This window comes from Embiotoca jacksoni, unplaced genomic scaffold (assembly GCF_022577435.1).
Source record: "Embiotoca jacksoni isolate LCO1_2020_lvr unplaced genomic scaffold, fEmbJac1.0.p SCAF_2, whole genome shotgun sequence".
Taxonomy (NCBI): Eukaryota; Metazoa; Chordata; class Actinopteri; family Embiotocidae; genus Embiotoca; species Embiotoca jacksoni.
In genome coordinates this window covers 6046196-6107143 of record NW_027185340.1, presented here as the reverse complement: position 1 = coordinate 6107143, position 60948 = coordinate 6046196, and the positions used below count along the sequence as shown (strand labels likewise).

At 41.3% G+C, this 60948-nt stretch overlaps 7 protein-coding genes across 11 annotated transcripts in view; all 7 read left to right on the top strand.

The window, feature by feature from the left end:
* The first annotated feature begins 916 nt into the window (after positions 1 to 916).
* Positions 917 to 10468, top strand: scel (sciellin). The gene is made up of 26 exons (XM_069154216.1): positions 917 to 1159; positions 2384 to 2415; positions 3080 to 3191; positions 3367 to 3429; positions 3572 to 3643; positions 3752 to 3784; positions 3900 to 3941; positions 4026 to 4061; positions 4158 to 4202; positions 4292 to 4363; positions 4462 to 4530; positions 5402 to 5473; positions 5556 to 5624; positions 5702 to 5758; positions 6687 to 6749; positions 7230 to 7283; positions 7369 to 7410; positions 7523 to 7591; positions 7781 to 7831; positions 8139 to 8207; positions 8335 to 8388; positions 8482 to 8544; positions 8636 to 8707; positions 9120 to 9228; positions 9689 to 9791; positions 9951 to 10468. Exons 2-26 carry the CDS (start codon positions 2397 to 2399, stop codon positions 9965 to 9967), a joined length of 1527 nt encoding a protein of 508 aa, XP_069010317.1. The 5' UTR covers positions 917 to 1159; positions 2384 to 2396; the 3' UTR covers positions 9968 to 10468.
* A 1828-nt stretch (positions 10469 to 12296) lies between these two features.
* Positions 12297 to 24126, top strand: slain1a (SLAIN motif family, member 1a). Of its 2 annotated transcripts, XM_069154214.1 has the most exons (9): positions 12298 to 12929; positions 14614 to 14750; positions 17323 to 17439; positions 19418 to 19528; positions 19723 to 19872; positions 20509 to 20838; positions 21450 to 21638; positions 21774 to 22107; positions 23139 to 24126. In XM_069154214.1, exons 1-9 carry the CDS (start codon positions 12478 to 12480, stop codon positions 23212 to 23214), a joined length of 1896 nt encoding a protein of 631 aa, XP_069010315.1. In that variant the 5' UTR covers positions 12298 to 12477; the 3' UTR covers positions 23215 to 24126. The 2 variants fall into 2 exon arrangements, with proteins under 2 accessions (XP_069010316.1, XP_069010315.1); XM_069154215.1 differs by lacking the exon at positions 17323 to 17439 and having other exon boundaries at positions 12297 to 12929.
* Positions 24127 to 25104: 978 nt separating this feature from the next.
* On the top strand, positions 25105 to 26016 carry LOC138201620 (uncharacterized). The gene is made up of 3 exons (XM_069155237.1): positions 25105 to 25125; positions 25249 to 25412; positions 25782 to 26016. The coding sequence occupies exons 1-3, from the start codon at positions 25105 to 25107 to the stop codon at positions 26014 to 26016; spliced, it is 420 nt and encodes a 139-aa protein (XP_069011338.1).
* Positions 26017 to 27093: 1077 nt separating this feature from the next.
* On the top strand, positions 27094 to 31769 carry kbtbd7 (kelch repeat and BTB (POZ) domain containing 7). Its single transcript, XM_069154213.1, has one exon. It carries the CDS (start codon positions 27518 to 27520, stop codon positions 29390 to 29392), a length of 1875 nt encoding a protein of 624 aa, XP_069010314.1. The 5' UTR covers positions 27094 to 27517; the 3' UTR covers positions 29393 to 31769.
* A 584-nt stretch (positions 31770 to 32353) lies between these two features.
* Positions 32354 to 35093, top strand: LOC138201082 (ras-related protein Rab-33B). Its single transcript, XM_069154212.1, has 2 exons — positions 32354 to 32644; positions 33647 to 35093. The coding sequence occupies exons 1-2, from the start codon at positions 32387 to 32389 to the stop codon at positions 34091 to 34093; spliced, it is 705 nt and encodes a 234-aa protein (XP_069010313.1). The 5' UTR covers positions 32354 to 32386; the 3' UTR covers positions 34094 to 35093.
* A 1127-nt stretch (positions 35094 to 36220) lies between these two features.
* Positions 36221 to 46456, top strand: katnal1 (katanin p60 subunit A-like 1). 4 transcript variants are annotated; one of them, XR_011178462.1, is made up of 12 exons: positions 36221 to 36325; positions 36895 to 37072; positions 38820 to 38980; positions 39663 to 39831; positions 39956 to 40083; positions 40192 to 40297; positions 42225 to 42383; positions 42560 to 42686; positions 42957 to 43091; positions 43321 to 43447; positions 43998 to 44200; positions 45056 to 45142. XR_011178462.1 is itself a non-coding variant. In XM_069154209.1 (12 exons), the coding sequence occupies exons 2-11, from the start codon at positions 36911 to 36913 to the stop codon at positions 43818 to 43820; spliced, it is 1332 nt and encodes a 443-aa protein (XP_069010310.1). In that variant the 5' UTR covers positions 36221 to 36325; positions 36895 to 36910; the 3' UTR covers positions 43821 to 43863; positions 43998 to 44072. The 4 variants fall into 4 exon arrangements, 3 of the variants coding, with proteins under 3 accessions (XP_069010310.1, XP_069010308.1, XP_069010309.1); XM_069154209.1 differs by lacking the exon at positions 45056 to 45142 and adding an exon at positions 43763 to 43863 and having other exon boundaries at positions 43998 to 44072; XM_069154207.1 differs by lacking the exon at positions 43998 to 44200 and having other exon boundaries at positions 45056 to 46456.
* Positions 46457 to 50855: 4399 nt separating this feature from the next.
* The window catches only part of tspan7 (tetraspanin 7), a 12711-nt gene continuing 2618 nt past the window's right edge, over positions 50856 to 60948 (top strand). The window contains exons 1-7 of the mRNA XM_069154210.1: positions 50856 to 51047; positions 57651 to 57839; positions 58160 to 58234; positions 58326 to 58421; positions 59817 to 59972; positions 60226 to 60309; positions 60717 to 60802. Of these exons, the coding sequence (XP_069010311.1) occupies positions 50982 to 51047; positions 57651 to 57839; positions 58160 to 58234; positions 58326 to 58421; positions 59817 to 59972; positions 60226 to 60309; positions 60717 to 60785 (735 nt within the window). The 5' untranslated portion in view covers positions 50856 to 50981 and the 3' untranslated portion in view covers positions 60786 to 60802. The remainder of the gene's footprint in view (positions 51048 to 57650; positions 57840 to 58159; positions 58235 to 58325; positions 58422 to 59816; positions 59973 to 60225; positions 60310 to 60716; positions 60803 to 60948) is intronic.

Here is a 60948-nt window from a genome sequence, read left to right as displayed (position 1 = left end):
CAAATGTGGTCGGGCTTGTTCATACAAAAGTGTCTTTCTGTCAAAAGTTTCCCTTGGCGTCTTAATGCTCAGCCTGGTAGTCACTGCAGGGTAATCGGCATTCCTTACATGCTATAATAGTGACTAGGAGGGGTTTGCCTATCAGTATCATCTTGACACACCCCTGCATGCTATGCACCTTTCATCAACAACAAGACACTCCCAAGAATAAAGCTCAATCACAGACAATCAGACATTCCTACTTCAAGTCGGATTGTCACTTAAATTTTACGTGTGCTCCTGATCATTTATACTTTTATATAACTGTCATTCAGCAAGCCAGACAAGTCTGTTCGGCTTCCGCTAAAGTTCAGTTTAACATGATATTAAATGCCATTTAGTAGACGTTTCATTCATTGTTCGAGGCTCCAGATGGATCCAATGGGCCAGTTTCTTTGAGGCCAGACTGTATAAAGTTAAGTGGCAAATTTGGATTTTATGACATTTATTGGACCTCAGCGAGTGATTATTATTCTGGAAGGAAAGTGGAAATATAGCTGGAACAAGTGCACCTCACAGTACTTTTATTAGTATGCTTGTGGAATGCACTTTCCACAGGGCAAAGTTCACTGTCAGTCATATTTTAAAACCAATGGGAGATTGATAACACAGTCATGTTGCAGGACTTATCAACGTGTCAAGTCTGTCATACATTTAAAACTAATATAAATATACTATAGACTGTTATAATTCTATTTAATTTTTTTCTGTGACTCTGAATAAAGCACCTGTTTAATGGTATCCCTGTTACAACTTCAGGGCTATGACGACAGAATCCCACACCCAGTTAGCAGGTCTGCTTCCTCAACACTTAAGTTGACCTGCAGGTCCTTCAGCACTCCACCCTCATTTTTCGAATCTTCATGCAAAGCAATTAGCGAGGTTTACAAGTTGGTGATGGTGTCAGAAATGTCAAGAGGGAGAGGGCGACAGGAAAGGTATTCTTCGATTGTTCTGCGAGGCCACACCTTTGGGTGGCCTTGGATCTCCTCCCTTATGGTTAAAAGCACAAGGAGTGACAGGGGTGTGATTGTGTAGTACAGTGTGACAGACAGGTGTTCACCTCTGAGCTACAGTGAGAGTTTACTTTGTCCAGCAAGTCGGAGAGCCTTCTGTGGAGGTACGTACTCAGACGTTTTCTGAATTATTGGTCGGTTTCAGTGAATATTTCTGTGTAGTGATAGTTCAGACTTCAGAAAAAAACTGTTAATGATATCATGTATGATATACTGAGTTTCTCAGACAAGATGTTTTGCACTAGGATGCTGTGGGGGTGAAGAAATACATCCAAAAACATACAGTATCTGAGGACTAAATAATGATGTAACTGCAGTTAGAGACTTTATTCTGATGAGTGAGCGCATGCCTCAGATGCCCTGATGCCTTAGTAACAAGGACATGAAACACATATACACACACTGTAGGTTTACTTGTACGGGCTTGCGGTTTCTTACTGTGAACCTTAACTAGTGTAGATTGCATACAGTGCAGAGTAAACAGTATATATTTTCGTATTTTGAGTGTGTTGGAGCAGCACTTTCTGCCTTAAAATGTGTTTTCAGTCCAGGCACCCAAACCACTGATCAGATCACAGACCCAATCTCATACACTATAGACTGTCATCTGATTACCGAACCAGTGTGTGATGGCACAGCACATTTGAATTATTATTCTATTATCTTAATTTGTTGTGAGTCTGTAGAGAAGTTCTTTTGTAGAAACAAGCCAAAATAAAACAAATCCAAAGCTGAACACACAGTTTGTGGACTAATAGCTCTCATCAGACTGAAAATGAGATAAATATTGCCAGTTAAAACCTGTCTCTCAGACGTAGACATCGGCCTTCAGGTTTCTGATGTGAAAGTGCGTGTGCTCCATCACACGCACACGGTTGAAAGGGCACAATTTTTTTTTATCATCAATAGCTAATGGCATGTTACAGCTTAGCCCCTCAGTTTTGCTGACAAAGGTGTGTTTGGAGAAGGTGTGGTATGGAGGGTGGGTGTGTCCTCATGTGGGTACAGAGCAAGACAAACCAGTTTTTGGCCTAATCGCTGAGTCTGGGTTTGAACAAAACCTTCAGTTGATGTGTTGCTGGGACAAAATCAACATGGTATGTTCACAAACCAGCCAGGTGATAACACTACACAAACATGCATAGAAAAAAAAAAGAGTCCTGATATTTTTCAGCTGAGTTTGAATGTTCATTGATCTCAGGTGAAACTTCAAAAAGATAACGTGCTGTAAATCTATGAAAGGGCTCAGCCTACACTGCCACCTAGTGACTCATGTGTAGTACTTTCATCATGTGACGCATTACCTTCTTGTTTTCTCACCCTTGTAGGTGAAGTTACAAGATGAGCTCATACAGAGTTTGTAAGTATCCAGAAAAATCAAGTAATAAAATGTAAAGGATGAAATCCTAAACATTACTTTGTCACAGTTTAATAATGCCAATATTATCCCACATATGTTTACATATTTTTCATCATCATGTATTATTTTAAATTTATAATTGCACACCAGTCTTTTAGCCCTCAGTCAATTAGTACAATACAAAATGCCCAATAGATGATTGGACAAACTAATGATGACACAGTAAAAATATAAAGAGTACAATTCAAGACTAATACTCATGAGACAAGTGATAAAAGAACTAATGAAAAAAAACAATAAGATAGATGAAAAGGTATTTTATAAAAAGTATAAGACATTATAAGAATAACAATATACTTGATGTGCAGTAAAGGTCTGTGTAAAATAAATAATAGTGATTAAAGCATGAGCAAAACTAAGAATTAGACAAAGAAATGTCAAAGATTGAAGTTCAAGGAAAAATACAAGTACATGTAACATAAGCATTAAGATGCTTAAAATATATTTGCCTTGTGTGTAGTTGGGCCATGTAAGTTTACATGTCAGAGTTCTAAGACAAAATGAACAAAAATAGCCAATTAAAACCTTCCCATGCTCATAAAAATAAGTAAGTGTGTTGAATATGTGAGTAAGAGACGATCAAGTTCTCTGTGTCTCGTGGTAGCAAAAACAAGAAGCACTTCCAGCATGGCAGTTGAAGACAGCAAGAAGAAGGCATCGCTTCTGAAAGACGGCAGCTGGATCAGAAGAAACGAGGAAGAGGATGAGCCTGTGGAGTAAGTCATACAAACATAAAAGTTGAAACACTGGGTGTGACTTTGTGTGTCAGTTTGCCTTTGTCTTTAAAAAAAAATCCTCCCCACACTTTCGCAAGTCAAAGTGTTGAGTCATATCTGCTACAATGTATGAATGAATGAATAAATTAATTGTTATATTTATTTTCTCCAACAGCCGTGACCCAAACTTTGGCAAGTCCCTGCTGAGCAGATACAAATCCAATGAAACTCTTGCAAGGTAAAACAACCATTTAAATTATCCTCAAATTAAGTACAAAGTAATGAAAAACAAATATCGACTGTGATGACTGAAGGTAACGTAAAGAAATATTGGCCATTAATCCTTTTGTGCAACATTAACTTTGATCTTTTTCTCACAGCTCAGAGCCTGAAAATGTAAAAACCACCAAACCTACAAACCCATCAACATCTGTGCTGGCTCTCTCCAAGAGGTACCATTTCCATAAACCAACTGGCATCCTTTTGTGATTTTTAAAATGATAAACATTTTTAAAGTAGATTGTGACAGGCACCTTAAGTTGTGATTTCTGTCACTGCAGGTTTGGTGGAAGTCAGGATGAGCTGAAGAGCAGGTTGGTACAGTATTTAAACAGTGCTATAGCTTTTTTCCCCCCCTCTGTAGACAACAACTTTCAGTAACTTCAACTGCACCATGTTGCTTAATAACACATCTATCTTACTTGGCAGCACTCTCCCACCCAGCAAGACTACAACCTCCCACACCAAAAGGTACATTTTCATAACACAACTAATGGGAGAATATCTACTGATTTATTCTTGGAAATCCCCTGAATAACCTCCTTTTTTTTGCAGCAAATATTCAAGTCTGAAGTCAGATTCTCCCAGTGTGTATGTATTGCTCCAGTCCATGACACAAAATGTAAAAATCATCCAAGGAACAATAAATATAACGAATAATTGCTTTGTTTTTTCATGTGACCACAGCACCACCACAACCAAGACTACTGTCACAGAGGAGCCGAAGACAAGGTACACAACAAACATTTGCAACAAACCAACAAGGACAAATGTTACAATGAAACTTCTGGTAAATTCGTTTTACATTCCTCCTCCTTCAGCACCAAAACCACCACAGTCACCAAGGACGGCACGACCACTGGGACCACCGTCACCACCGGCCAGAGCGTTAGGTAGAGAATACTACAACATTCATATGTCTCACATTATCACACAATGAACCTGTTTTATGCTTAATGACAATGCTAATTTATTGATTTATTTTTAATAGATCTCCTGTGATTAAATCTCCCACCAAGACCGAGACATTCACTGAGCGGGTCAAGTCTTCAAGCAAAGGGTAAAAATACTACTGTATACCAGTCAGTGATGGAAGAAGCACTCACTATTTACCACAGTACTGAACTGCAGTTTTGTTCTATTAGTACTTTACCTGAGTATTTTGATTTTATTTTATGTCCTTTTACTCCCATTTGTGATAGTAAAACATTTTACACCGAGAAAAACTTCTTACTCGTTATATTTTATAGTTATTGGGCTACATAAAACATACTGTATGATAACTACCCAATAAATAAGTTTAAATGAGCTCCACCTCAACCAAATACAACATGTGTATGTTAACGTACAAATACATCAATGATAATGATCCAGTCATACAATATAACACTGACAGGGGACATTCTGTATATTCAGTACTTCTTACTTTTCAGTAAAAAAATTTGCCAATATTTCTTTGCCAATATTTCTGTATGTCCACTTAATGTAACATTTGAAGGTAACGCTTTGCATCGAACTTAAATGTTGTTGCTACTTTGGCTTAAGAGTCTCAAACCAATAGGATTTGGAACCACTGATGTCATCTTTAACAACACTTTTTGCTTTATAAACTAACCCGGTGTTTGGAAATAATTCATCTGAAAAGTAACTATAGCAGTCAGAAAAATGTAGTGGCATAAAAAGTGCATTATTTCTCTCTAAAATGAAGTTGATTAAAGATTTCAGGATGCATACAATAGACAGTTAAGATTGTACTCAGGTAATATATCTAACTTCTGCCCCTGCTACTAATTGTAAGGAGTCGAATGCAAATTAACAAACTGAAATTAATTCTCCTCTGCAGTCATATGATCCCTTCACAGAGTTGCTGATGCACACCATACGTGCTGGAGCGTTAATTTGATCTCTGATTGACTTCTCTGTTCACACAGGTCACTGCACTCACCCTACTCACCGACCAAGACCACTAAAGTGACAGAGAAAACTGTTACCCCCACTAAAGAGTAAGTTATTTTCAGATTTTTAAATTAACGGTAGAATTTAAATCTATACTATTTAACCTGTGTTTAAAATATTTGTTTGCAGTGCGGAGGACAAACTTTTCGACACACTCATCCCCTCGTCCGTCAAAGAGGATTTGTCCCCCACAGACAGGTGATTTATTCATTCCTGAAGTTTTGAATGTGAATTATGTAAATCAATATACTTAAAATGTATTTTCTTCTTTGCAGTAAAACAAGGGTGTCCACAACTGAGACTGTGATAGTGAAAAGCAGCAGTGACACCGAGTAAGTTTCATCTCACAGAGGGTATAATGCACTAGTGAGATTACATTCAAATTGGTCAGATGAAAGTGATTGAATAAATCTGCTCATTCTTTTATTTTTCTAATTGGCAACAAAATAAATGGCGATGCCACCAAAAGACCAAAACCAACCACGAAGTTAGCTTCCTACTATCTGTTGTGCTCTGTGCTATAGAGCTCCATTGTTGTCTAAAACTGAGAGCCTTACCGCTGTGGGTGACACCAGTCCCACATACCCGATCCTGCTGCCGCAAACACCCAGTAGATCACCAAGTGTGTATTAGTTCACCTGTGAAAATAGTTCCCAAAAAAATATACAGTTTACTCCTGCAGAGCTGATAAAGGAACCTTTAAAAAAAAAAAAGTAAAGTAATTCCATAGTAAGAGACACATTGCTGCTTCTGGTGTTTTCATCTGATTTGGTGACAGCAAAAAAGTAAATGAATAAAACATCAAATTCCATCCTTAAAAACTACCACTTTAACAAGAAAATCCTCCATGTACAGTAACATCACCAGTAGGATCGTCTCTCCTGAGGCCCTTGCATAATACATTTTCATCTCCTTCCTGAATGTAGGCTAATTTAAGGCCCAGACTTTCTGTGGGTGTGTGAAAGGGTGTGCGAGTGTACACCGTGCTCTTGTAACGGCTGGTGCCTCGTGCAGTGCGCTAAAGAGCTGTACAGTCATAGACATGTAACAACGAACGGATACAATAGTGACATTTTAAACCATTTTATCCTACCAGTACTGGTTGTTTTTTTTGTCCGTGAATGTAATGTCACTTTTTAAATTTTGAGTGGTGTGGAATGATATAACGCTGATTACATTAATATTGACCTGCCAGTAATCTACCAAATCTCAATCAATACTGATCAACAAATGATTTACCCTCTGCTTAAATTATTGCAGAGCTGAGAATGAACTCTTTGATACACTTATTCCCAACTTGATCAAAGATGATCTCGCAGACAGGTAATGATCGCACTTACTAATAAAACTGCATGCAGATGATTTTAATATCAAATGCAACTTTTTTTTTCAATTATTATTTTTAAGTCCCCCCATTTAGCCTTTATTTTCACTGATATAAACATTTGATAAATTGTTTAAAACACACCATAATGTAGTGGCTAGCAGATATAAGTGCTTGGTAATGTATTTGTTAACAGTCATAACTCCTCCTGTCCTGTGGGCACCCATAATTGGTTATATATTTAACATTATAAAATATGTCTTCATAGAAGAAGAATTTCTGACAAGCACTGTACATTAAGAAGCACTTAAAATGTCTTTTTTTTTTTTTTTTTTTTTTAGTTAAAATGCCCTTTTAATATCTCATAAATGAGACAAATCATATTTTTTTTAATGCTGAATTGAGCAGACTTGAAATGCCATTTTAAACTATAACAATCCATCATCACCATGATGTAATAAGTAACATTTTCATTACAGCAAAACAACTGTGTCCAGTACTGAGACTGTGACAGTGAAGAGCAGCACTAATGGGTGAGTTACTGCAGGACAGCATATACCTGTAGCATAAATACCAGACACTCAGATAAAGATATTTATTTATTTTTTGCTTTTCCAGAGATGGTGTTAAAACTACAACCACAAAAAGGAGTTCCTCTACGTAAGATAGACTTTAATCAATCATTAAAAAAATATATATATAGATATACCATACAAAATATAAAGATTGCACCCATAATCACCATATATATGTAATATTGTTATTTTTAAAGGGCTGAGGATGGCCTGTATGACACCCTCCTGCCTAAATCCATGACATCTGGTCTGTCCTCCACTGTCAGGTGAGATGTTTCAGTATATAATAAAAAAAATAAAAATAAAAAAAACCCAGCTATTAATTATGCCCATCAGTGAATCACCATGTCACTCTTTTATAGCAGTACAAGCCTCACAAAGGAAAAGATCATCTTTTGTGCATGTTCACTGTATTTATTCCAGTTTCTTCTGACATTTTTTTGGGGGTCATTTAGAGGAGAAAGCCCAACTGTGTCATCACCCACCTCCACCCGCAGCATCACCAGGTAAACTTAAAACTGATGCATGCCTAAAACCCTCAGAACATCTCTGAACTTGTAAAAACTATTCACAGAACTGTTGGATTGGAAGGTCCGTCAGTGATTGAACTTCATTTTTTATGTTCAGGCCTTTACCTTCAAATTTCGATTCATTTAACTACATTGAAGTTAGCATAAGACTTTACATCAAGACCTGTTAATTCAGACGTTTGAGATTTTGAATCATGATAATATTATGTACATCCAAATCAAGTTTCAGTTGTTTATATCAGTGAAAATAAACAAAACTCATTGCTTTGAATCTTTGACACAGCTACAGCTCGTATACTGATGAAGCTCCCTCCACCCGCACCAACTCCTACACCATCAGTACCAAGCCCAGGTAACCATCTGACCATCGTCCACATCTCTCACACTCACACACAAACACTTCTTGTAATCTCTGATTATACAGATGAAGTCAAATGTGGCTGCAGTCTCTCTAATCTGTTGTGTGTTTGCACACTCAGCGACGACTACAACAGTGAGCGCAGCAGCTATTCTTACTCCAGACCTGACTCCAGGTAAGCAGCAGAGCAAACTGAAACCTTACACAAAGTATACAACAAGTTAGAACATTTCTAAATGTCGCATGTGATCTCTGGTTCATTTTATAGTTATGAGTACACCAGTGTCACCAGTCCCGCTGTCTATAGCAGCACATCGTACAGGAGCAGCAGGTATGAAACCATGTCAACAATGGGAAGGATTGTTTTTGGTGTATAAACATTATAGGAGCCTAAACCAAGACTCTGTCTCTCACTCTCACAGCAGGTCAGATGATGTTCTGGGAGATCCAATCTACTCTAAATCCTCTAAGAGCACGTACGCATCTCCTGAAAGGTAGGAAAAGGGCAACAACAGTTTTCCTTGACCTTGGAAACAGTCACGTGAGAATAAAACTACAAACACTAAAAGTCTACGTCTTTACTAGCAGCTCTGTGCAGCTGCATTAGTACACAGTGTTGCTTTGAGTTAAATACAAACGTCAGCGTGCTACATCCTGTGACAATGCTGACATGTTGATTTTACACAGGTCTCATGTTTACTATGTGCAATACCTGCATGTAACCATGGTGAATCTCCAAAGGGAATATTTGATAGTTGTTGTTTTTTTTGTAGAATCTTTTTTTGCATGAACGTAGATGTAAGATGTTTTTTAAACTTCCTGTTTTCAAGGTCAAATCTAAACTTAGATTCACAGTGTTCTTTTAATGCACTTAAAAACACTTAACTAAACCTTTTTCTCATATAGGACAGTGCTTGAGAAAGACCTGTGCACCTCTTGCCGTAAACCCTTCACCAGTGATGCCAAGATGGTCCTGGATGACATGAAGATCAACTGCCATGCTTCCTGCTTTAAAGTGAGCATATTCATTTTGAGATGTAACTCTCCTTGTCTGTCAGCAACAGGCAGTGGTTCAGGAAGAAGTATTTTGATGCTTTTAAATAAAACAATAAATACCTTAAAAGGCTCCATAACAAGTCCTGTTTTTAAAATATTACTGAAGTAAAGTGGAGCTCTGTTGCAGCAAACTTAAACCAGAGCAGCAAATTTGAAATCAGCCATCATTTATTTTTAACATTTCCACCTGTACATCTCCCACTGTGACATCCATTGTGTGAACGGTGCTACAGCCACAGTCACATAATATTTCTCTAGAAGCATTGTGAAGTAGAAGTAACTTTGAAATACAATGCAGTACTTGAATAAATGGACTTAGTTACACGAAGCCACTGGCAGATGTTCAGTCACCATCTGTGTAGCGGAGGGCCCAGCATGCATCTCCTTCCTCATGTGAGTGTTTGTTTGTGTTTCCCCAGTGTGGTGTATGTAACAGTACTCTGGGTAATCTGAAGGCTGGGGACAGCATGTGGATCTACAAACGCATAGTGCACTGTGAGAACTGCTTCGAGGTCACCAGAGGTAAAAGAAAAAAGAAAGACGAAATATATGCGTATATTTGCAGTTTTTTCATCACGTAAAACTCCAAAGAGTAAATGTTTCTATGTATTGTATGTATGTTTATGTTGTTTAATGACAAATCAAATCTAACTGGTGCTGTTCATTTCCCACCCCCGACAGAAAAATGGCGACGCTGAGCCTCCATCAAATGGATTATTGCTTATCATTAGGCTTTGGGTAACACGGGTCTCATGTATTTGCATTATAAAAGGCTGACAGATCTTTATCCCGGTGTTTTGACAAATGACAGTTGCATTATGGATTTCACTTTTTTAATAACATGCATGCATACATAGTGCACGCAGTGTAAAATGCGTTATAGTGTGGCTGTGTTGTCATGATATTGCCGTCTTGATATCTACCCCTGTGCAACTTATCAGATTTTGATGCTTGTGTGTAAAATAATGGGATATATTGCAGAATTGAGGGCCGGGGGCTTTTTCTTTGTGCAATAAAAGTAATAGTCTAAATGTATGTTTATCTAAAAAAAAAAATATATATATATATATATATAGATATAGATATAGATATAGATATAAATGTTCCATTTCTTTTAGTGGATGTAGAATAAAGAATGATGATCACAGCAATAAAGTCAGAATTTACCATTCAAAACAATAAAAGTGAGATGAGGAAAATTCAACTTTTGTATTTTCTCAAATTGTCAAAATATTTTCTCCAAAAATAGACTTTTATTTTGTTGTATCTCCGTACAGATCACAGATACAGTTCAATGGGATCAAAAATTTCCCTCAAAAAAATTTGCCATCACATGTCATGTCCTCTGCATTGTGTGTGGGAATTTGTCAACACAGTAGACAGCTGCACATTTCCTTCATAAGTTTGTGCGTAGTCTCTCACTACGTTCTCCAGCGTTATACTTTTAAACTAGTGATTTACTATAAGATGAAACTAAAATGTCTTAGCTGATGCTAACAGAATTCCAAACAAATTGGCTGTTGGAAAAGATTCCTCCAATCTCTAATCAAAAGCGGTCAGCCAATTGATATGTCAAACATAACTGCTTTTCCTTCATGAGTGAGTTTGTATGACTACAGAGAGAGCATGAAAAACATGCGGTGAGCTTTTTGTAGTGGGAATTATCTGTGATGCTATAATCAACCAGTTAGAAGCAAAACAAAAATTCAGATATGTTGAGCTATTGTGAAATACAATTTCACATTTTGAGCTAACATCATTATTTATCAACATTTTATCATTATTAAAGCTGCCATATTTCATAATAGGCACATCATCTGCACATCAGACCTAAACTGAGCCTCACGTCAGCTCACGTTTTTTATATTTAGCTAGCAACAACTAGCTTTAGGAAATTGTGTATTGCAACCTGTTTTACTTTAGTAATCTGTTATAATTCTGTAAATCTCAATTTTACAGGCACTTAATGAGGCTGATCAAAGTTTTAAAGGGTTAGCGCATAGCCATTCTGCAATTAAAAATGACAAATGGTTGGTACATGCATTTAAGTTTTGGCAACATTTTGACTACTTGAATAAATGAAAAAATTACGCTATTTGAAACTCCTCCTGACAATATTGCAGAAAACAAAAAATAGATAGCCTATAATATAATGAACTGATTTTTTTTTTTCTTTTATCCAATTATATAGTACATTTTATTTATCAGTATTTCTTTAATTATATCTGGCTCCCACAGTAATTATTTGGGGTCCAGATGGCAGACAATTCTGGGCCTCATCTGGGCCAACCATGGCACATATGAGCCATATGTATGGTAAAAGTCACATGGGCCATATTTGGGAGGTGTGTTTTGTGTGCACCAGATGTGGCTGCAATATTCAATTTGTTTTTGTGTAAATGATTAAAAGCCAAATTAAATGTTAAATTCAAAATTAAATTCACAGTTAAAACTGGTTTCCTGCAGCTCCTTGTTCTGAAATACTTAAAAGACAGAATTATATCACAGTGCAGTAAGAAAAACAGATAAAGAACAATACAATAACAAAGCGTAGACAACACGAACACTACAAGGTTATTCAGAGCTTCAAGGGCCAAGGCTGAATCTTTGATAGCTATCCTTCCTTCACCCCTTCTGGATCTGACAAAGACTTCTACACTAAGTTTCATAAAAGCCATCCAGCTATATGTTTCACTATCATTATTTGTCTATATAAGATGATATTAGACCTATACCGACTGGTTCTTTTTTAATCTTTTCAAATTATTTTATGAGGATCTGGTCTAAAAAAAAAAAAAAATTTTTAAATTGACAACTGATTCAAACTGATTTTGATTCAAATCTGTAAAAGAAGACACGTAAAAAGTGTAAACGTAAAAGAGATCCACAACATCACTGCTTGCGTGTTGAACGTGCCCATAATAAATACTTCCTCGGCAGTGGTGTGATGGGAGTTGAACTCCAAGCTGGTGACCAATGAGAAGGAGGCTGTGCAGTCATCCTAGCAGCAGCAGCAGCATCAGTGTGTACCAGTGTGTGTGTGTGTGTGTGTGTGTGTGTGTGTGTGTGTGTGTGTGTGTGTGTGTGTGCGCGCGCGCGCGCGCTCGCTTTAAACGGGGGAATCTGGACACCCTCTCTGAATTGAATAGGACCCTCTGCAGGCAGGCCGTGCTTTCTTTTTCGCCCCTCTCAATGTGCTTTTTACCAAATGGAAGCAGAGGTGTTGAACCCCCAGATGATGGCAGACGTCAATGGCAACAATAAAATCACCAACGCGGAGCTCGAGGTGTTAAAGCTGCAGGAATTGGTCCGAAAATTGGAGAAGCAAAACGAACAATTGCGGACGAGAGCGAACGCTGTAAACAATTGCTCCATCGGCCCTCATCTCCAGACCTCGTTGTCGTGTCTGCACGGAGGCACAACGTGTCCGGGTGACAATTTCTCCTGTAAATATGACATTTCGAGTCCGACACAGTCGCATCCGTGCGTCCCCTCACCTCGAGGCTCGGCGGAGGAGCCGTTCGCATATTTCCAGCCGAGCTCGGCGTCTCCTGACGCCGCCGTGGAGGACAGCGGCGCCGCTGGAGACACAACTGTTTTGGACGAGGTTGAGATTTTGGACCTCAACACGGTGCTCCCCGTCTGCGAGCCTGATAGCTGGTAACTAGCACTCTGTTTATGCCTGCCTCTTTATTGCAGCCACATACTGTATCTGTGTATGAATTTACAATGACAACATCGGAGTCCCTTGTGTTTGTGTGACCCTCATAGATGCTTCACAGGCCACATGACTGTCAGCCAGCCACAGTTTTGAGACAGTATGTGTAATGCTACCCTGCCATGTATTGATTATTGACTCCTCTCTTGGTGGACTTGCCTACTCTGGTAAACCGATTTTAACAGGAGGGAAAAGAACAAAAACAGATTTGACACAAGCTGTGGGCATCCCAGAATGCACTGTGCATGCAGCATCTATTCAGAGTAAGGCAGAGCTGGGATGAAATTAGAAACAATGACCCCCTTCAGCCTGTGATCAAACAGCTCGGCTTTGTGTGTAGTGTTCAGCCCCAGGCTGAACTACTTTGAAGCGCGGTAGCTGCTGACTTAGGTAGTTCACACTCTGACATGCTGACTAGTGAACCGTCTCCAGCTCTATGTATCGGAAGTGATGATGTGGAAAATGAAGCACACAGCTGAATGCAGCATTGATGGGATCCAGCGTTCACCCACTGCATCCATGTGTCCTTACTCTCTTTAACATAACTAATTGACCCGAAGTCGGTGTAATACCGTGGCCTAGTTGTTGAATAAAGAGTCCGTTAGACTGGTTCTTGTTCTTGGCCACAGAGGTGACACATCATTTTGTTATATTCCAGAAATATATCACCTTATATACAGCAGAAATCGATCACTCCATTGTAGCATAGACACACGCTTATTTGGTTTATTGATTTATTGATAATCTTGTGACTTTAAACAACATTCAGAATGACATGGCTTCTTCTACCCTCTGAATTAAGAGGTCAGATACGTCCCGCTGATTGCAGCCAATAAAATGGGAGTCCAGTTTCCAGGGGTGACGAACTGTTTTTCTTTTGTAGGGATGCAACGAATGACTATTTTCAGTAGTTTTTTTTTTTATCATTTTCTTGACCAATTGTTCTGTTATTTGGTGTGTAAAACGTGAGAAAACAGGACAAATCCCATCATATAATTTACAAATATATATGTTAATGTTTTTTTTTAACCCCACAAATGTTCAAGTATATGTTACAAATATAGAAGATAATCCATCAACATTTTAGAAACAGAAAGTAGAGGATTTTGGGGGATTTTTCTTGAAAAAGTACCAGAAAGGTTTATTGATTATACAAATGGTTTCTTTATCTTGTGTTGAAATTGAATCTGTTAATTGTTTCACAGCTCAGCCACAGTCAGAAGAGATAATATTACAAATCCTTCTGTGTCTGTCTGTAGCAGTCCCATCCTATACATCACCCCAAAGGATGAAACTGTCCTGGCTTAAATTTTTTATTTGACACTGCCGCTTCCACAGTTTGTGTTTTCCTTTTTTTTAAATTGCATTTGCTATTGGTGGGTACTTTTAGGGTGTAAAGTTATAAAGTGGCCATAACAATATAACTCAGTTGAGATATATTGTGGCTGTAAAACTCTCGCCTTAAAATCTGTAGCTTGCGTTTTTTGTGGGCAGAGATTATTCTGGAAATATATAAATACAGCTGCCCCCAGCTTTTTTTTTAACACTCCTCTGTGTAAAGTAACAACAGCAGCTGTGCTGTAAAGGTGTCAGGTGGATAAGCGTGGATTGTGCTGTGTGTTCCAGGCTGTATGTGAGCCCCAAAGCCAAGTTACACGGTGAGAGCATCCTCAGCCCTCTCCAGTGGTGCAGGCAGGTACTGGACCACCCGGGGCCCGAGGTGGAGCTGGCTAAGATGACCCTCTGTCACAGACTGGACCAAGGTACAGCGTATCTATGACCACAGATTAACAGCCTTCATCTGCACATCTGGCCGCTGACATGTGATCTTAAGCTGCGACACACAAAATGTCCGTACGTGCAACACGATTTTCGGAACGGTGGGAGCTTTTCTACGCACGCAGCTTCAATTGTTTCGGACCATTTCGCCATTTAACTCGCTCTCTTTAAATTTGTGGGTTTTAAATGACCTCACCCAATTTTCCCACAGTGAGTGATTATTTCTATGGTAGCAGAGTTGGATAGACTCACAATTACACATGTCAGTTTCTCCAGAGAGCATTTAAGATCCGTTGAAAGGGTTTGCTTCTCAGCAAATGAAAGATATTTCATTTTGAGGAGCCCATTTTGTGTTGCTGCGTTGCAATATACTGTCTTAAGTGCTATATGAAGTAGAAAGAATTATGAAACTCTGGTCAAATTACCATCATTATATTGCACCACCTACAGTGGCTCCGTATACATGGATTTTAAATTCTTTTAAAAAAAAAAAAAAAAAGCACAATTCAAGTGAAAAATATTTTACATTTTAAATTCAGGGCAGTGATTTTGTTAACATTAAAGGAATAGTTTGACATTGTATATACAATTATAAGCTTTCTTGCAGAGAGATTGAGACACTGACCATAAAAACAGGCTCCATCTTAAGATATCAAAATTGGCCTTCCAAAACATTGAAATATGCTGGGTAGCTTCATATGCAAATTAAAAATATGAGAGTGGTTTCTATAAATATAGCAACATATTTATATAGGACCTTAGTTTTGATCATATTTGGAATATACTAGAACTTAACTAACATTAATCAGGTTGCTGACATAGCGGTCTGACTCATCTGCAGAAAACAAATCTGTCGTTTCCGTGCCAACTGAGTCACACTTGAGATTAAACCAAAAGTGGTTTCAGTCTGCCTGGACTGTTCTGCTGTAGTTACCTGTCTACAGGATTCAGCTTGTACTAATGGTGTTCCAGATGAGAGTGACAATGCATTTTATCCACTGCATTAATCTCATTTCAGCATGTCACAACTGCTCTACTCATTTATCATCATATTTTTAGTTTTCTGAGTAACCGCTGCATAATCTGTACTCATGGCAGACCCAGAAAAGATGTTTTCATGCCACAGTTACCACTTCTCAAAGCGTATTCATCATAGCATAACTGAAACAATCCAAACAATCATCATAAGTGATATACAACTTTACAGTTTCTACTCTCCTGCCTGCATTGGGATATGGTTACCATAGAAACCATGCTTACATTAACTGGGTTTTTGAGGCAGATATGCCCAGCACTCGACGCTCCGATTGCCTGCGCAAGAGACTCTAGAAAGCATGTACTTTTACGTGCATGTGTGTAACGTGTGTGCTTTGGTTTTAAAATCCAGAATAATTTCAAATGTTTTCATGTTGAGGGAGTGTGGTGGCCACACTGGCACTCAATAATGCATGTTTGTTGGTGTTTGCTTTGATGTTCATTGGTGTGTGTGTGTGTGTGTGTGTGTGTGTGTGTGTGTGTGTGTGTGTGTGTGTGTGTGTGTGTGTGTGTGTGTGTGTGTGTGTGTGGACGGTTAAAGGTCCTCGTCTTCCTCTAAAAGCTGCATTCAGTGAAGGCTGGCTCTCCTCCTTTGGGTCATGAATGCAACCTTGTGTCTGAGATCCAGTAGCCGTTGTTTGTGTTGCTTGCTGTGAATGCTAGTTTTATCCAGTAAAGATTGAGCCTAATTGTGTCAGGAATGCCAAATGCTCCACTTTGTCAGGTGTGTGCCCCTCTGACTACCAATCAGTGGGGGTAAACCCGCTGTTTCCACACTGAACCCGCATTATGTAACCAGGCCAAATTTACTCACTGCTAGTCAGCAGTAATTAGTGAAAAATAACAATGTCGCCACCTAATGAGGAACACTTTTCTAGGAGTTTAGTTGAAACTAATTAGTCGAATTGTCAATCATTAGGACTTTTCCTGATTTTAATTAGTTTGGAATAAGATTATTAGAGTTGACAGTAAAAGGCCTTGCGACCCAAAATCAATTGTTTGTCAAGCTTTCCATATCAGTGATTGACTGTACTGAGAACAAATTTGATTTATTTTCTTTTAACCATTTTTAAAGCCTTGTATTACAACCTATAACCCTTTAATAAAGTGAAGTTGTTACAATAGTGTTCTGTCACTAAATTGATACTGTAGGAAAATTCAATTGTATGTGGTACAAATGCAACCTCCACACCCCAAAATAGTCCATGGTGGATCTAATTCTGATTTTGGGAATGGGATGTAGCCTACATGCACAATCCCTGCTTATCCTAAGATCCATCCCAAAAAAAAGCTGTGGTTTAGCCCAATAAGCCGCGCTGGTAAGCTGAACCTCGTCTTACTGTATCAGCCTCTCCTGCCCGAGCGGCGACCCAATCATTTACTACATCCATACTGGTCTGTAAGAGGCAGATTACCGGTTGGCCAAGCGTGTGTTGAAATATATTATTGATGTGCTGTATGTGTGTTATACATGCTGAAGCAATCCGACTAACATTTCCTCCGCTACATCTGTGTCTCCAGCCAAGCGGTGGCGAGGAGTCTCCTCCGTCCGACCGTACAGCTGCATCGAGGGGCTCTCCACCCTCAGCTGTCCCGTCCTGCCTTACACTAAACCTGCTGCACTAACCGAATCCCCAGGTAACACCAATATATGCATGCAATTCCTGTTAACCCCAAAGGAGTCACTAACTTTTAATGAGCACAGTATTTACCTAATGTAGCTCCACATTCAAATCACTGAGGACAAACTAATCTGTTTTGAGGCTTAATTGAGGTGACTCACCCTAAATACATTCACCATGGTCTGTAGATAGCATATCTTGAGGTGTTTAATCTGTTTGGCATGAATCTAAGTGAGCCTATTAAATAAAACCTGATGGAAGATTTATAGAAAAACTGGTAAATGATGATTTAATTACAACTACAATAATAATTGTTGGTTATTGTAAGTGGTTTAAAGTGATATTTTTAATCGTCTTCTTTGTAGCCACGCTAGCTGTGTGGGATTGAAATGTCTGATGTTTGGTTCACTGAAATATCTCAAAAACAGTTTGATTTAATAACACAATAAACAGGTGAGAGGCTCATGGCTGTATTTTATCTTCCACTCTGAAGTGATGCAGTGATCAGTCCTCGTTAAATAACTTTCAGTAGCCTCGGATGTGCATCTGTATGCAGTAAGAGGTATGAACAATTGAACAATTCTTTGACAATCCCTCTTCGTGTCTGTTTTGAAAGTTCGGGAACTAGTGCACTGCTACTATAGCGCGGCTAAAGCACTTTACTCATATGCTGATCCCGCATCTTCCACAACTGCATATGGCTGCATATTGTTTGCTCAACCCTACCCTGGATTTTGCCGAGTCTAAATCTGCATGGAGAGGCTGTTTAAATCCTGCGGGGAGAAGCAATTGCTCTTTTCTACCCAACTCTCTCCTACTTGCACTGTTCAGGGACACACTGGGGTGATGATGTCTTTTGAATGGTTCATCGTATCAGAATAATTGCTGGTAGCTTAAACAACACGTGTTACACAGCACTCGCATACAGTCATTTTATCCAGCACTTTTTTTACACCATTGTCATAAGTAACACTAAACCTTTAATGCTCCCATAGAGCAGAAAGAAACAATGCTGGCAGATGTTTCACTGGGTTATTGTATTGTATATAATAGCTATTTGATATATATATATAATATATATATATATATATATATATAATTTTGCGCATTCCTCATAGCCTATTTCAAATGAACTGAAAAATACAGACATGTCCTGAACTGTGACTAGCAAACAAACCAAACGGGTCAAATGTTTTACTTGAACGGTTCCACTCCTTGTGTTTTGTGCTAGTAAGCGCTAGAAGGCCAATGCTTATTTCACACAACTCTTGGGCCTTTATTTAACACGGGGCGTTTCACTCTTTTTACGAGCGCCTTTCTCCACATTCACACAGTGACACCTTCACCTTTTCCAGCCCAACCACAGTCAGATCTGTTGACCTCTGAACACTGCTGCCTTTTAATTTTCCCCTCTCAGTTTCATCCTGCGGGGACTCAAGTCTGTTTTTATAACCTTAAGGACACTGCTGCCCTCATTTCCAAAATCTAACAACATAACAAAATAGCAAATAACAGAAACGTTTATAACATGTTTAAATGAAGGTAAATTAGCTCACATTTTGTCCCTGACAAAATTTACAGTGTAGGCATAAAAACCGTTACTGCTCCAATTAAGACTAACTCTTTCCTTAAATCTGTTGTTGCTCCATTTTACGTCCAAATTAATACAAAAACTGAGCCAAAAGCATCTGTTGCTTCCAAAATACTTTTGGAGCTAGCTGTATAAACCTAACCCAGATTCTTAAACAACCTGCTACTTGCAGTTTACAATCAGATTACAGCAAATTGCAGGGAAGAGATTATAAGGTCATACCCTCAGACAGATGGAGACAAGCCATCCCCAACTCCACCAGAGAAAAGCTCCTTCTGCCTCTTCATCCATATTTTATATGAACACAAATACCAGCGAGTGACCGTTGGGATTTGTATATTAGGCTGGTTATCAGTGATTGATGTCTCCTCTCTCTTTTCTGCTGTGTTTCTCTCCTTCGCAGCCCCTCTGACGTCATCAGGTCCGTCTTTCCTCCAGCCGACTCTGCCTCTCAGGGCCAGCTGCACCGTCAGCGACAGAGCGCCCACCTTCCTGTCAAACTCCACACTTCACAGTAAGACCTCACCGACAACATGTCTCCTCTGCTCTGTCAGTTTCTTCAGGTGTGAGTCGCCATCCATCACTTCTGTCAGGGAAATATCTTCTCCGTGTGTTGAGTTCCTGTTTCTCAGTGTTTTTTGTCTTGGCCACACAAAGTGAAATATATATATATATATATATATATTTATTTGTCCTGTGTGTTTTTAGATGTGGGCCGGCGGCATGCAGCAATCAGCCCCCAGTCTTCCTTGGACAGCGAGTTGGGTGTGTCCGAACAAGAGGATGACTCCATCTCTATGAGCTACAAACTGCAGGACATGACAGATGTGGAGGTCATGGCACGACTTCAGGAGGAGAGTGAGTTGAGGTTTTTTTTAAATTTTAAGTCACCCCTGCAAACACTGATACAAATAGGCATCGTCATGATAGCTTATATTGTGATTATCAGCTGTGATGATGTCAGAAGTAATTGTCGAGTTTGTAGTTTTATTCCTGGCTCTCACCATAGACTATATAAAAGTGGACGTAGCTTCGGGGTCTGAAAAATGAAGCCAAAGGGGAAGTGCCTGAAAGTGAAGAACCACCGATGGCTGCTATGGGTTGGCTCCATAAAGGCTCCGGCTCCATAGACTCCCATTGAAATACAAAGTCAATACATTTTTCAACAAGTCATGATGGTGTCTTTGACTGAAGTCACTCCTTCTTTTTAGTTTTCTGGCATCTAAAAATAACTCCATCCATAATTCTATTAGGCCTCAAAATGTGGTATATTTGGATAAACGTTTGACCTTTGAAGAGTTGAACTTGAGCGTGAAGGTATCTTGTTAAATTATGCAAGAGATTCCAGAAAAACGTCCCTGTATCAGTCTCATCTACCGATTCAGTGACTGAATAATGGATGAGCAGCTGCTCTAGAAGGAAACGTATCTCATACTACATGAGGTTCAGGTTTATGTTTTCCACAGATAAAAGCAGTGATCTGTCACCCTGCAGGTCTCCGACAGGACTACGCCTCTACCTCAGCCACAGCCAGCCGTCGCAGCTCCAGCTTCTCCTTGCACTCCCTCAGGCGCAGCGAGATGGATCTGGAGGAGGAGGATGAGGAGGACGAGGGGTACGACCAGCTTCCTCCTCCCCAGCCTCGCCTTTTCCGCACAGGGTCTATGCAGCGGGGCAGCCTGCCCCACTCTCACACCTTCTCCAGTATTAGAGACTGCCGGCGCACCTCAGTCACCCCTCAGTTTTCACTCAGCGGACTCTCCCAGTACTCTGGGCCCTCCAGCTTGATCACAGACACACACTCAGCATACAGGAATAGCACAGGTGAGTGTAAAATGAATTAGTTTCCCTCTTGCAGCAGTAAGATCACTTAATATCAAATAGCAGTGCAACTACAAGGGTTCAGAGTTGTTGGGTTTTTTCAGCGGTGTCGATGAAGGTCTTAATTAAGACTGAAAGTGGAATTGCTTCTCTGCCAGTTGCATGACCGACTGATGTTGTAGTCTTAGACAGATTTTAGGACTTTTACATGTTATGCGGTTTTTATTTCAGTTTAAAGGAACAGTGCAACATTTTGGGAAATAAATTTAATTGCTTTCTTACTCAGAGATAAATGAGAAGATCTTCATATAACGCTCTCATGTCTGTAACCATAAGTAATAAGATACACCTTTTGGCTGGTTAGCTTAGCATCAAGACTGGAAACAGGCAAAACTACTAACCTGGCTCTGAACAAAGGTAAAACAAAATCTGCCAACGAGCACCCTTCAAAATTCATTAATCAACACAATATATCTTGTTTGTTAAATTTGTTAAAAAAAAATTTTACAATTTGTGATTTTCCCCAAAATGTCGGACTGTTCCTTTAATGTTTGAACTGGCAAATGATGCGACACCTCCAAGACCTGATCAGGTTTGTTGATATCGTTGCATAGACAAGCTACGGAGAAGCATGCCCAACCTGATCCGAGCTCCCAGCATGCCCAGTGTTCCCAGTATCCCATGCCTGGCTTCCCCTGTCAACCCGCCTTCCCACGGCCCCTCCTCCCTGCCAGCGATGCCCTCCCTCCGAAGCAGCCAGAGCTTTGACTCCTCCAATGGGCTCGCACGACTCCAGTCCTCCAGTAAGACACTCGTGTTAATGTCTATGAATAAATCAGCTGTACAAAGCACATTTTTATTCATGAGTGAATGTGCCGCTCTGTTTTATGAAGGCACGGTAATTGCAATATGGTGACTGATTTTTATACGTGATTCAGTTCCTTCCCCAGGCCAGCTCCTTCAGAGAGTCCAGAGCGTCGGGAACTTCCCGACCACCCAACGACACACACTAAAAGCCACAGCCTACGTAAGCCCCACGGTGCAGCAGGGTCCCACCTCCACCTCCCTCTCCACCTCTACCAGTCTGCACTCCATCCCCAGCAGCGTCGCACTGCCTCAGCCCCTCAAGCCCAGCAGCAGTTTCCTACCGCAGGCCCTAAAAGCAGGCGCCAACCAGGCGGCTGTCCCCCGCAGTTCCCTTCCCCGCCCAGCCTCGTTTGTGGGAACAAGTGGAGTTCCACGAGCGAGTAAACTCACCCAACCCACACGCAGGTAATGACAGACACACCAGAGTAAGTGAGTTTAAAGGAGAACTCCAATTTTACATCTCAGCGTCCAAGTGGGGAGTACTACTGCACATGTGGGGGATGTCACGTCACCCTTTGGTGAAGAGTTTGTGAATATGGTGATTGATGGTATAAAGATAGAAAGAAGTACAGAAAGAAGTAGGTTTACGAGATCTCATTGCTGGTTTTACTGCATTAATTTTTTTAACTGTCGACGGTGAGTCCAGCATTGTCATAGGAGAGCGTTGCTAAAACAGTGGAGCACTCGTTTCTCAGTCTAAACTAAAACATGAAAGCTTGATGTGTCCTGAAACAGAGTTCAAAGCTGTGTAATTAAATACAATAATATCTCACATTTCATACTATATCAGAGTTAAGTGTGCTGATTTATTGCTTTCCTAGTGAAAAAATGTAAAAAGAACTATATTAAATTTTGCATTCACTATTATTAGACCATTATTGAACCAAACGAAAAGTAATTGAGCCACACAGTAAACAACTGATCTGATAACTGATTCAAGTCATTTTTCAAGTAAATTTGCCAGACATAAAAAATGTTCTGGTTGTCAAATGTGAGAATTCACTGCTTTTCTTGATCTTATATTATACTACATTTGTTTAATGTAATATAAGAATCTAAAAATATAATCTAGAATTTAATAATGTCACCATGTGCTCTATTATATTGAATTATGATTATATTGTTTTCTGGTGTTATACCAAAACCCACAACGGATTAATGAAATGAGAAATTAAATGATTGATTGATTATGATAGTAATCATTAGTTACAGCCCTGTACTGGATATGGTTTCCATGTATTAATAGAGACACAACTGTATTACATTTACACTGATTGGCCTGAGAGAGGTGTTAGAGTTCCAGTTAAAGTCAAACTTTAAAACCAAGTAAAATCAGTTTATTTGTTGTTGTTTTTTTTTTTTCATTTAGAGGGATGATGTATCTTTTTATTTGATTATTTTGATACATAATCGACTCGTCTCCTTCTGCCCCGCAGTTTGCTAACTCCTCCAAAGAGCCTGATTGCTCTCAGCGCGCTGAGGGACGGCAGCTGGAAGGACGGCTGCTACTGAATCCAAGTAAACGGAGGTTTGAGAGGTGCACAGGGTAACGCTTCATGGAACCAACTGATTTAAAATGTTGCTGTCAGGAGGTACCGGACTTGGGCCGTGGCCCAAAAGACAGTGACTGTTACCATGACTACAAAGCACGACTCTTCACTGAAGGACAAAGTAGAAAACCGAGAACAGTACAGGTCCAGCAGGCTGGATCTTTACCTCAATACCTGCTGAAACACACATGGACACACTTTGAAACAACCAGGCAATACTCTGATAATCACTTGTCAAATGTGAACTGGATTCTCTCATATGTGTTTTTTTGGTTTGTCTTCGTGGATAGTTCATGCTTTCATTCAATAAGATGAAAATTTCTCTTGAGCGGAAAGCTTAGGAAAAAAAAAATAGCCTACGCTTTTGTACATGCTTTTGATGATTTCATATGACTAATTTTGCAAGTATTATTTTTTTTGTCAAGAGTGTGGTGTCAGATATGAAGTTGAAACTGAATTTTGTTACTTCCTGTGCCTGTTAAAAAGTAGTGTAAGTTACGTTAGTCACATTTATTGGCTGGACCTCGCAGCACTTTGAAACTTTGAAAATTATGATTAACACATTCAATTAATAGATCTGCTTTGTTTCTTAAGTAAAGTATGACATTCATCTATGTCAGTGTACACACTTTATATCTTTTGGCTAGTATCCTTTCATTTAATGTTTACATGAAATTTGTATTGTTCTTTGATAAACATAATCGCTGCAGTGATATTGCACATAGAGCCCTGATGCTTTTTATGGATGACAAGACGTTTAAAGGGAGGTGGATTTTTAAAGTGAATTAAAGCATTTCAAAACATTTTTTGCATTGTTCCAGTCCTTCTCCAACGTCATTCACCTGTTTGCTGACATTATTCTGAAATAAATACTCGCCGGTAATCTGTATACTTTTTGATAAAGTTAGTGACAACTAACTGCAAAAGGGAAAAACTGTTTTATATGTTGTCCGTACAGATGGACGGCTTTACATCCCATTCACGTGAATGCGGTATCTCAGGAAGGCCTTGAAGGAGTTTCTTTAAATTTGCCACAAATGTTTACTTGAACTGATCAGAATTTGGTCGGGAAAGGTCAAAGGTCAAGGTTAATATTCACTGGAATCATAATAGTCAATATGGTGATAACTTCCATTTCAGCAAAAGTCCATTTATTACCTTTTATTAAATTTTGGTGGTTGGTAGAAGCACACAACTGCAAGGCCGAAATTAGATTAATTTATAATTTTGACTAAAACAGAGCACTGGTCATCAGTTTATCTAATTTCGGCTTCATGAGGCAAGAAGAAAAGACTGCTTTCTATTGAATTGTCCAAAGAATGTTAAACAGAGGTACGGCAGAGGTAATGGATTCAATTAAACTGCCCTAGTAGAAAAAAAAAAAAGGTGAAAATGCAAAACATGTAAAGCGACATAAACCCTGCAAATGTATAATTGAATGCTAAAGAGACTACCAATAAGAGCATTTCCTCAGTTTCTTAAAAATACCTGCAGCCACCAATAAAAAAATATAATTCCCTCCAACTTTTAGCACATTACATTTGTTTACATGTCAGTGAGGTGGGAGGTTTTAACCTGACAGTTGTGAGCACCACAAGGGACCCTGCTGGAACTAAAGTGAGTAATGTTTAACAAGTTAGTGTGTTGATGTTGAATCTCCCCAGTAACACTCAAACCACGCTCATTTGTGACATACTGTACGTCTGGGTAGGCGACTAAAATCTCCAGCTTCTACTTGGAAATCTGAACTATAAATGCATGTTTTATCTTTTTCAAAAAAATGTTTTAATTACTCTTTAAAACAGGTACTTTAAGAGGGATTTGCACCACAGATCCTTTTGAATTTCTGATAATGCCCAACAAAGCCCAAGAGGTATGTATGCTCTGTTTTTATGTTCGCTTTCTTGTAGATTACAAAAGATACATTAAGTGACACGTTCACTAAAGTTAATCAATAGTTTTAAAATCATTAAGTTAGATTGTTTGATTTTTCTAGGATGCTGTGATCAACCTTAAGACGCTGCAGGAGATTTCCAGGCAGCTGTGTTTTGAGTGGACCGTTTTGGCGTACGAGCTCGGCTTCAACAGAGCGGAGATCGGGCGGTTCCACAGCAAGTCTACAGAGAAGAGCGTCCGGGCCAGGGCCATGTTGGAAAGCTGGTGTGTGTGAAACTTGATGTTGTGGTAATGTGAAATCACTGCCGATGTGCATTTACTGTATATTATAGCATCATTACTTACATCTTACTTCCCCATGATGCACGCAGCAGTGTTTCTGAGTTATTTTTTTAGGTTATCAGGTTATCTGTGCAAAGTTTCCTTAAATTTAATAGATCATCTCAAACCATTTTATAAATTCAAATAACAGCTTCTATATGAGATATGAGTTTTGTAAGTTATTTGTGTTTCTCCGTGGCCTCCTTTCTACACACTCCCTCACTTTGATACAACTCCATTTCATATTATATATATCCCTGAGTCTCTGCTGTTTCCCTGAGAAGCTTCTCAGAGGTCCCTCTTTATTCGCAGGTATGAGAAGTCATGGGACAAGCCTAATAAGACCAAGCTGCTGCGAGACGGACTGGAGCGAGCAGGCAGACATGACCTGGCTGAGAGACTGCACTGTCTCCACTGGGGCCACCAGAAGCTGAGCCAAAGGGTGGAGCTTCCCTCTGCCTTTCCTTTCATCATCACAGTCCACAAGACCATCCACAACCAAGACGCACTTCGCAAAATCAACGACCTTAGCCGTAAATTCACTTAAAGCCGGGTGAAAATGCATATACCTGTGGCTATGCCCATAGTTGCATACTGCGCTGAAAGTAAAAGGACTTGTTGTCACGGAACAAACTAATGACAAGCATGAAACATGGCACTTTTTTTTTTTTTTTGTCTTGTAAGACATTAAAGCTTTTCAGTAAAGAGGAAAGTATCATTTGAGGGCTCATTTTGAATTCATGCAGCATGCCATTTTGACATAGAATCCTTATCATACTTGTTTTGTCAGGAGGACAGCACAAAACAAAAAGCTATTCCATTTCCAGTGTGTAAACAAGAGAAAGATGAGAGTGGCTGCAAAGTTAACTTTTTTGCATAATCGTCAGAAATCAGTATCTAAATTGTTGTTGATAAATTGAATGATGATAATAATTGCACTTGGCACAGACACTGGTTTTAAGAAGTGCTATACAAATAAATAAAATATATTATATATTAAATACATAATATTATATCATAAATAATATATGTTAAAGTATTGCTAATATTATAGACGTCAATAAAAGTTGTATCTAAAAGAATCATATGTCTATCAAATGTAAAGTTGTAAAATAACATTTCTTTTTGATAAAATAATAATATTGGCCACTTTAAAGGTGTTTTCCGAACGGAGGAACCATAGACGTCTATATTTTTTTATCTATAAATTTAAAAATTTAAAAATTATAAATCTAAAAATGTCTATATATTTACATAGACATATATATACGTCTATGTATTTCACTGTTCTACAGTGGGAGGGATCGATCAATCGACCTATGTGCACAAACCAATCAGAGAGGCGAACCCTTTTTTTTATCAAGGTTGTATGAGCGCGCAGGGGAGTAGAGCGGAAGTCAAGCAGCCTGCCTTCAAAATAAGATATCACATTTTCTAATTTGTGGTTCAAAGGCTTTTTATGGGAGTAGACGTGGTCATTATTATAAAACGTTATTAAAAAACCTTTGAGGACTTGTTGAGCAAGATATGAATAAGGACAACAACAACAACAAAAATATTGTGCCACATTTATATATAAATCTGTGCTTTACTTTGTCAACGTCTCCCGGAAATTGTAGTTACAAACCAGGCAAAAATTGACATATTTTTTGCCAACGCTGTGGCTGTCCGTTACACTCAAAACAAAACAAAAAAACCCGTCAACGATGAGAAAATCAATGAAAATACTCGCTGTCGTCAAAGCGTCTCTCTAGGTTTGGCTCGTTGTTATTATCTCTTGAGTTAAAGGCGACATTATGGTGATTTTGGAGAAGCAGAACTGTTGGCTTTCAGGCGCACAGGAGACCGTTCAGCTGTTATAGTCGCTGGTAAAAAAAAAAAAAAAAAAAAAATGTATGTATCCACAGCGTGCATTTGATTTCCTTTCACGTGTCAATATCAGCGTTCAAGCCCGTCGTCGTTACCGAGCATGTCAACCGCGTGACGGCGTGCTATTTTAAACCTCGGCCGACGTGAAATAGCAAATATTGCTCGCTGAAGTTGCCGCAATGGCTTCGGCGCTGAGTTGCTTCAGCGGTCCCGAGGTGCTCGAGGACGTGAATCACGCTCGCGGTTTGATGCACGAGCTGAAGCTGCTGTACGACTGCCAGCTGCTCGGAGACGTCACCATCGGAGTGGAGGGCGAAGGGGAGTCACCGGAGCACCGCGGCGACTCGTCGGCCGCAGGTGGCGTTGGCCAACTTTTCCTGTGCAGCCGCAACGTCCTCGCCGCCGCCAGCCCTTACTTCAAGAGCATGTTCACCGGGGGGTTGAACGAGAGCGTGCAGGACAGGGTGGTCATCCGCGGGGTGGACTCGGAGTCGATGTCCGTCATCATCGACTACTGTTACACGGGCAGGGTGACCATCACGGAGAGCAACGTCCAGAGGCTGTACTCGGCGGCCAACATGCTGCAGCTGGAGTACATCAGGAAAGCCTGTTCCGGGTTCATGACCCGGAGGCTGGACCTCTCCAACTGCGTGGGGATACTGAAGTTCGCCGACACCTACGACAACCCCGAACTGAAGGAGACCGCGCAGGCTTTCATAGCCAGGAACTTCAGCCAGGTGTGCAGCGGAGGGGAGCTGTGTGACCTGGACTTGACGCAGTTCAAGGAGTTGCTGTGTCTGGATACTCTGGACGTGGACTGTGAGAAGAAGGTGTGCTCGGCTGCTCTGCAGTGGATAGAGGCAAATGCACCGCAGAAGAAGGAGGACGCTCTGCAAGCGCTGAAGTGCGTGCGGTGGAACTTGTTTACCGAGAAGGACAAGTGTTACCTGGAGAGCCTCATGGCGAGGCCTGTGATTGAGAAACACCTGGCGTCGTTTTTCAACGGGTCTGCAGAGGACAGCTGCGGCGTGTCTGCGCCTCTGGACGCGCCAAAACACAGGATAGGCGTGAGCGCGAAAGAAATGATTCTCTTCTTTGGGCTTCCCAACGACAACATCATGTGCTGCGACCCGTACTCGGAGGACTTGTATTTCATGGCTCCTCCTTTGGAGGACCTCAGCAGTCAGGATTACAAACGCTCCACCATGGAGTCCTTAATCGCCTGCGCCACGCCTGAAAACAACTTGTACCTGGCCTCCCACCTCTCCAAACACTTCTGGCTGTACAACCCCGTGCTCAACAGCTGGCAGGAGTTGGCAGAGAGGCCGCTGGGGAGGATTCACTCCGGGATGGGCTTCCTCAACGGCCACGTGTACCTCCTGGGAGGAAGAAATCCAGTGACGGACGCCAGGCTGAAGGAGGTGGAGTGCTACAACGTCCAGAGGAACCAGTGGACGTTCGTGGCCCCTCTGCCTCACTCGTTGGGGAAAATGCAGGTGGTGGCACTGAATGACCACCTGTACGTGGTGAACAAAAGGCGGATGCTTTGCTACGACCCCAAGAGGAACCGCTGGCGTCACTGCGGGTCGCTGCGGAGAGACAAGCTTCACAAGGCCTGCGTGTTCCAGGACCAGATCATCTGTGTGTGCGACATCCCCGTGGTGAAAGCCTACAGCCCCACCAGGGGGGAGTGGAAGAGGCTGGGGGACATTCCCATTGACAGCCGAGCTTTAAACTACCAGGTGATCCAGCACAACAGCAAGCTCCTCCTCCTCACTCAGACGCTGCTGCAGCACAACAAGAACAGAGTCCTCATCCATGAGTACGACCCGGCCAGGGACACGTGGAAGAACGTCATGGCGGTGTACGTGTCCACCCTGGGGCCCGTGTGCGTTTCGACACGCGTGTACCCGGCGTGCCTGGGCTCTGCGCACAGCTTCTCCACAGAGGAGGACGACGACAGCGGCTCCAGCGCCGACTGGGACTTCGACGGGTTGACCGACGCCGACTCGGACTCCGGCAGCTCCAGCTCTTTCTCAGACGAGAACTGGTAGTGAAATGTGTCAAAGAAAAGTTGAACTTATTTATAATGAAATGGATTTTTACAGGGTGGTTTTGTCTGCGGGGCGGGGGAGGTCACAGTATTAATTCAGTATTAAAGTAGTCATCTACAGTAGAAGCGCAAACTGATCAGAAGTGGAAATGTTTTATTTTGTATCCCTTCACATATAGATGACGATAATGATTTGCAGAAGAAAAGAAAAACCAAAGGTGATTTGGTTAAACCGATTATACACTGACAAATGCCAAGAAATAAGGCCTTCAACAGGAATACTGACCTGCCAGCATAAAGGACAGTATGCTAAGTTTTAGTGTACGCCCATGTTTACACAATAAAAAGCAATAGGTTTACCTGAAGAGTGGACGATCTGTCCTCATAATTTAGCACAATGACAAGGCCGCTGAATGAAGGATACTAAAGAGATGTAGTTTTACACTTCTGTACTTGTGAGAGAGACATAAACTGAGAATGGTCAAAATCACATCAGCCGCGTCCTTACTTTTTGACTGAGGGGAGAAAAAAAAAAAACCCGCTTGGTCCCATGTTTCCCATAATGCAGCAGTTCCCAAACCGAGCCTTTGCAGGGTGGATGCACACAAGACCAGAGAAAAAGTTGTCCCACACAGATGTTACTAATACCACAGTTAGTTGCTGCTTAATCGGCTTTACGGTAACTGCTGGAAGTGAAACATGGTTAACGTTGTGCTTGTTCTGCAGCAACAATTCAAATCTCTTTTGTTTCAAGGTGGTTGAATCGGAAGAAGATGCTCTCTAGTTGATATAACCACAGACCTTTTGTGTGTTACGTAACACCCAACGGCGGCAGAAAAAGTTGCCACGGCGCTTTCGTCAGACGCTTCCAGCTTCATGAGCACCCTCATTCTTCCCTCTCTTCGTTTCTAAAGCACGCTTTTATTGTCAGACATTTATACGCCCTCGGTCGAGACGCTCGGGTGATGTCACTGTAAAACGTATTTTTAGACTTGACAAAGCTCTTCGAGAGCTACAGAAGACCTGACGGCTATATTTAGACTGTCCAACAAAGCCAGATTTACGTGCATATCTGAATCCAATTGTGTGAAGAAAGTCTTAAACGGCCGAAAATCAAATGAGAGGTAATTTTTTTTTTTTCACAAATGTTTTCAACCACGCTCTACTTCTGGCTGCAATGTCGCTACTATGGCAACCAGTGTGGATCATGTTTGACACCCAAACACACACAGATCTGATCACTTGCAATACCAACTATAATGCTGACAAATCAGACAAGCAAAAATCTGATTTCGACAGTCTGAATATAGCCTTAATTTAAGGCCCGTGGCTTGTAAGTTGACATGTTAAATCAGTGGAGTGCCCCTTTAATGCTTTATCAGTTTTTGCTGTGTTATATATAAAGACAAGTGTGTGACTGAAATATGCTTTTTAGCCTGAATAAATGAGCACAGCTGTATCAGATTGGTGTAAAATCATAATTTTGTATTTTTGGGACGTCAGGCAGCTCAAGTGCCTCGTGTTTATGACTTCAAACACAACTGGTCATAAACAGGGCTTTAAAATGTACTGTCCTCTTTATGATGTTGATGCACGTGGAGATGTCTCATTCACAGCCTATGTTGTGGAAACTACTGTATGAAATCTAGAAGCCAATGTACTGTACGCTGACTCAGGTTTAGGCCTCAGCAAAAGCCCATTTGCCATGATTGACTTTCTTTGAAATGTAGTGGACTTAAGTTGTTTTGGTGACAAATAATACATTTTATGAAATGTATGAGACTATTGAGTGTATATATGTGTTTCTTATGTATTATTTTATTAATTTAATGTTTATGTTACAATAAGAATTCAAAATTCCCCTTGATTTTGAGAATTTTGATCCTGATGAATTGTTTTATTTGGATTTGATTTGTTTGCATGTTATTATCACCACGCAACCCACGACACTATCAGTTTATTAGCTGTGTTGAAATACAGTGTTTCAAATCTATCTGCTCTCACTAATATAAATGTGTTGGACAAAATATTAGAAACACCTGTCAGCATAATGCAATACCATGAACTACATCCCCAAAATGTCCATACAGTCGAATCAATATCTGTGATGACACTGAACAGTTTAACCTTCATGACAGAAAGATTTTTACAGGATTGTTTTTGTGTTTGTTTTTGCTGGGTGTACCTAATGAACTGGCACATGAGGGTAGTCCTGACTGTATGATGGATCGTTGAAGTGTTGTGTGTGTGCGTGTGTGTTTGTGTATGCGTGAGCGAGTTAAAGGGAGGAGATTATTGCTTGTGGATTATAATAAAGCTGTTTTGGTGTACGTGTCAAAAATAAACAGCGGTCTGATGCAGAACTGCAAATGTGTGTATTTTAGATTGTTATGTTTTATTACCACTACATATGTTGAAACCAAAGGATAGATGAGACGACCTATTATGGTGGACGACAAAAATCCATTTCATCCCCTGCCGTGCTTCATATTGTGGTTTATGAAAAAAAGCTGTCAAAGAAATAGTACTGTATGATAAATAATTGTGTTGATTGACAAGAATTAGTGCATTAATGTAGAATGTGTTTGTATTTGCATTTGTATTAATTTGATAAATATGGTATATTAATATAAATGATTGAAAAATGAAACAAATAATTAAGATACATTTATAATTAATAAGAAAACGACATTGCCAATATTAGAAGAGGGCAATTTGTTCTGAGGGTTTTTCTCAAATATACTGTTTTTGTATTGTATTAACTTTCTCAACTCAATCAAGAAAAAAGAAAACGAATTTTGGGGTGTCTAAAATTATGAGCGGGACTGAGGAACTTTCCCAGTAAAATAAGAAAATGCCAACATGTTTTGGAAATTTAGTCAAACCGGGGAGAGAATGAAGTGAATTGCGGTGACGTCTAGCGGTGGCTTTTCCGTGTTCTCGCGATATCTCAACGCCGTAACTATCCCCTATCCAGACCGCGAGAAGATGAGCAATGGCAATAGAAAACAAACCTGGGGAGGAATTTGACACAGTTTTCAGTGGGAATGACTCCTTGGAGCTCTCTTTTCATCACGACTATGACACTACACGCGCTCAGATATTCAAGATAATAGTCATAGGAGATTCAAATGTGGGGAAGACCTGTTTGACTTACCGATTCTGCGGAGGCACTTTCCTGAAAAATCCAGAGGCAACTATCGGGGTTGATTTCAGAGAGAGGACGGTGGTGCTGGATGGAGAGAGTATCAAGGTGAGAGCATGTACGATCTTTTTTTTAATGTGCTGCACGGTGAAGGCTGACATCCGTCTGAAGGTACGGTTCAGAGGTGCCGACAGAGGACGAGCCGGACCTGCAGCCTGTTTTTTTTTTATTTTTTTTTTTTTACAGTGAATGCATGCCGATGGCACCAATACAACAACGCTGGCCTTCGTCTTTTAAAATGAACAACTGCTCGCATAATAGCATGTCCTACCATCTCCCGACGAAATACGTAATATCTTTATGGTGAACATAATAACCAAAGCAAAAGAGCTATGAAGCAGGAGTCTACATCTCTATGGAATTCATAACCCCCAACACCTACAATACGATTTAACCTTTTTCAAAGTTTCCCCACAACGTCAAAATGATCTGTTGTCAGAAAAGTCTGTTTAAGCCAGCTGTGCTCCCCCAAAAGGTCAATTTCAAAGCACGAATTTTTGACTTGTCTAGTTGCAGCCCAGTAAACCGTGACATCATCAACTCATCCACAAATCGAGCCTATGACCACGTCTGTGTAACCAAAACCTGATTCTGTGTACTCTTATCTCCATTGTTGTCCAAAAACTATTCAACCACAACAGAGGCAGACGGCTGCCCTGGTTGTGATGGTCCTTCACTGAGAGGATCATGGCCTCTTTTCTCTTGAGTTAATCCCATTTTGGTGGCATAAATACTAAGTAGGTAAAAAAAAAATTTAAAAAAAATGTGGCTAAAAACACTCCCTCACAAAATGCACTATTTAATTATATGCAATTCAGGGCACTCTTTCAAAAATACAACTGCATAAATGGGCCAGTTCTTCAAGATTTGTATCCTCAGAAGGAACAAATAATCTTGGAGCCCCACAGCACCATCAAAACAGGGAAATTGGAAAGCGTTAAAGAGGATTAACGCATTTTTGGTCTTGAGTATTTTCTCCAATGAGACAAATACAGAATTGTTTAACCAAGTGTTCAGTCACATCAATATATTATTCTTCCTATATATCAGTTGCAGATTTGGGACACCGCTGGTCAGGAGCGTTTCCGGAAGAGCATGGTGGAGCACTACTACCGCAGCGTTCATGCTGTCATCTTTGTGTATGACGTGACCAGCCTCTCCTCCTTCGAGAGCATCCCTGAGTGGACTGAGGAGTGCAACCGACACTGTGTGGGGCCCCTGGTGCCCCGCATCATGGTGGGAAACAAGTGTGACCTGAGGTCCTGCCGGGAGGTGCCCACATCCGCTGCGCAATGTCTTGCCGACAGCTACAACTTCCCGCTATTTGAGACTTCAGCCAAGGACCCCACTGAGAAGGAGCATGTCGACGCCATCTTTCTGACTTTAGCTTACAGGCTGAAGAGCCACAAGCCTCTGAGACTAAAGCAGCCGAGTGAGACCAACATCAGGCATCTGTGGAACCAGAGAGAGCAAGAAGAAGGAACTTGTCAATGCTAAGGTCATCTACAACCTGTATGGATATCCTCAAAGTGTGCACGAAGGCCGTGGCAGCCTTCAAGAATAATAATGGTGCTGAGAAAAACAGGAATGGGTAAAGAGCTATTAAGCTCAGAAAGCACTCTTATGTTAAACCGGTAGAAAGGACAAAAGCTTCCTTTGATTTTACAACTTTCCGTGCCTGATGTGAGGCCCAGCTAGTGACGATATAAGTTTGCACAATATTAAATCAACATTTCAATGAAATGCATGAATGGATATGGAAGTATGAAACTTCACGTAAAATCACTTTGAATCAGCAAACAAAGAATTGCAAAGTGTACTTTAGTAGTAAAAGATATGCAGCTTTTGCAGCATTATAATGTATCTACAAATCTTAAACACAGACAGAGAACAATTTAAGTGTGTGTAAAGGGACCAATATGATATACTGAAACTGTGAAGAAAACTGCAATTTTGTGTGATATTTTAGCTTTTAAAAAATTATAACGGCAGCATGAGATATTGTTGCTGTTATTGAATGTTTTGTTTCAGCTCATTTGCATACTCAGCTCTTTGGAGAGGGCTCGATCAGAACTGGAAACACTAGTGACAAAATGTAGCTGTCTTTTGGGACAAAATGCAAATCCACATATTTCACTTGAAAAGCATGGCTGAATACAAAATCCATGGTCCTTGTAATTGAGGAAAAAAACAAATCACAAATGACTGATAATTATGTTGCATGTGTACAATAATGCAAACACTCTCCAGCAGTATGGAGATTTGTGACAATGTAAACCTGCAAATCAATAAAATGGTAGTTTTGTCTTTATCAAAATGTAAATGTTTAAGCTTTCTAGTGTCGTTCTGTTCTCTGTGTGTGATGTCAGCAGTGGATCTACCTCCTGCCATCTCAGGCAGATGAGTCAACATTGCTCATTCAGGCAACACCTAGCATTTCCTTATGTATTACATTCTGTCATTCAATGGAAGGAAGTTATTGCTTCATAAAACACAATACAACTGTTATGAATCATCAGATCACTTTTCATTTGTTGAATTATTGAACCATGTCCAAGCACATACTCTAGTATATACTCTGGTATAGAGTATAGACTCTATATGTATGTATGTGTATGACTTTTTTTGAATATTTCGGACGACATAGTATGACTTTTTTTTTTTTTATCATATTACATCACACCTTAGAGGGAGTTATAGATTGCAATGAGCCAAGGTATGTCATGTCCCTCCCCTCTAGTATACTCTAGTATATACTCTATACCAGAGGTAAAACAAATTTCCACAAATTTAAATGTCTTTAAATACACATTAACATGAATCCAACATATTGCAGCGAATGGATAAACGGAGGTATCTTTCAGTCAGAAATGCACACATTCAGCACAGGAGCTCTCTCAAGCTGGGTTCAGTCATCGCGAGACCAGCCTGGACATGTCCCTCCAAGCCTCCTGCACTCCTCCAGTTTAATATAAAACACAATTTTATACAATATATATATAGTAGGTGGTCCCTGCTGCATCTCTCTATCAGTTTAGGGGTCCTCAGCCTGAAAAACGTTGAAGACCCCTGGTATAGAGTATAGAGTATGTAGTATATAGTATATTTGACTTCAACCATCTGTTAAGCAAGCTTGAAAAGCTGAATATCTATGATTCTATTACAGCCAGGCCAACTATATCTGCTGATGAAGATCATATTCTATAATTGAAAGCTCCAGAAGATCTATGAAAGGAATCTTGTGGTGAAACTTTGCTCAGCTTTACCGCCGTGTTTGCAGTATTTGACCTCATTTTAGCGACAACCAGTGGCCAGCTTTGACACAGCTACAGCTCTGGTGATGCGTTAGAGTAAATCTTGTAAAATTCACAATCTTCTGCAATAAAGGCACGTGTTGCCATTTGTTTAGTTTGTAAATGGAACATAGCTAACGATGCCGCTCCTAAAGTAGATCAATTATTCTACTGCGTCATGAAAACGAATCTAACAGCGAGACTTTGCTGGAACAATCCCACTTCTCTCACAGCTCTATTCGGTGATGACCTCGATAGACAGAGCTGTGTATTCATATTTACGAGCTTTCAACAGGTACGTAAAAGCAGCGCGGTAACTGAGCTGTCTGTATTCCTCGCGCGGCGTCCGTCCGCGGCCATGGTAACACTTCGCTCAATACCGGACCTCTGAATATAACAACAACAAAAACCCCACAAACAAGCGCTTTTTATGCAGGTATGAGAATTATTTTCACCTTTAACATGCAGTTAAAAATGTAACCTAGGTTATCGGTTGGATGTTTGTCTCTACGTGCATATTTAATGCACGCTGTGGGCGGATTAAGTCGCGTTTACGTTATTTATTACCGCGCCAATCGGTTTGTTTTCTGTCTGTGGCCTGTAGCAGCAGGCTAGCAAAACGCTAGCGTCGATAACGTTACACGGTCTCGATAAAGAAAAGAAGCTCATCTTGAACGTGGAGTTATAAATCTATTTTATTTTATTTTTTTATATATATATATAAAAAAGCCCGTCACAACCAGCTAGTTTAACTAACGTGTGTTACCGGGCGTAGCGGTTTCACGAGAAGTTATCTGACTGACAGCTGAGTCGCACGGAGCTGCACCATCCCTTAATAATAAATTAATAATTAATAATAAATACGTTCAGAGGACTGAATGAAAATGTGAATGAAAACGTTGTGACAAGTCAACATTGGGCATTTCATTGTCACAATGCACCTGCAGTTATTCGTTTCTCTCCCCCTCCTCCCCTTCCCTCTCCTCCTCCTCCCACCATATTCAGCTCTTTCTTATTCAGCATGAATCTGGCAGAGATATGCGACAACGCCAAGAAAGGTCGTGAGTATGCCTTGCTGGGGAACTACGACTCCTCCGTTGTGTACTACCAAGGCGTCATTCAACAGATCCACAAGCACTGTCAGTCCCTCAGAGACCCTGCACTGAAAGTCAGATGGCTACAGGTGAGTCTCTCACCCCCACATCCACCCCCCCCAAAAAAAACAACAACCAGTGACCACTTAAACCAGGGGTGTCGAACATACGGCCCGCGGGCCGGATCCAGCCCGCCACAGGGTCCAGCTCTGCCCGCCCCGGGTGACTTTGCTAAGTGTGAAAATTACAGAAAGACATGCATTGCATTTCTATGAGAATATGGAGGTTTATGAGTACAAACGTTTTGTAATTTTTTTTTTTTTTTTTTTAATCGATCCAGTAATTGCTTCAGAAACAGTCAATTGACTATTGACGTCAATAGTGTGACGTCAAACGCGTCACAAAGCGAGGGAATCTGCAGAGAGCCCAGGCAGATAAACAGTGGGCTGATGTCTTGAGTTTTTGGTCTTTATGTTTCTAGTTTATTGTAGAAAGACCTTAAAACAGGGTTTATCATCCAAAAACCTTCACCGATGATTTAAACAGAGAAATGTTGTCGTTATGTGTGCGTTATTATGCTATGATTTTATTGGTCTGGCAGTATGTGGCCCCTTAACTAAAGCGAGTTTGACACCCCTGACTTAAACAGTGCTCAGACACCACATGGGGAATAAGGAGGGGAAATAACAGATATATCCATGAAAATTGCCCCAGATAATTGCTCCCATATTCTAATCATTTTCTTAACGTTTAAGTATGCAATTGAGGATGATTGAATATGCAGTTATTTGCATAAATTTCCAGCACAGAAATCTGAACATTGGATGAAACGCGGTTCAAAAATGTTTCTTCTATTTTGTTGCTATATTAGAGTCAAAGGATTTTCAGGGGGTTTAAGGATATCTCTCCATCGCTCACTAAATTAGACAATACTGTCAGCAGGATGTTTTTTTTTTTAGAAATAAAGTGTTACATCAGTTTGTTTTGAATGATATATGGACCTGGAAAGTTTGGTGTATGTAAGCGCTACTGAAGTGGAGCTTTCCGAGTTGAAAATGTGTTGTAATATTACATGCATATTTATCGGAAACCGCGATTTCTATCACGATCTTTTGCTGAAAAAAAGGAAGGAAATTATCATGTTTGGATCTGACAATATTGTGCAGGAGAGAGAGAGCTTTACATCGGACATTTGGACAATTTCCTACCAACGGTCTGAGAAGACATATGAGGCAAAATCTCAAAACTGAACAATACATGAAAAAACAAGAGGTTAACCTGCCATATTACAACAAGGGACAGCAGTTCAGACAACAGCAGGGATTATATTTTTGGACCAAAAAAAATATACTAATTTATCACAGCAGAAAAGACACAATAAAGGCAGCCTTCTTAAACAGATTTAAGAAGGCTGTGATAAATTAGTTTGAAAAAAACAAAACCCTAATAGTGTCAGGCACGCTGTAATGTTACTGGTATAATTTAAATCAAATTACTGGACTCTCAGCACCCTTTACTCAGTAAATTTAACATGCTTCCATCAGGGCGTGATTGTTTTTTTTACTTCCATATCTGTCAACCATCTTTTTTAGTCAAATCTGACCTTGCCTGACACCAGCTGTGGATCTGATAGGGTGGTCCTGTGGTTTCTATGTATTTATCATCCACTGACTGCTGTCTGTAAGCCTAAAATCCTTTCTTGAAACATTAAAGTGATCCTCTAAACCCTGTGTGGTTTTACTGCAGACATCTACACACGTCAACTGTTGTGTTTTCAGTAGGATGCTGTGTGATGCAATGCTGCCACAATACTCTCCTACTTCTGTTTGTAACCAGGTCAGGCAGGAACTGACTGAGGAGTATGAGCAATTGAAAGGCATCGTGGGAACGCTCGAGAGCTTCAAGTCAGAGAAGCCGATTGATATTCTTGCCCCTCAGCCGGAAGACAGACCTGAGGACCCAGCAGTTTGGCCTCCTCCCACTCCTGCAGAACACAGGTGAGTGTGTACGAGTTAAATCTTCCTCGTCTGATCTGATTCCTGTACTTGTATAAATAAAATGCATCCTTAATGACAGATTCGGATTATTGACATTTTTCTTATGACACACTTGAAGCAATCTGATTAAAAAAAACATTTCAGTTTCACAATACTCCAAGAAGCAAATCCATTAATTCTTTAAAATAACTGCACATTGCTGACTCGTTGCCAGTTCTTGTTTCATTCATGTGGAATTAAAGACCTGAGAATAATGTGCGCAGGGATTTGAAATACACGCTCTGTGGTCAACTGTAATCCAGATGATTTTTTTTTTTCCTTTCTGAGAGGTAGTTTTGTCAGAACTGATTGTTGAAGATGCTACGCAGAAACTCTGTGGAGCAAAACGGCTCTATAAGGAAGCACTTTGAAGTGCAAAGAGACCAATTTTGCATAATCAGTTTCATCTCTTAACAGCACAATGCGACTCGATGTGTTTTGTTACTGCGAACATATCCAGCTGTACCTCCACAGAGAACTCGAAGAGCTGGTTTAAAATGAATGCCACTCTGTGGGAGCACTTACGCACGATGATATTACCAGAATCAGAAATGATCTTTGATGTTTGTGTCAACAGCTGTGTCCAACTATTATCCGTTTTATAGCCTTATTCCTCAGTGTGTGTCTGTGTGTGTGTCTGTAGGAACCCTGTCGCAGTGAAGCGACCCAACAGTGCGGTGAAGCAGCAGAGGAAGGAGTCCCCTGGCCTGCAGCATCGAGGGGCGGGGCCAGGAGGCAGAGCTCAGGCCAACCCGAAACCGGACCGGCCGGGAATCAGAGATGCCCGAGGCACTAAAGCCAAAGACGATAAGGTCAGACTGCCGTTGTGGATTGGTGGTTAAGTGGACAGATAAATAAATGGGTGAAAAATCTGTACCCAAAAAAACTCCTGATTTTGGTTATATTATTCTTTGCTCCTTCTTTTTTCTTCATCAGGGAAAGAAAGGGTCTGGAGATCCACAGGGGGATGTAGAACAGAAGAAGTTTGATGCAGCAGGACATGACAGCGACCTAGTGGACTCTCTGGAGAGAGATATTGTGTCCCGTAACCCTAACGTACACTGGTAAGGTGGCAGACTCCCATTCTTACACCCTCCTCTATATTTTTTTTGCTACCGGTGCAGATTTTCTTTCATCCCGCTGACTGATTTTTTTTTTTCTGTGAACTGCAGGGAAGACATTGCTGATCTAGAAGATGCTAAGAAGCTGCTGAGGGAAGCAGTGGTGTTGCCAATGTGGATGCCTGACTTCTTTAAGGGAATTCGTCGTCCTTGGAAGGTATACAAACACACACACATGCACAAATGTGAGAGTACTGTATGTATGTATGTTTTTCTTTCGAGTGCCTTTTAAAAACGAGTGACAAATCAACAGAAAGGTGCTTCAGCCGCGAGCAGCTCGCAGCGTTCTGCACATATTGTCTTGCGGCACACTGTTGTGATTCACACTCTTAAATTTCCTGCAGCTTGTTGCACCAACTAAACAAAAGTCCTGGGTGTTAAAATCAACAACATCTGCCGTAGTCTGCCATTTGCCACGTTGCTCAGATGCACCGTCTCTACTGACTGGCAGCTGGAGTCCCTGCGGTGAAAACATTAGCCATGTTTTGGAGTCTAATATTCCAATTAAAACTGCTTTAAAAGCTCAGACAGAATTACAAACGCTCCATATAAACCCCTCAAATACAATAAACAGGCCCGAACCATCTGAAATTTCAACGTGCTTTTCGTAAACCGAACACAAGAAAAGTTGTACCGATGTAAACGATGAGACTGACAACTTCCTGACTTCGTTCTTTCTGCTCATACAAGTCCAAAAAAAACAAAAAAAGAATGAAGCTTTGATCAATTTGAAAAATGCTGGAAAACTTTGAAGATCGCATATTACAAGGATAATCCCGTCAGCTTCCCATTTACAAAAGTGGACATTTTAAGATGTCAGCTCTATGTTGTACCCAGTTTGTTTGGAGCAACATCTTTTTTTTTTACAAACTCCTAAAATGACTTGGTGTCTGTTTAACATTTCTGAATGACCCATCAGGGAGTTTCCTCTCTCTATCAGCCTCTGTTGAACTTCATTATGTGAGGCCTCCTCCCCTCAGGCCCACCATGCGAGGGTCAATACTTTTAACATTATTTTACAGCCCGCCCAGAGCTTTTTCATTTGGCTGACACATTTGAATAATCGAGCTCTTCGCTCACTTCAACTCGATACAGCGGCCATTTGTTTCAAATCGCTGAAAGTGCAGTGAAACGAAGAACGAATACGTCCGTTTAGAAAAACAACATTATAAAATAAACGTGTGATTGTTCTATCGGCACGCAGGCGGGCCGGAGGTACGCGTTTGATTAGCGCTAGCGTTTGGCCGGATACGATAGGTCTGCGCAGATCTGTTTTGTCAGTCCGGCACAGCAGGATCCGTGGCTTACTGCAGGTGCTCATCCTCTACCACCTGTTCCCGCTGAGCTTCTGATGAATCCCATCTGCATGCCGCGTTTTATATTGAAAATCTTGTCTGATCCATCCGACAGGAGATGTGAGGCACGCTAGTCTAAACGGATTCTCAGGCATTAGGGAGTACAAGTTCTTAAAATATTTAATGGATTATGTCACTGATCCTTCCCTTTGTGGTTCATGTAATCTCCATAGCAACAGGCACGAACCAGACAGAGCAGTGGTAGACACCAAGAGTGGTAGTGATAGTGCTGATGCAGAAGAAATCTGCATCAGGGTTGGGCAATTGTATTTAATATCATGGACATTTAAACAAAATATATGGAACCGGTGACACAAACAGGCAAAGAGCCGCCGCCTCTACTGACACGAATCTCTCTGAACAGAAGTGATCTTTAGAGGTGCTGGTTGATGGAGTTTATTTACATTTGGACAGGCCACGCTGGCCGTTTTCGCCTGTATTATTGTGCTATCGATCTTCCAACGCTCGCCGAGGAAGCCACTAAGTACGCTTCCCAAAATGTTAAAAGACTATTTTAAAGGAACGTGAACTCGCGGGCCACATGCTGATGTAATAGTGCTGCTGACGATGAGGGTAATGACATGAAAACTGATGGAAATAGTTATGGTGTTAATGTAGATGATGACAGTGACCGTCGTTCTCCGACTGCCCGCTAATCGTCTTTTTGTATGTCTACAGTTGTTTTGCGTGTCTTAATTCTTTTTAACAGCGTGTAACGTTTCCTCTCAGGGCGTGTTAATGGTCGGCCCGCCGGGGACTGGGAAGACCTTGTTAGCCAAAGCTGTGGCCACAGAATGTGGGACTACTTTCTTCAACGTGTCCTCCTCCACCCTCTCCTCCAAATACAGGGGCGAGTCTGAAAAACTTGTTCGCCTGCTGTTTGAAATGGTGAGTGCACACTTGCTCACTGCCATCAGTGTGTGTGTGTGTGTGTGTGTGTGTGTGTGTGTGTGTGTGTGTGTGTGTGTGTGTGTGTGTGCAAAAGTAGGCGAACGAGAGTCAAATTGTAAAGCACTTTGTATAAAAGTGACAAAACAACAACGTGTTTTTATAAAATATCTTAGGCCCGATTTTACGCGCCAACAACGATCTTCATAGACGAGATCGACTCCATCTGTGGCAGGAGAGGAACATCTGATGAGCACGAAGCGAGCCGCAGGGTCAAATCAGAACTTCTGATTCAGATGGACGGTCAGTAGGTTCGAGAAATGGGAAGGTGAAGCTGTACAGGAGTTGCCCGATAAAGGTCAAAAGCAAACATTGTAGTGTAGTTCCTTTGAGGACAGATGCGGTCATGGATTTTGTTTATTGACATTGTCAGCTCCCGTTTGTGATGAGAGCTACTCTGTAACTGAATGGGTGTTTAACTACGTTGGCAATTGATCCTAAATAAAATACCGCATGCCACATGAACGGTACAGTAACGCGCATGCTCTGGTTTAATTGTGTTTTTGTGAGCAGGTGTGGGGGGAGCTCTGGAGAACGATGACCCCTCGAAGATGGTGATGGTCCTGGCTGCCACAAACTTCCCCTGGGACATCGACGAGGCGCTGCGTCGACGACTCGAGAAGCGGATCTACATCCCCCTGCCCACAGGTGAGCTCTCCAGAGACTCCCGACTGAGAACGCAGCTGTGCACAAAAGCTCCAAGCAGTGAAAATAACGAGTAATTAATATTGATTCACGCTGTGGGCTCTGCATCAATAGCGTTTTATTTACTCCTCTAATGTATTTATAGCTCGGGAGTGTCCGTTCCTCCGGAAACTGCTGTTCAGACGTGTCTCGCTGATATCTAATTGATGCGGTTGTGTGTTGTGTTGTGCAGCTGAGGGTCGTGTGGAGCTTCTGAAGATTAACCTGAGGGAGGTGGAGGTGGCTCCTGACGTAGACCTGGACCTGATCGCTGAGAAGATTGAGGGCTATTCTGGAGCCGACATCACCAACGTTTGCAGGTAGGTAGGTGTGTGTGTGTGTGTGTGTGTGTGTGTGTGTGTGTGTGCGCGTGCGCGTGTGCGCGCCCCCGTCGGTCTGTTATCACTTCATCTCCTCCCCTTTGTACTGAGCGCTGCAATGTATTCACTGCTTCAGGGTGTTTTGACTTTAATTTAAAAAAAAAAAAAAAAAAAAAAAAGATTAACATCAGCACATTTCACTATTGCGATTTCACCAGTATCATGTAATACAGGTGAAGAGATGACAAAACCCTCACATGTTCTAACTTTTTCAATTATAAAACTCATCTCCACTTTTTTTTTTCTTAATGACAGAGATGTCTGGGATTATTTCCAGCACAGCGTGACACGTGTCAGAGATGTAGAGATGTAGAGATATCGAGATGCAGAGAACTGACTCTGAGCCATTCTGACTGGTATGAATTTAACTCCTGTAAACAAACAGGGACAAGCCGTGTTTAGTTTTCCTAACTGGATTTTAATTTGTAAATTAAACTGCTCAGCTACATCGAGATTTAACGGCCAAATGATGTTTGTCATATCAAATCAGATTTCATCCGATGATGTCGCCGCGAGAACACACGGCTCCAGTGTTCTTTTATGTCGACATGAAACCACATTAAATGGCAGCATTGATGGCGCAGGAATCCGATCGGGCTCACACTGCTGTTGGAGCTTGTGAATCCTTCTGTGAAAATACTGAAGCCTTGAATACACTGCAGGCGCGACAGGTGAAGGGCGAGTACAGATGCGGTACGTATAGCTGCTGGAGGTGCGTAAAATCAATTCAAATCACAATGACGTAAGAGCAACCGTATTTCCATATATTTCGAGCCACGTTCAGTTTCAAGTTACAGTTACATTTTTACATTTCGTCTTTGAGGCTGAATCATTCACGATGTGAAGTTTACGAGTGTGTATAAGAACCGTGATCAGTTTAAAGACGCATTTTCTCGGACATGCAGTATGCTGCAGAGATGAAAAGAGACGCTGGAATAGAGGAAGTGCCGTTGAATATTCAAGTAAAAAAAAAGCACATGTATTTACATAAACAAATTTGCCTCTTTATTCCTGTAATATGAGTGAACACATTATGGTGCTTATTGTTAATGAGGTGTGTTTATGGGGCTTGGTTTATGTCTGGACTTTATTCATGGTGCTAAAACGCAGGATGTTCAGATTATGCCGGTAATCTCACTATTGAAGAATAGGTGTCAACAGTTTTCTCCGTTTTTCCCGGTCATGAGCCACCATTTGAAAATCAGGACCATTTGCTTTTCTGCATGAAGTATGGGACGGCCTCTTACTTGGCGCATAGTGAGAGCGAATGGAAACGTCCTTGGTGTGGGGGTCCTTTCTACTGAAGCTATGCTGAGAGTGGCAAGTTGTCTCTGCTCATCTCTGACTCACATTCGTTCATTGTCCTTGAATGTGTTTATCATCCACACGCAGACTGTAGCCTGCAGGATTCCATCGCAGCCTGATCTTTAACCTTTTTTGTTTTTTCTAAGAGTAAACTTCTCGAACTATAGAATTCAAAACAGTAGAACCGCTGTGTTGAGTGCGCGATGAGTAACGGTCCTCCTCCTGTCCGTCCGTGTACATCAGGGACGCGTCGATGATGGCGATGCGTCGTCGAATCCAAGGCCTGAGCCCCGAGGAGATCCGAGCCCTGTCCAAAGACGAGCTGCAGATGCCCGTGACCATGGAGGACTTCACGCTGACGCTCAAGAAGATCTCGAAGTCCGTCTCCGCCACCGACCTGGAAAAATACGAAGGCTGGATGGCTGAGTTCGGGTCAGTATAGAGAATGGTGGCGACTGGATCCAGAGGGACCGGAGCCTTGAAAAGAGGACTGTCGGCTTCGGAAAATGTTGAAGGCCTTGAAGAGGAGGAGTTGAGTGAACTCTAGTATGTGAACCAGGCGAGCACATCGGGCATCAAGATCATACAGGAGGCTCAAGTTCACTTCAGAAGACTGGTGCCTTTGAGAGAGCGTCATGAAAACTTTCAGTGGCTCCACTCCTGTCCTTTCACATATTCTCCCCCTGCTTTTGTTGTTGTTGTTGTTGTTGTTATTGTTGTTGTTGACACAACTGCACTTGTAGAGATGATGATCATCCAGCTGCTGACTGACTTAAGTGACCTGAGGAAGACCAGGGTGAACTTCCCTCACACACACTTCTCTTGTTCTTTTAAAACGTAGCCTCACACACACACAGGTCGGGAATGCACCGTAGTTTTACATACATGTCAGACCTCTTGCAAGAACTGGTTTGTATTCATATCATATTTTTTTTTCCTTCTTACTTTGTAGCTTGTTTTAATGAGGTAGTTGAGCAGTAGTGAGATTTGATTATTTAGATAATTAGCCCCCCTCCCCCCTTAACAACGCTCTAAAACGGTTCCTATTCTGCTCTGTTAGCTGTTTTCCGTCAAAAAAGTTGTCCGTACTTAATAAAGCGACTGGCGATGTTATTTAGGCAGACACGGAGGCGGCTCTGCATAAAGATCAACGAGGCAGCTGTGGGCGAGATTGTTTCAAGTCTGCCAAGTGTGATGCTGATAGGGAGAATTTTTTTTTTTTTTTTTTTTAATTATTATTTAGCATTAAGTTTCTGTTGAACGGTTTAACCGCATATTCGCTCAGATGAAGGTATTTCAATTCAGACTCGCTGCATGTTATCGTACGAAGACAATTTCTCTTAAATCATACACTTGTGAGCAAATCTGTTCTTGCATGAGGATCTTTGTCTTGAGGAATTCTGTTTGAGCACTTTCAGTGTATTTTCCCGAAGAGCCTGTGTATTTACTGCTGACTGAAAACACTTGAAATGAACAGTGTCTGTGTTGACTGTGTGTTTGTGTTTCTTTGTTGGTTTTAATATTTGTTTTCACTTTTAGTTCTGTTGAGACGAACAAACGTAGACGACCTAAAAGACCGAGGCCACTCGACCTGTGGATATTTTTTTTTTTCTATTAAAAGAGACATTTAATTCTCACCTAAAACCTCGCCTACTTTATTTTCTGGAATCGATTCAACCGCGTCAGGTTACGTGTCGCATTAAAGCGGATTGCAGACGTGAAACTTTCACTGTAAATGACGTCTTGCGGCTTTCTAATGAGCCATCATGCACCGGGTCCCGTAACATGTATGAATAAATAATAAATGAGTCAAGAAGCACACCACAGTGCCCCAACGATTCAAAGGTAGCTTTGTCTGTATATTTGGAGAGGTTTGTACATCAGTCTGCTGTGTCCTCCATGACTGCACGTAGTACAGTTTTGTCAGAACACTTTCTCATATATTTTTACAAACTACAAAAAGAGCACATGTGCACAGACCTTTTTTTTTTTTTTTTTTCATTAATTATCAGGCTACGTAGGAAAAATGCCACACATTTGATAAGCTGAAATATTTGATACCATATCTTGTGGATGAACAAGTGAAGAGCGTTTCAGAAAACAAGGACAAACTACAACATGTACTGTCTGTCTGTACGTCACCTCACCAGCATCCATAGCCGTGTCTGTGACGAGGGGCATCGTGGTCAGGATCTCTGAAGAGCTGCAGAGCAGAGAGTCGATGCCGTTTCTTCTATTGTCAACGTGGTTCATCTCTGCGAGAGCCAGAGCAAGAACATCAGAGGTGAAACAACAAGAAAAAAAAAAAAAAAAGCAAACCCAGCAAAAATTGACAACGACAAACCAGCTAAAGGAGAACAGATGGTTTGTCAGATCATACAGAGGCAATGTTGTAAAGAAAAAAAAAATTCTAGTTTTACTAAATTACTCATCTCTACAATTGCTTAATTAAAAAAAAAATTCCCTGTGTGGGATTAATGCTGATTTTATCTTCAGATGCTCAATTTTGAACATATGCAAATATGGACATCTGCTCCTGCTTATGTTTTTGATTTGTGGTTGTAGGTTGTACTGAGATTTTTTTTGCATATTTTTTTTTGATTGACGTTACGTTACCTGCGCGGTGTGTTGAGCAGGAAAACTGCAGCTGCAGAGTACCAATCTTTTTTTTTTTTTTTTTTTTTATTGTTTCCACCGTTTATAAATGTCCAGAGTCCAGCGATAAAACACACACGTATACAAAGTTTGGCGCCAAGGCAGTGAAACACCCATTTTCCCTTCCGGGTCCAAACATCTGGCCACCGCAGGGCTCTCCTCTACTTGTTCACCTGAACTCCAGACGTGAGTACAGCGACACCCAACGGACGTCGAGGGAATAACAATTCAATTCTGGTTATTTCATCGGTTGTTTGTTAAAGTGCTCAAGTACAATTTTGAGCTAGCTTTCTACCGCAAGTGCAGAAATAATCTGTTTCATGTAAAAGTCCTGAATTCAAGTTTTGAATCTTAATATAAGTAGAGTAGTAAAGAGAACCAAAAAATACTCATGCAAAATGGCCCTTTTTGGAATACTATTTAATTTATACTATATATATAGTATATATTAATACAATGTAAATATTTTGCATATTTTTGTTGTACGCAGATATATATGACTTCACATTGTCGGTTCAGTTGCTATTTTGACTTTATTAGTCCCAGAGGCGGAACTATTTACTACCTCTCTATTGTTCCGCACGTCATGAGTTAATTAAACACCTGCCACCGGGTGGTCCCCCCCACCCCACCCCCAACCACCACCACCACCACCATCACCATCAGGAAAACGCGGTGAGTACTGGGAACCTAAAATGTTCACATTTGAGATGCTATTATCAGATGATTTTTGCCAGTTTTTATTTTTTTTTTAAAACAACTTGATTGTAAATCAGACATCTAAATGGTTTCAGCTTCAGGATACATTATCATTTATTTGTTGATTATACTTCGTGTGAATAATTAAAATCTTCAAAAAGAACTAAAAGTTGACGCATAAATAAAGTAAAAAGCATTCACATCTGAAATGTAATGAAGTAGAAATAAACACATACAGTACAATTAAATGGAAGTGCTCAACTAAAGTACAAATCGCAAAACATTTACTGAAGTTCAGCACTTGAGTAAATGTACTTTAAATAGCAATACTCACTTTCCACCAGTGATATTAGATAAAAAAAAATAAAATAAAAAAATAACAGCGCTGCTCTTTCTGCCCTGTTCTCATACTCAACACCTTGACAAACCTTTATCATGCTTTTATTTGGGAAATTCAGTGTAGTTTTTCTCTTTCTGCCTCAGTTATTTCCTGCAGACGTCCCTCCACCCACCAGAGGTCCCGCGTCTCTCCGTGTTCGGTCTCCTGCCGCCCACGTCCAGCTCACCGGCTCCGAGCTGCAATCTGACACAACTGCAGCGAATCCGCGATCAGCCGCTCGGTTATCTCCCGTGCTGCGCTGCGTACTGAGCACTCGTTAATTTGAGTGCATAAGTCCGAGCACACATGCAGTGCACTATAAGTACCCGAATGATGCACTAAAAAAAAAAAAACGGTCCCAAAAATTTGAGTGTGAAGCGCTTTACGGTCGCTATCTTGGCTCTATGTAGTGGAAAAGGAGGGACCGACTGTCGCTAAACACAAAACACAAACGTGTTTATTATTCACTCAGTCCCCGCCATACTGCTGCTGGACAGAAGGGTTTAAGTGCGTGTGTTAAACTGAGGGCACGAAAACACATTTATTTTTGGGTAAAATAATCCAAACTGCAGGTATGTTGGCAGGTGATGCGTTCAAATGTTATAGTTATTTCCGGTCTGTGCAGAACAGCAGGTTGTGGTTCGAGACAACACCACGCTGTCGAATTCAAGTACCGCACAGGTGTGTACTACCGTGTAGGAGTACCATCTGTTACTGCACTAAGGGAAGTATGTTTTGTTGAACTCGTCCCCCCCCCCCCCCCCCCCCCCCCCCCCGGTCTGCTAGTTACCATGGCGACCACCGAGTGTGGAAAGTGTCCATCGTTTCACTCTCACCCCCGCTTCCTGAACCACATACGATGTGTGTTTTTACTTTTAGCACGGACTGCAGCTTACCTTAAAAAGCACGCGCTGTTGCATGTAGTATTTGTACAATCGGGATGTACTACTTCATCATAAAAATGCGCCTTGACCTTTGACCCACGTTGAAGTAAAAAACAAATTAAAAAAAAAAAAAGGATGCCTCTCCTCTTTCCTTCCTTTTGCAGGCGGCGCAGTCGACGTGACGCGTCTTCCGCTTCGCAAAGGATTGTGGGTCAGAACAGCTCGAGTACCACGCAGGCCCGCATCCTGCAAAACACGACCGGATATAGTAGGACATCCTGGTACTTTTGGCATGCACACTAAATCTTTTCTGTGGCACACTAAATAGTTTGTTAGGGTGGATACAGGAATGTAGGGTCGATTTGGGGGACCGTTTTGACCATCCAGGTACTTGTTGTGCGCTACATGTCTCCATGCTTAAACACACTTATGCACTGAAAATAGTAAGTATGCAAAGTACACGATGTGGGTACGTTTTTACCTCTGAGCGTCAGCCTTAGATTTCACGTTCTGTTTCCTCGTCAGTATTTTGTAAGCTTTGTCCTGTCTGGACTTTGGACTCGGATTTTCTGGTGTTATCGAGTTCACCTACCTGCTTTTGTTAATTCAACAAGCCGTTGTAATTAAAGTTCTCTGTTTGCTTTAACCCGCCTCAGTGTACTTAGCTTATACATACTTGAATATTTAGTTTTTTTTAATGCCTGGGAAAAGGGAAAACATTCAAATTTAAACTCCCCGGCAGCTTTAGTTGAGATTTTTGCAAACCAAACACACGATACTTTCTTACGAATTAAACTAACCAACATCAACAAATTAGTTGATACAGCGATCAGTCAATTCATAGAAAATAATTTCAAAATAACTGGATCAGTCATTGAAGGTCCAAACCTCAGGAACTCCTTTCACTTTCACTTGAAATATTTGCATCGTGATGGTGTCGCTGTGGGTTCTGGGTAATCTGGATGTCATTTCTTAACATTTTCAGCATTTTTACCAACCAAACAATCAATTAATGAAATTTTTTTTTAAAAAAACACGCTGATTCCTGATGAAAATGATCATTAGTTTCAGTTTAATGCAAAAAAAACCCAACAACACAGCTTCACCTCATTCATCCACTGCATAACGATACTAACACATTCACCATCAGTGCGTTAACTACTTTAAATAGCCTACATCTGCCTGATTAGAAGTATTTGAGTAACATATACTTGAACTACTTGTAATGGAGTATTTTTTTTTTTTTTTTTTAGGGTGGAAGGCCTATTTTCTTTTTTTACTGAAGTGAAGCATCTGAGTATGAGGAAATTTCAAAGCAGACGCGAAGGGAACATTATTTCTTGTCTCCACAGTGGTCGATGCTGCCTTCTGGTGCTGAATACCAGCCCCGGTGATGCTCGTGTATGAGCTGCTGGCAGGTTGGTGACGCCGTGCGACCGCATCAGCGCACGGCGCAACGCGACAGCGCTCGAAGACGTTTCCGTTTTTTTTTTTTTTGTTTTTTTCTCCCCGCTGCCCGTTATTATCACAGCGGCTCTAACGTAGGTCCACAATGGAGACCAAACCGGTCATCACCTGCCTTAAAACCCTCCTCATCGTTTACTCCTTCGTGTTCTGGGTACGTAGCCTTTCTTCGCTCTCCATTTTTTTTGTGTGTGTGTGTGTGTCTTTCTTTTTTTTTTCCTTTTCTTTTTTTTTTTTCTTTTTTTTTTTTTTTAAAAAGCAGCCTGCGGAGAACAAACGACGGCAAACAGTCCATCCCGATGCGCCGCTGCGCGGTGTTTTTGTTGTGCGTGATGGAAGGGCTGGACGGTGCCAGTATCATCGACGGATCCGTGCTGCTGTTTGTATAATCGGCAGAGAAGGATTAACGCCCGCCGCTTTTTAGCCTGTTAAATGTGAATCATATCGTCTGCTATTTATGTAACTGAGCTTTAGGTTTCACATGTTTTTTTTTTTTGTGTGTTTTTTTTGGTTTTTTGCCGGCTGGGCGTCAGTGCGCGTTCACCACACGTCGCACCGTGGTTGTTGTCGGTGATCGAGGTGGAGGATGCGAACATCACCGCAATGATCCGAGTCTGTCTGATGAGACTCTGCAGCAACAAGGGCCCGGCCCGCGCGAGGAGGCCCGTTCAATGCTCCTTTTTTTTTTTTTTTTTTGGCCACATACTCCACATTTTAGGCTCGTTGCTATAGATTCTTAAAGGGCCATTGCGCCCTCTGTACAGACCCAGAGTGAAACGGTGAAAGGACTTGGATTTACTTTTGAGTACATCCATTTCGTCCTCCTTCGCTAAATCCAGGTGTGGGTACAATGTAGGCAGGGGTGGTAGATTTAGTCACGTCTTTTGTACGAGTAAAGTAAGACTGTAAAAAAAAAAAAATACCCCCATTAGAAGGCATATCAGAAAAATTCAACTAAATTAAAAGAAGAGTAAAAGCTAAGTAAGCTCCGGCAACAGCACGTTATTGTTTTACTATTAGATTCATTTTGCAGCAGGGACATTTGCTTCCATTTGGATGTTGTCACTTACTGCAGTGAAATCAGTTTTACGGATTTCATATCCGGCTGGCTGCTTTAACAAATTGTATTAAAGTATATTGTATTTCATATGCTCTTGCATTTTTACAGTCTCCTTCTGAAAAGTAACAGTGGCAGAAAAAGAAAAAGGCTCAAGTATTAAAATTGCTTTCAACTGAGTGTCCACACAAACACTTAAGCCATGTAATGTAATTAAAATACAGCAGCACGGCAGTAAATCCATGTTAAAACTACTTCTTTATTTGCTAACTCCAGATGTTTGGGCTTGCACTTAATGGTCGTATAACGTGATGTAAAAGAGGCACTGCATTGAAGGTAGGCTCACAATTAACAATTATTTTCATTTTTGATTAATTTACCAAACATTTTCACACTTAATTGATTAGAAAATAGTTTAACCCCTATAACAGTTTTGTAAAGCCGATAAAATGACTTATAAAAATCCCTTTTTTTTTTTTTTCAAACTAGCAGCCAACAATGATGTTAGACCAGGATACGCAGCCTGTTCTCCCACTAAGGAATCTGCAACCATAGATGTTTTTATTATTTTTTTTTTTTTAATTTTTGTCAGCTGATGAAATGATTGATTGTTTCATCTCTAAAATATTCAACCTAAAGTGTTGAGTCGAGACGCTTTTCTACTTAAGCTGTCTTGTTGTTTGTCTTCATTTCAATGCCGTGCCTTGCTTTGGTGATTTTGTGTTATACATCACTGCGTGAAATGTGGGGCATATTTTCATTATCATCACTTTACAAGCGGTTTCCTTGATTAAGCAGTTTATGTTTTAGTCCATAAGATGTTAGAGGATGGTGAAAAATGCCCAACATCTTCAGGAGACATCTTCAAACTGCAGCTCACAACAATCAATTTATCATGTAAAAAGATAGATGGCTTCAACAATGATCAAAATACAATAGCGTCTCGTATTTTGTCCACAAAGAACAAGGTGAAGTGCAGTGAAATTTACAAGCGCCCGGTATCTGTTTATGTTGATGCCGTGTCGGATGTTTGCTGCAAACAAGCAGGACGTACAGGTCAGCTCCATTTACAATACGCATGGCGGACTTCCTCTCCTCGTCTTTGCTCGATATTTTTTTACGTGTTGCGTAATGAGAGAGCAAAAATCGTACACGCACCCTCTGCAAACCAACACAGCACCACAAAAGCCTCGTATTTTACCATAGAGCTGAATTAGTACCTCTGCAGGTCTTAAGACGGCAAAATCTCGCTCTGTTTTCACACAGAAGTGCTCGCAGTTCTCAGCAAGCGGTTCATACCAACGCTCATTTGAAGAATATGTTCTGCCCGGGTGTAATTAATATGCTCTTTGTAACGAGTTTTCTCACTATTTGAACGAGCCGATCGCTCCAAAAAAAAAAAAAAAAATCATCTCATTTTGAGATAAATTTCTTGGATTTTGAAGTGAGGAGTTAAATAATATCACTCATCTCCTGTTTGGTTTTCACGGTCTCGGATTTGCTGTTGTTTGCCTTTGATTACCAGCTCAGTCTTCAAATATAATCTAGCATCCAAGAAACAATATGAATTTGAGACCACGCATCAGCCGAGCAACACAAGACCGTGTGACTGAATTGAATGCAGTTTGTGGCTGTGATTTTTGACCATAATTGCAGGTTATTGGCTCATCTCTGTGTGCCAGACTTCGGGTAGCAGCCAGATATAGGCAGGGAAAGGATTATCTAATGAGACGTAGAAGAGATTTATAATGTGTTTAGGGCCTTAAGAGCACTTACTCTGCTTCCCCCACATTCGCCCTGAACTGTGGGAAGTGAAAAATAGCTTCAATACTGCTGCTCGGCCTTGAACAAACCCCAAATTAACCCGAACTCTGCAGGAGAAAGTTAAAGCTGAGATCCGGCCTTCAGTTAAGCTCTGTGGTCCTGAGAGTCTCCCTGCATGCACCGGTGTCATGGATAGGAACTTTTATATTTAGTCTGGTTGGAGGGTGTTTAAGGTCTCCCTCACATCTACAGCATCAGGTTTCAGGCGTCCACAGTGCAGAAGTGTCTCTCAGTTCAGTGGGTCCCCTCAACCCCGTCCCACCCTCCCGCTCCCACCCACACCCTCCCAGGGGTGAAGCTCGGAGAGGGCGCCGAGTTCGGAGACGGTGCCTCCATGTCGGAACCTCGGTTTCACTGTTAGCAGCTTGTCGGGGGAAAAAATGTCTTAAGTGTGAAGAGCTGTGTCGCCATACTTTACACACACGCACACGCACACGCACACACACACTGACTCACTCTCCGGACGGTGGAATGCAGAGCAGGTGGTGGAGTCTTGTGTTGTGTCCTCGCCAGCATATTTTGTCATCGCACCTTCTGTTTCTTTATTAGGCTGAGGGAAGAGGAGGAGGAGGAGGAGGAGGAGGAGGAGGGTGACCTGTTTTAAACTCTGTGCTGTAACCAGGGTGGCCGGCCGGGCATTGAATTTCAAACAAAACGTTGGGGCGATGGGGGGGGGGGGGGGGGGGGACGGGCGATAGAGAGGCTCCAGGGAGGAGAAGGAAGGGCGTCTGAAACTGTTTGGAATTCAGCAGCAGACGATGATTCGCTCCTGCTCCTTGATCTTGATTTCCCAGTTGGCTTTAAAATTAACACTTAAGCAATGACGAGATGATCCTCTATTTGTATGCAGCAGCAGCAGCAGCCGCTCTTTGAGGGAGAGACATTTTGTTGTTGATGATGTAGGCCATAAACAGGGAACACGTCGTCATCAGGAGGACTTGTTCTCCGAAATGACAGTCTGGCTGTAACAATCGCTGTTAACAGAAACGGCAGATATCCCTGCCGACAAATTGAATCATCAGCCTGCAGTCCTTCAGTTCAGCGGGATCGCTTACAGTTAGGTACATTAATCTTGTAGAAACAGGTCGGGAGATAACAGTAGAGCAATAGATTTGTTACATTTAGCCGTCTGTTTAAACTGTAGATCGAAAATGTGATACGAATATTTGTTAGTGGCGTGAAGATGTAAAGTTATCCAGTAATTCATTAGTGAAAAGATAGTTTGGAGAAAAAAAAAAATCTGTATAAAATCTGTGGAACAGAAACGTGCTCCTATCGCCACTGTATTGGTCTATTGTGGGCAATGTTGCAAATCAATTACCACAACTGTTTTATGACACTATTGGATTTTAAAATGATTTTTGCATCAGTGAAGTGATAAAGTGCATTTCTTTGTCAGGTATTAAATTGGAAGCGTTCGCCATAAACAGCGTTCATCCATAAACAATCCACTCACAGTTTCTCAATAGAAACGTGATTATGTTGATAAATGATTGTAATGGTAGAAGGATGCTGCTGGAGGTCAACAGTCCTGCACAATAAGTGCATCCTAGGAAAAAAGGGAGGGCAGCCAACCTTCCCAAACCAACAACTAAAACTGGTTTCAGTGTTAAAGACATTTATAGAAAAGAGAAGTATTTGTAAAATAAAACCAAACTTATTTTATATGATTTTTCTTGATAAGAATAACGAAATCGATTATGTTGGAGAATATTTCAACTGAATGTAGCTGCGACAGCTCTAACTTCTGATTGGCTAAAGCTGTATGATCAATATTACTAAATTACTAACGGTGGGTGGAATGACTGGAATGTGGATTTGAGTTGCCCTCAGCACCACTGTTGTTGTTTTAGCTTCTTTTAGCCCGGTGTTTTTGATTTTTTTTTTTTTTTTGCTCTGTAGCTTTAATGTTTTGCTTCTGTTTCACTGTCAACTTTGTTTCCAAATCTGCGAAGTAACTGTCAGTGGAAAAAGCTCTGATTCGATCCACTTTTCACTTGCGGCTTAGCGTCAAAATCAGGAGCAAACAAATGGAGCGACCGGCAGGTGAACGTGGTGGAGACCAAAACAGAGCACAAAGGATAATTGATTTTATACTTAAATTCATCGGGTGGCCAGAAACATGAAATTAATGTAATGTTACTTCATGTGTAAATAGTGAGTGATATCAACTTTAAAGTGCAAAGTATATCTCATTCAAGTCAATACCATCGGAAACTGTATTCCAATGTGAGAGCAGATTTTTTTAATCAATGTAAAGCTTCGGTAATCAAGAGCAACAGCGAGACAAGGATGCAGATAGACACCTCATGAGATCATTTGAAATATGTGTTGTCATCTCAGCGTCTCACTGCTCCCGGGTTGTCAATCATACCCATTTCCATTGGTTTACATAAATGAGGCCACTTCTTTATGTGAAAGATAGAAGTGGAAACATAAATATGTTATCAGTACTGTGGGAAGCCATTGTTGTACTGAGAGATTCTGCTACTTGATCAGCAACTATTTTGATTTAGTTTTTAGGCAAAAAATGCCCCAAAAAAATTCACTGGCTTTAACTTTTAAAATCATAATATAGAATCATAATAGTGTTAGTGGTAATATGTAACCTAATATTTCTGTTTTTTGAAAGTTATTCAGACTAAATTTGAACAAATTTGAGTCTGTTAAATTCAGCTTTTGGAAGTAGTTTGTCTTTATCGATCGCATGATGCTCATCGTTTCTTCAGGAGATGCTTTTGATGCAGTGTTTCCTCTCACTGTAAACCACAGCTGCAGCTCATTGTCCTTGTGGGTCATAATGTTCATATGAATCTGAGGATTTTTCCACAAACAATTTTACACTGGAGCTGAAATACACATTCTCAAAAAAAAAAAAGAAAACAGGTTCAAAGGAGAGTTTAAGAACTGCAAGCAAGTAATTCAGAACAATGCAGGACAGGCAGGCAGGCAGCCCAGAGGCTGGTGATTTGTCATTGTGGAAAACCTTTGTCCAGTCATTATGTGCACACTCTGCCAACAGGGCAAAGTGTAAATGTTGTTACCAACGTCATTAACCTGCAAAGACTTTAAAAAAAAAAAAAAAAAATTACAGGCAGTAGGGGAACATGGCAGCCTCGGTTTACGCGAAGGCATTTTTTTTTTTATTGCTTTTAATCATATCTGTTTCACTGTCTTTTTTTGCCTAACATCGCCGACTAATAGCGAAGAAGGAAGCGGCGAGAGCTGAGTGTATCCCTGTTTTTAGTGTTTTCAGGGTGCTCGGGGGACTTTCTTTTTTTCTCCTGCTAGAGTCAGAGGGCCTGACAGTAGGGCGGCAAACAGCCTCCTCCTGGAGGGAGGGAAGGAGGTTGGGATGATAGTTGGCCCTCGCTTGAGTCAGATCATAAGCAGCCGTTCCCCACCCCGCTCTCTTTCCGATGCCAGCGAGACATACCCAGCTGAGACACACGCCGCTTCAGCTGCCTCGTACAACAAGCTCTTTTATCCGTAGGCCTCATTTGAAATGCTAAGAGAGGCGCAACAGGAGGAAGCGTCTCGCCTCGGATCAAAGAGCTCCTTTGATTTGTCCTCTTTCTTTTTTCTTTCCTTCTCTCTGTGTGTGTGAGCGCGGGCATATTCATAAAGCAGGTGATCACCATCCCATACTTCAGATAAATTTGTAAAGTCTTCTGTCTCCCGTCTCCTCCTCCATAGTCTAATTGCTCTGCTTTCTTGTTCCACCTTGATCCCCTTCTTCCTCCTCCTCCTCCCCCCTCGTCACGCTCCTTAAACACAACTATTGTAATATCGCGGAAGTGCAGAGATAAAGGCCCGTTCCCCGCTTTCAATCTGCTCTCTCTGTTCCATCCATCTCTCCAACCCCCCGCCCTTCAGATAACAGGAGCCATCCTGCTGGCAGTGGGAGTATGGGGGAAGTTGATGCTGGGCCCGTACATCTCTCTGATAGCCGACAACTCCACCAACGCCCCGTACGTCCTCATCGGCACCGGCACCGTCATCATCGTCTTTGGCCTGTTCGGATGCTTCGCCACATGCAGAGGGAGCCCATGGATGCTGAAGCTGGTGAGAGGTTGAGAGGAGGAAGTGTGTGGGGTGTTATGTTGCGGCGGGGAGGGGGGGGGCAGCGTTGTAGATGCTGATTAATTAGCCTCGGGTCACATGATCTAAGGAACAATGGACGACCTCTATCCCGCAGAGAGGCATGAGAAATCCAGTATACGCTGCAGGGCACTTTGTTCAGTTAATGGTGGTCAAGTGAGTGCATTTGAATTTAAGCGTGTGAGTGAGCGAGTGTGCAACTACAGGCAAATGATATTCAGCTACGGCAGACGGTTTTCATGCAAACTATGCAAATCTCCCGCTTCCCTGTTGTCTCTCTGCAGTACGCCATGTTCCTGTCACTCGTCTTCCTCGCTGAGTTAGTGGCAGGTATCTCTGGATTTGTGTTTCGCCATGAGGTCAGTATACAAATGACTGTGTAACAATTGTTAAACACTAAACCTGTGTAAAACCTCGTTAATATGTGTCCTTGTGTTTTGAATGCTGAAGATAAAGGGAACCTTTCGCAGAACATACACTGACGCAGTCCTGAACTACAACGCCGAGGATGAGGCGAGCCGTGCTGTCGACAACCTGCAGCACAGGGTGAGAACCCCGTGACACGGCAGCAAGTTCAGTCAGGAGGCACTCAAATGAGAGAAATATGAGTAATTATATTATTTGTTTGACATGGTGTGCGCCGTAAGGAAAAGTCGAAGACGTATGTGAACAGTCTTTGGAGATTGGACCCCATCGTGGCATCATCACTTTAAGGGAGTAGTTATGGAGTCTGCAGAGAACGTGGAAGTGAAATACAGATGAAGAATGCAACTCTGAACATCTGGATGGTTGCAATGTGGGGGGACAAGACTACTAATTAGCTCAGTGGAAGGACTCGTAGTCACTGGAGTCGAACGGGTTTGGCAGGTTGACGGGACACTGCAACGACAGCAGCAGAGAAAGGAACAGATTTCAAATTTGACTGCAGCTCGGAAAGATTGTGGCAAAATCTGACTGGTTCAACCGTGAAAGGAAACCCTCAGCCAGCTGATGTGATGAAATGATTTACGAGTGGTAAAAACACAAAGAGGATGTAGATAAAAAGCATGAGCTGTCACTGGTCACAATAAGAGGGACTCCTATCCACAACAGAGGGGCAGGAGGTTGAACTTTTCTTACAGGTAGTTGGGTAAGTAAGTCTAGTCATCGGAACAGAACACAAAAGTCCAGAGTTTTGAATGAGTCCCAGGTAAAGAAAATGAAACCCCTGACAGAGAAACTGCCCAAGAAGACATGAGGACTTGAAACAAGCCTTTTTTTTTTTAACAGGACTTGAGACAGCGGGCAAGACTGTAACAACCAAGAGTGACTGAAGGGGAAGTGACTGCAGGAGTGACTAAGTAAACCTGACACATATGTTGGCAGGTGATGCATTCAAATGTTCTAAATTTATTTGACAAAACTACTGGGTCTGACTAAAAAAAGTGCGATGTGAGACAGTGTGAGGGACTGAAGTGGGAGGCGGTGACACAGGAAACGCGTGAAAAAAAACAACAGACAAATTACAGATGAGGCTGCCGGTGTTTTATGTCTTCCATATTGTCAACGAATCTCATGAAAAGAGCAAAAGCCCCAATGAACGAACCCACTCAGAAGTACTGTCTGTGTAACCACAGCCCACCAAGTGTTTGGGAGATATGGGACAACTTGAGGTCACAGTGACCTTTGACCCCCAAAACCTAATCAGTTCATCCTTGGACTAAGCGAGTGTTTGTGCCAACTTTGAAGAAAAACAAAAAATCTAAAACATAATGCCTGCAGCTATTGCTGCCCAGAGGCAAAAAAAAACAACAAAAAAAACTACAGTGCCCAGCTGTTCTGGGAAATTACTGCTTTTCAAAAACAAAGCTTTGTGTCTGTGACCCACTTTTAAAGATTTTTCATCTTCAGTAGGAATAAATGGGCTTTTGGTTTTCCTTTTCTCTTTCTGTCTGACTTCAGCTGCGTTGCTGTGGCGTTTATAACTACACCAGCTGGTTGGCCAGTGTGTATTACCCCTCCAAAGGCATTCCTGCCAGCTGCTGCTTCAACTCCTCTGACTGCAACCCAGAAGACCTCCGCAATGCAACTCTAGCCCCCAGCAAGGTCTACCACCAGGTCAGTGTGTTATTCTAGTATCGTACTTCTCACCTGTCTGCTGTGTAGTCTCTGAGTCTCACCAGTTAGAAGGAGACTGTGTATCCAATGTACCTTGGGCACGCCTTCAAACCTTTTTCAAACCACCCCCCCCTTCCCTCCACACACTAACTCACGGCCTCAGATTATTTCCCAGTTACCCATCTTGCCCCTAATTTGCACATATAACCTGTCCCTGTCCCCCCCGCGGACTAACCTCCCCCCTGTGTTGCAGGGCTGCTTTGAGCTGGTCACTTCGTTCATGGAAACCAACATGGCTATAATCGCAGGAGTGACGTTTGGGATCGCCTTCTCACAGGTAACACTTGAAAGTTAATTCCTTGCAGGTGTTGGGAGGCATGTGTGTTTTTTTTATTTTTTTATTTTTTTACTATATAGATGAGTCATTTCCACATTTATATACTTTTCGTGTAAAACACTCACTCCGGTATAACGTGTCAGCGTCACGCTACGCCCCTACTGGTCATGTGTGGTATAAAAAACACCAGCGCTCACAAAAACGTCTGGTGATGACCATCCACCGACAAAACTCGGCATACTTACTCACAAAGGTTATAACGTCCCTCCGCTCCGTGCTACTTACCGTTGATGTGCAAAAGAAGAAGTCCCCGGACTTCACTGTCCACCCTCGTAATTACTGAAAACACGAAAGATAATTGCTTAAGCTCAACAAATACAGTTTGTATGTTTGTGTCTGTCTTTCAGCTGATTGGTATGCTGCTGGCCTGCTGTCTGTCCAGGATCATCACAGCCAATCAGTATGAGATGGTCTAGCTGATGTGACGTGGCAGGTGAGAGACATTTAATAAAGCAACCGCGTGCATTTCAATTTAAACCTACTGCAGCAAAAAAAAAAAAAAATGTTATCCTCACAATGAGTAAAATTCACGTCTCCCTATAAATACACTTGTTGTTTCTTAAATTCTACTCTGAACTT

What these genes read in the sequence shown, in the direction of transcription:
- scel (XM_069154216.1), top strand. An exon ending in TCCAATGAAACTCTTGCAAG is followed by an intron (nt 3,430 to 3,571) that starts GTAAAACAACCA and finishes TTTTTCTCACAG; the next exon opens with CTCAGAGCCTGAAAATGTAA. An exon ending in AAGTCAGATTCTCCCAGTGT is followed by an intron (nt 4,062 to 4,157) that starts GTATGTATTGCT and finishes ATGTGACCACAG; the next exon opens with CACCACCACAACCAAGACTA.
- slain1a (XM_069154214.1), top strand. Translation starts at nt 12,478, where the DNA reads ATGGAAGCAGAGGTGTTGAACCCCCAGATGATGGCAGACGTCAATGGC. An exon ending in GTCTGCGAGCCTGATAGCTG is followed by an intron (nt 12,930 to 14,613) that starts GTAACTAGCACT and finishes TGTGTGTTCCAG; the next exon opens with GCTGTATGTGAGCCCCAAAG. An exon ending in AGCATACAGGAATAGCACAG is followed by an intron (nt 20,839 to 21,449) that starts GTGAGTGTAAAA and finishes ATCGTTGCATAG; the next exon opens with ACAAGCTACGGAGAAGCATG.
- LOC138201620 (XM_069155237.1), top strand. Translation starts at nt 25,105, where the DNA reads ATGCCCAACAAAGCCCAAGAG. An exon ending in TGCCCAACAAAGCCCAAGAG is followed by an intron (nt 25,126 to 25,248) that starts GTATGTATGCTC and finishes TGATTTTTCTAG; the next exon opens with GATGCTGTGATCAACCTTAA. An exon ending in AGGGCCATGTTGGAAAGCTG is followed by an intron (nt 25,413 to 25,781) that starts GTGTGTGTGAAA and finishes CTTTATTCGCAG; the next exon opens with GTATGAGAAGTCATGGGACA.
- kbtbd7 (XM_069154213.1), top strand. Translation starts at nt 27,518, where the DNA reads ATGGCTTCGGCGCTGAGTTGCTTCAGCGGTCCCGAGGTGCTCGAGGAC.
- LOC138201082 (XM_069154212.1), top strand. Translation starts at nt 32,387, where the DNA reads ATGGCAATAGAAAACAAACCTGGGGAGGAATTTGACACAGTTTTCAGT. An exon ending in TGGATGGAGAGAGTATCAAG is followed by an intron (nt 32,645 to 33,646) that starts GTGAGAGCATGT and finishes CCTATATATCAG; the next exon opens with TTGCAGATTTGGGACACCGC.
- katnal1 (XM_069154207.1), top strand. Translation starts at nt 36,911, where the DNA reads ATGAATCTGGCAGAGATATGCGACAACGCCAAGAAAGGTCGTGAGTAT. An exon ending in TGAAAGTCAGATGGCTACAG is followed by an intron (nt 37,073 to 38,819) that starts GTGAGTCTCTCA and finishes GTTTGTAACCAG; the next exon opens with GTCAGGCAGGAACTGACTGA. An exon ending in CTACATCCCCCTGCCCACAG is followed by an intron (nt 43,092 to 43,320) that starts GTGAGCTCTCCA and finishes TGTGTTGTGCAG; the next exon opens with CTGAGGGTCGTGTGGAGCTT.